The following is a 71,118-nucleotide window of genomic DNA, read 5'->3' as shown; positions in this document are numbered from 1 at the left end:
CAGTACATGGTACAGAAAACAAAAAGCCCCTAGAAAGAAGGGGAGATAGTCTCTGTCTCTGGGGACCACCACATCCCTCAACAAAGTACTATAAAAATAGGGCACAGGACAGAATCCCCCCGACAGCACTCTCCATGAGAGTTCATCTGGGCAGGAGGAAGCAGGGCAGGGAACCATCAGCGAGGCAGGAACAGTCCTGAACTGGTTACTCACACAGTGACTTAGAGTGGTTCCAAACAAGACTGTTACAAATAATCCCTTACTTACTTTAAACAGGAAAGTTGAGTTTTTCCCCCCATCGTCATCATCATCAGAACTATGAATAATATGGTAATTTGCCCTTCCCTGCACATTTAAGTATATTATATAAAATCTGCGCATCAGCAAACCTGAACCTTCCTACCTGGAAACTAAGACATACTAATCACACCCAAAGGCTCCCAGCCTACTGTGGGGCACGGTGGATCTGGAGCCTTGGACGGACCGTGCACTCGGGTCTACACTCTGGCTCTACCTCTCCAGAGGCTTGGGCCCTACAGCAGGCTGCTGTTCCACGGCCATGGGAATGAGTAATGCTATCCTACTGTCTGACCAATGATGACAGGATAATTAGCACAAACAGCAATTAGAGTAATTGTTCTGTTTAGACATAACCAGACTTCACTGCTACGGGTTGGAAGAGAGGCAGTACCTAAGCCCTCTCCACAGGGCTATGCACTGCGGCTTTTGGCTGTCCACAGACTCTGCCTGCAAATGGCTCAAGCTAGGTGGATGGTTTAGAAGGGAGAAGCCACGTGTTGGAGGAAGACCCTTAGATGCATCTCCCAGGCCAAGAGTGGATGGGAGACTAGGCTGTGTGGGGAATCCCACAAGCTTATCATCACCATGGAAACTCTCAGTCATTTGTGCCAAACCTCAAACACATCAGACAGCAGGTGGTTTCCCAGGGGAAAAGAAGAAGTGCAGATCCTCCCTGACTGCCTGCCAGCTGCACTCCCAACTATGTTAGCAGCAGAGGCCAGAGATTCTCCAGCTGCAGGAGTAAAGTCCTGGGGACCGGGCAGAGAAACTGGAGGTCTACTCTCCAAGACTGTAGAAACTGTAGGGGATCCTGGGGCACCATGGGAGGCCTTAGGACCCAAGGAGTTGAAGTTCAGTTGTGGGGAACAAGGGAAGGTGTGGGTGGATGCTTCAGGTTCTGGCAACTGTTCCATCCTCCATCTTGGATTGTGACTCCGGGGAGAACTGATATGTTTGTCATCACACACAGGATCTCCTGCGTCTAGAGTTCAATGGTCCTATCTCATCTTACTCTCTCAAAAGGCCCGTGAGGTTGATATACTCCCCCCTCCCCACCCCTGCCTCACCCCCCTATTCCATAGACATGTGGAGCGAAATGCTCACGGAGGAGTCCTTAGCTGGTGAGAGGTGTTAGGACTTGACCTTGAGCCCAGCCCTCTGGTTTCGAGCACAAAGCCTTAATCATATTATGGGAGCTCTTTTGTGTTTGTTGAAGGTCTTGCAGCTTATAAAGTCCTCTTACACATGTTAGCCTATTTGTTTTTTTTTTTTTTCCCCCAGCTAGTACCCTGGGGACGGCGGTGACAATGAGTTGATGGCATTTTACAGGCCATGATTAGCTAACTTGCTCTAAGTGTGCAACCTACAGCATGGCCTACCCCTGGGAGCTTGTTAGAAATGCAGAGCCTCGGGCCCCGCCCCATACCTGCTGCACCACAGTCTGTGTTTTAACAAGATTCCTCAGGGATTAGATGCACCTTAAGATCTAAGAACTACTGACTTAGAGCATCTATCTACTCCCACCTGCTCCTTTTATAAGCAAGCAAACCGAAACTCAGACAGGGCCAGCGACTTGTCCAAAGTCACAGAGCAGATTGGTAGCCAAGCCAGGTCCAGAACTCTGCATTGTATAAGGTCAAATGAAGAACAAAGAGCTATGTAGACCAATGCTTCCTACCTCAGTGCCACCTCTGCCCACCAGTCCTTCATACCTCATTGAGTTGGACAGGCTGGCTGGACCCCATTCTGGTCATCTCTCAGAAGATACCAATCCAGAAAAAAAAAAAAAAGTAAAACAAACAAACAAAAGATGATTTCTGCTATATGCCTGACAAGCAGGGGCGCCAGACAGGCCTTTAGAACCACATGCACCAATGGGTAACTCGATCAGGCCCTATGCTGGCTCTATCCTTGGGCAGAACCTCAGTCTCCCTATTATAAAGTAACAAGTGCTCTCCCCAGAGCCTGACTGCTGTCTGAGTTCTCAATGAAAGGCCCATAGAAAGACAAAGTCCTATTATGTCTTGTGTTGTGTTTAATTGTGGCTGTGTTGCTTTGACTGCCTGCAGACATCCCATTAAGTAGGAAAGTATGAAAATGACGGGCCGTCAGGCTGAGAGACTGGCAGTTATTAGAGGCTAGGCCCCTCTGACTTCCTGGCAGAGAGGTGTAACTGCCTTCATAAATTCCTCCTGGTAGAGAAGTGACGTCTCCATGGCCACTTTGGTTTGCCGAGAGTCACTGGGCATCATTCTTCTCTCAGCACTGAGAGAAACCAAGCATCAAGGTGGGAGGGGAGAGGGGAGTAAGTGGTAGACTTCCTAGTGCTGGACAAGAGCTGGTCTCTATACTGTGCCATTGCTGAGGGATGGTGTCATTCTGGCACCTTCCATCCCTAGTGATGAGTCTCTGTCCCCATCAAGATGCATGCCAAGTGAGTTTGTTGCTGAGAGAGGCCAGTAGCTTATGCTATCCACCAGGGAGTTTCAGATTCAACACCAGCATCAATTCCTTGTGCTCCAACTCCCATGACCTTGTATCTTAGAAGAGTAGGGAATTATTCTCTCCCGCTCCTGGGTGCCCTAAGCCCAGAATCAAGGGCTTGGCCTTGTCAGCTCCATCTACAGCTCTGTTTCATTTTTCTTTCAGTCTCCAGTGGCTTTTGCATCCCTTCCATGTGGCAGCTGAGGTCTTATCATTGCTTCCATCTGCATGTGGTCCCCTCTATGGCTCAGGCCTCCATCCACCCTTCTCTTAGGAAAGCCCTTGATCTCAGCTGTGGTCCTGCAAAGAACCCTTTCCACAAGCTCCAGTGGTAGGGATGTTGATATTTGTCAGGGACACTACTCCACCCACTAAAACATCCCCTGAAGTCTATGCCCTTTGGCAGCTTTTTCCTCTTTGAGATGTCTTAAGGCGTGTGTGTGTGTGTGTGTGTGTGTGTGTGATGGAGGGTAACATATCAAGGACTTGGAGACACCAGCTCTGCCACTAAGTACTGTTAGCTTTGCACAAGTCACAGTCTTTCTCCAAGACTCATCCTTCAGGAAGGGAAGGGGGTATGTGTGATAATGATGCAACTTCTCAAGGAATTGAGGGGTACATCCCAAGAGACACAGCACAGGAACCCAAGACTATAAAGCACTAAACAGAGGTGAGAGTTACCTAAACTGACATCCAGGCAAATTCACCTGAACCAACAAGTGGTCCTGAATGTGCTTACACTTTGTGAGCATCCAAATGGTCACCCCTTGTAACAATAAAACCAAAACTCTTTGCCCTAAGCTTCAAGCCTACCTTCTCCATTTCTGTGCTTACTCCAGTATTCTATGGATCCTACGGGTTCTCCAAATCCTGTTTCCCACACCACCAGCCATTTCCGGTAGTCTCCTTGCCCTCAGCCTGAGCTCCACAGTCATAGAGCTGGGATAGCTGCCTAGGCTGTCTCAGGAGTCAACGAGAGAGTCCTGGGCTCATGCCTCTTGCCACTCAGCTCCATTTTATTGAGCAGCTTCCAAGAGAGTAGGAAAGGGGACGAAACCCTCTTGTGATAGAGGCCACTTGGTCTTTGTTGGCCCAGCAAAGGCTCTTGGAGCATGCCAGTCAAGGACAGGGTTGGCGGTGGGTAGCACATCCAGACGCTGCTTTGGAAAGGCGTGAGAAGCCCCTTCCTCGGCTCCCCTGCCTCTCCACTCTACTCCCTTAGTAGCTGTGAGGACAGTGGAGCCCTGAGTCTGGAGAGGATTGGCAGGTTAGGGTAACAACGGACCCCCTCAAATCCTCAAGGACGCCTTGTCAAAATAGGTCCAAGCCCTGCCTGTGTACCCCAGCAGGACCTAAGGTTAAGGCCATTGTGGGTGCTTTCCAACATGGGGTCTGGTGACAGGGATGTCATAACAGAACATATGAATGGAATGCAGGCTGGCTAGCTCGGCATTTATCAAGCCATTTAAGTATTCAGAGTGTGGGAGTGGGTGTGCTGGTGACACAGAGAGCTTAGAGTGCACAGAAGGGGGAGTGTGATGTGCCAAAGTGGGCACAGGGGTTGGCAATGTGCTGTAAGACTTGTGGGAGGGAAGGAGGGAGGGAGGGAGGGAGGGAGGGAGGGAGGGAGGGAGGGAGGGAGGGAGGGAGGGAGAGGTTCTCTAGGGTGAAGGAATTGAAGACTATGGGGTAGTTTGAGAAGGAGCCCAATGGACAGAGCTGATTTGGTGGGCTCTGGTGCAACAGCAGCTATGCCTGGCAGAGAGAGCCACAGTGACCAGTCATGGCTCCTACTCAGGGCCAGTGGGTGGAAGACCCTTAGTCTCAGCCCACAGCTTGGGTGTTATTGAACATAGCTGGGGGGAGGTGCTGTGGCTTATTCCCGGTGATCTGAATGAGGTGCCTGGCTTTTCACAGGAAGCCCTGGGTGGCTGGATGGGGCAATACAGATGGGAGGCTTTGACACTCAGCAGATTCTTAGCCTGGCTTAAGGTGCTGGAGTGTCTTGGCTCCCACCAGTGCCCATCCATGGCCTGGCAGGCTGCCTGCCCGGCAGCTCAGAGCAGAAGAAATGCGGGGTGCCAGCTGCTTTGGGTGTGGCTGCCGTCTGCAGGCAAGGGCAGGTTACTCATCAAATCACCAGCAAGCTGTGCAGGCCTGGGGTTGGGACTGGGCAGGTGACGGTGAGACAGAAAGAAGAGCACTGGGCCTTGCTGGGCTCTCAGGCACACACCCCACGTTCCTACCACATGCAACTCCCACCATGGGCTGTGGCTCCACCTCCTGAAAACTAGCAACTTTCCCAGCTAAGACATTACAAGAAAATTATAACAGCAGCACTCCCCAGCTCAGGCCTGTTCTGGGGACTTTACCGTCTCCCTTGCCTCTGAAGCATCAAGTTTGTCATCCCATCCTTACCCCACTATCTACCAAAAAGGGAGAGGGAGACCAGTCCTCCTGAGGTTGGAGGAAGTAGGGCCAGATATTGAGGATGACAACACAAGCCTACCCCTTCAGGCCTGTCCATGCCAACTTGCCAATTTCTATAAGTCAAAGGGCTTTCTGGGTCTCAGAGGGCCCCTACACCTCCCAAGTATCCACGGGTAGTGGCAGGTCACTGATGATAGAAAAAGAATTAATTCTAAGAGGGACAAAGACAAGAGGCAGAGACAGTCAGAAAGAGGCTATGAGTGGACCCTGGAGACAGTATGGACCTGCCCCATGGCGGAAGGGGATATTTGAGGGACCTACCATCAAGAAGCAAGGACCTTAGCAGTATACGTGGCCCTGGGTATTGTGGGAAACTGGCAGATACATAGAAGGTGGATGCTACAGGAGGAAGAGGCAAGCCCTTCTTGTGATGCTTCCTATTACATACCTACAGCATTCCTTGTAGTGTGTGTGTGTGTGTGTGTGTGTGTGTATTAATGGCTCTAAGAATCCTGTGAGGAATGTTACTAACTCGATGTTACCAGTGAAGAAACTGAGGTACCAAGAGGTTGAGTGGCTTATCAAAGGTCACACAGCTAGCCGTGGCAAAGCTGTGGCGCACACATTGTTCTGTTGGCTCTAGAACCCTGTTCTTGTTTCTCCAGGGTCCTTCCTGGCATCTATTCTGAAATGAGTTTGGGCATCTGGGTAGGGGGGAAATGACCGAACCCTGAGGTCCACCAGGGAATCACAGAGCAGGAGAGTATCTATAGGTTGAGGCAAGAGAGAAGGTGTGTCCTCGGGAAGACCATGTTAGGAGGAACTAGTAAAATCTGGGTTGGCAGAAGGGCAGGGCGCAGGACAAGTCTACTGCTGACAGCAGCTGTCAGTCAGCACTGGACTGAAGCCTTGCTACCATTCATCATCTTCCCTCCCTGCTGGCAATTGCCCCACCCACCCCACCCAGAGAGACCAGAAGGGCAGCTCTGAGACAGTCCTGGTGGCCCAGGAGCCCTCGGTGTACACCCTGGCCTCACCTTTTAGCTGGCTAGCCCAGGACGCCCTAGATTCACCCAGGACCTCCTGCCCAGCCCCTTGATGCCTGTCTCCTCCCTCTGTCAGCCCTGCCCCCAGGCTCTTCCAGGACAGATCTGGGCTGTGTGTCTGCCTACAGGGATATGGCTAGTTTCTAGCCCTGGCCATATGTTCTCTCCCTCCAACTGGAGGGCTTGCCAAAAGGATGTGGGCATGGCTCCTGCTCTTTCTAGGCTCTCTCCATTCTCCCATCTCCCAGACCATGGCTGGAGGACTTCTGTATGCCCCTATATCTTCCAGGACCAGTTGTCCTTCAGCCTGTTGAAAAGTAGCATCCAGACCAACCATGAATCAAGGTAGAATCTTGTCCATTTCTGATCCGGTACCCTGAGAGAAGCCAAGGTTGAGAATTCTGAAAGAGTCTCCTAAGGGTTCCTGGGAGGCATGATTTATTGGAATCTTGGTGAAATGACTTCTTAGATGGGGTTTTCTTGAGGAATTCTGGATAAAGCATGAGTTAAACAAATTCTGGGTTCCTGGAATAAATGTCCCCCTGGAACTGAAAAAGACAGTCTCCTTATGTTCACACGGACACGCAGAGGCATGGACTGGGAGGTGAGCATGCTCGGTTGAGGCAAAGACTTGTGGTGCACTGAGCTCGGCTGCCTCGGGAGTCCAGGAAGGGTCTGCATCTGGGCTTGTTTGTGAGCAAGATGGAAGCTCATACCAAACAAGCATAAGGCATGTGGACCCAGAGATGCTGCAATGAACAGCAGCGTCCTTCCCTCAAGCTGCCCAAGGTCATAAAGACCCATGGGTCTCATGATGTCGGGCAAGGCATATGGACAGGGAGGCATAATGGACTCCAGACAGGAGACTGAATCTGGCTTGGGAATTACTCTTCACAGATAACAGGAATGAACTGCAATGGGGGCCGAGGTAGGATGGTTTGTCACCGCCTTGATTAACACCTGTGAACGGCTCTTCCTTACTCTTAGAAAGTTCAACTAGACAGGAGTTACAGAATCCGGCTCTTCCCACAGTATAGTGCCCACCATTCGACGTGTGGCTACCAGGTGCTTGAAATGTGGCAACGTTTTAAATGTCATGTAGTTTTAATTGATGAAAGCAACAGCTACCACAGACAATCCCCCAGAGCGGTGCTGCCTGCCTGCCTGCCCACCTTGAGCCTGTTGCCTCCCTGTCACTCATGTACAGGTCCCAAGGGTATGCTAGAGTCAGCTTGAAGCTCCACCAGAGACAGACAGCTGCCTTGGTGCTGCAGGTCTCAGCCTGTGACATTCTCTGTCCCGGAGGGCTACAGTTGTCTCTCTGTAGTCTATCACCACTCGTGTTTCCCACACGGTACTAAATATAACTTGCTGCCATTTTGCTAGCTCATTTCATAGTTTGCCCTCATGGATCCCTTTAGAATGTAAGCCCTGTGAGATGCAGATTGGATGCTTCTTATTGTGTAACTTCCAGGGGTTGGTGTGGCCTCTGGCTCATTTTAGGTAGGACTCAGTGCACTTAAGCACCTGACTGAGCATGCTCCGTGCAGGGGGAATAACTTACATGGGGGAAGGCATGGGAACAGGCATCAGCATAGTGACAGGAAAGCAACAAAAGCTGGAAGAGGGATGGAGGATAAGACAGGGCACGCGTTTAGGTTAGGGAAGAGGTGGTGTGGATGTCTCAAGGAGATTGAGACCTGAGTTGGACAGCGCTTGAGGCACCTGCTATATAGCTGAAAGACTTCAGCAAGAAAAGGCTTGAGAGCAGAGCCAGCCCCACGGCCACTGTCTTAGAACATGGGACAGATACACAGAGATGGGGTAGATAAGGAGGGACCACCCTGACAAGCAGAGGAGCCCAGAGAGCAGGAGTGTCCCATCTTCTTTATCCCTGGGGATTCTGTATTAGATTGTAGGAGGAGACATACAGGTGGAGGTGATTCACTCATCCAGTATGGCTGAATCCAAGTAGGCAGACGCTGCACCTATCCCTGTTAAAAGTAGCGAGATCCCAAGAAACCTCCGAGCCTTCCCTGGGCCATCCTCCATTGCTGGGGCTTCCCCATCACACACTAAGTGGTTGTGCAGTACACAATTGTTGCCTAAATGAACTCAGATTCCCCCAAGGCCATAAGATGTCCTGCTCTCATGAGGACTGGGAGGGAGTCTTGAGTGTTGAGGTTCACAATCTGGGTCAGTTTAATGCCGGAGGCAAGTGGCAAACAAAATTAGAGGCCCATTCTTACTCATTTCTTTCAATAACTTGGAGGATGCAATTCTGCTTTTGTACTGTTTAATAATTAGGTCAAGATAAATTTCTCCCAGGAACAGACCATTCAGTTTCCAGACTCAAATGGACCATCAGAATTCTCTCACCGTCCAGATGCGTGCTCAACAGTCTCCTGGAAGTATGCTGTAGAGCTTCGCTTGAGCCCCAGCGCCGCCCCAGCACCAATCAGCACCTTAGCAGGGCTCCCTTCTCTTCTGTGTAGCTGCTGAGCTAGGACCTCACCTAAGAGGAAGGGAGATGGCAGGAATAGATGAATACTCCTCCTTCCTCTGGTCCTCTGGGGGAGACTAGAACGTTCCTTTCTCCTTTCTCATAGCACAGGAGACCTTGGTGTCACCATTGGCTCAGCTTCTAAGTGTGTTTGCAGCATGAAGAATAATACCTTTCAGAGTGGTTTAGGGGCTTGGGGATCAGATAAAGAAGACATTCAAAAGAGAATGTGCTGTTGTGCGCAGTGGGGGCCCGGAGAAGCAAGAAACACTGCTCAACTCCCTGTGAGACCTTAAGGGCTCTCTCATACTTCAAGCACTGAACAGAGCACCTGAGATCTCCCTTCCCTATAAACATCGCAATGAGATCACAGCTCCAGAGCTCCATGAAGATCCATCAGAGCTGCCCCTCACTTTACAGATGTGGTGCAGGAGACAGAGGATGTCACAGAGACAGCAAGACACAACACAAGGGAGGATAGTGACAAGCATGCCTGACTTCCCAGTGCCGGAACTGTATATGCAATATTACACACACACACACACACACACACACACACACACACACATATACACACACACACACACACATATACATACACACACACATACATATACACATACACACACACATACATACACACACACACACACATATACATACACACACATACATATACACATACACACACACATACATACACACACACACACACACACACACACACACACACACACACATATATATATATACCCAAGGCGTTGAAAGGGTTCAGAGCCCACTGCTTGATAAAGAAATCTTAAGGAAGCAGCCAAGTACTGCCACATTCTGGACCCAATTGTTCTGCCAAACTTACAGTGCCTCAGTTTCCGAATCTGAAAAGAAATGGTGATGGTGATGGTGCCAAGTTCATAGGATCATTGTAAGGGTGGCATGGGCCACATAAAGAGAACCCATAGCCCCAACTGTAAGCACAGGCTTGTAGGAACATAGTGCAGATGCTTCCTATTGCTATTGGTGCGACAAAAAATAATGTCAATATCCAAATCATAAAGCAGAAGCTAGACAAATTGAACTTTACACCCGGAAGCGGTTTTTTAAAGGAAATCAGTTTGGGCTTCCACGGACTTGATTTTCATAAGAATATGAGCTACCCCATCACCTGCTTCAGGGCCCTGTGTATTACAGAAGATAGCAGAATTATCATTATTTAAAGACTCAATTAAGGTTTATTGTGGCTAACATGTTAGGTCTCCGGTAGTCCAAGCGTATGCTATAATGGAGTTGCATTTTTATAAGCTGTTGTGTGTACTTTATAGTACACTTGGGCCCTCATGGAACCGATGTGTACAGCATTTAATGCCTATTTTATAGGACTTTTAAGAGAGGCTGGGTAGTGGGAAGGAGAAGCAGTGGCCCAGGAGCCACCAGGCCCGGTTAGAAGAGAGGCTTTGTCACTTACCGGGAACAAGCTGCCTCTCTTCTTACCATTAACATGTGGGGCCAGGCTGTGATGTGTACAGCAGTCTGTGGCTGGATGCAGACTCTCAAACGTGGAGTGGTGATAATGGATTGAAGGTGTCTCACTTTAGTCACCAACAATGGCATGTTTGGGCTCACATCTGTCTCGTTTGTTTGTTTGTTTGTTTGTTTGTTTGTTTGTTTTAAGAACACAACCCTCAAGTATAGCACTGTTTCTAGAGGAAGCTAAGGTCTGCTTTATAGCAATCTGCTGTGCAGGTGGTTCCTGTGACTGACGTCTGGAGAACAGCCGAGCTGCCTGTATGTGGTACCCACCTCTCTGGAAGAGAGGTGACAACCATCACGGGGTTGCAGTCAGTCTCCTTGGTGCATAAGTAGCAACCAGTCTTACTTTGTGATTTCTATGCAGATTAAAGGAGCAAGCAGAAGAGGACTCCTGTGGGCAACAAGGTACAGCTACACCTGAAGGCAAAACCAACGGCATTCAGTCACTGAGACCCTCAACCTAAGCTGACAAGATGTCACGGCTGCGCACATCAGTGATGGACACCCAGAACCAGAAACCCGAGGCATCAAGAAATGCATAAGATATTTCCAGTATAGCTTCAGTGGGTAAAGCAGGGTGTGATGCCTTTAAGAAAGATTGCCATCAAAGTGCTTTTAAGACTCAGCTGCTGTCACACACCAAATGCACTGCTGTGTCACCCTCCATCGCTCAGGAGGGTGCCACATGCTTGAAACATCCCCACACACATCCCAAGGTTGTGTGCACATAGAAGAGAACACACACAGTCCTTGGCACATAGTAGGGAGTTTTTCCAGTAAGGGTCTGAGTAGGTTTCAAGTTAGTGTTTATCTCAACTTCTCATTGGACGCCAGGCATTGGTGTGGGGGTAGTACATGCCTTTTCAGAGAAGGTCCATTATTGACAGGATTTCTGTGTTGGGTGTATCCACAAGTGAGTGTTACTTTGTGGGTTGTTTTGTTTTTTAAGTCTTGCCTTGCCCCTGCCCCTGACTTCACTCCCTTCAAGCTAAAGGCACTCTCTTTGGCCAGTGGCAAAAGATCCCTCATCCATCAGCCTGAGAGCTCCCAAGGAACAGGGCTGGTCTCTGACATGATCTCAATGCTTGAGGGTCGCTTTGCTTTAGGGGGCGAGGGGAGGCGGAGAGGGGGAACTGAGCTAGAAGAGCTCCCTTTTCCTCGACAGAGGTCCCCCGTTGGTCCTTAGCTGAGCACGCACTTTCTCCTGGAGGCAGCAGAAGCAGGACCCAGGGGCGTCTCCCCTGGACGTCACCTGGAGAGGAAGGACGAGCCTGGGAGCATTGCACACCGGGCACTCCCCGCCGCCCAGCACACACACCCCAGCTCCCTCCTGGCAGCCACAGTGCCCTGCAGCTCGCGTCTGAGCGGCGGCCTGCGGAGTGGGTGGCGCAGGGCAGGGGTGGTATATCCTGTCTGACGGAGGGCGGGTCCGGCCAGTGCCTACTGAGGGACGAGCCGGGGCGGAGGCGCCAGGAGCAGCAGCCGGGAGCCCTCACGCGGACCAGCGCTCTATGGCCAAAGGGAGCCGCTGAGAGGAGAACAGGCGCTCGCTCGCACCCCGGCTCGCACTCTCGCTCCCCTGGCCCGCACTCGCACCCTCGGCTCCCCTGGCCCGCGCCTCCCGCCACCATGAACCACTCTCCGCTCAAGACCGCGCTGGCGTACGAATGCTTCCAGGACCAGGACAACTCCACGCTGGCTTTGCCCTCTGACCAAAAGATGAAGACCGGCACGTCGGGCAGGCAGCGCGTGCAGGAGCAAGTGATGATGACCGTCAAACGGCAGAAGTCCAAGTCTTCCCAGTCGTCCACCTTGAGTCACTCCAACCGAGGTAAAGGCGCGCGGGCTGCGCGCGGAGCCCTTGGGACGGTGCGTCCCTCCCGATGCGCTTCCGTCGCCCCGTTGGGGACTGAATGTCAGCCCGCTTTGACGGAGTCTGTGAAGAGTGCCCACATCTCAGCAGTCAGGCCATTGCCACAGGGTGGACCCGGCCGCCCCCAGCTAGCCTGCTGCTGGGGATTGATGGCACGCTGTGGGTCAGGATGGGTAGCTCACTGGGGGACACAGCTGGGATTAACTCCTGAATCCAGATGGCTCTCTTTTCCCAGTCCTGCTTCAGGGGCACCAGCCTCCGATTATCTTCAAGTGTCTGTCCTAAAGTTTCAGACCCGGGTGCTCTCGCCTACCTCTCCCCACATCCTCTCATTCATGTTCCTCAGGCTTTGCAATCGTCAAAACCGGCTTGCGCCCAATAGGAGAGAGACAATAACCCTAGTGAAGGTGGTGTTTGAAGGAGGAAAGGGAGCGACTCAATTACTGTGATGGAGTTTGGTTCAGGAGAGGCATTATGGAATTGGGGGGGGGGTCAGGGAGCGCCCCCTACACACACACACACACACACACACACACACACACACACACACACACACACACACGTCCCTGGGATCCCTTGATATTTTACATAGAGTCTCTAACCAAACCAAAGATGCAAATCTGACTAGAAGACTATCATGGGGCCAGTTCTCTGTTAACAAGGAAGGAGGTGTGAGTGCTCACTCTCTTTCTCTAATCCTTAATACAGAGCCCCCTTCCCCTGACCCACCTTAAGTAGAAAATAGTGTCAAACCGGAACCAAAATGGATTGGGGGGGCACCACTCCCAGTCTCAACTGAGCCCTCTTCACAGTGAGTTTGGGCTTCCAGTCCTGTCCTCCCCGATGGCCCTGATGTGTGAGTGACAAGCCTCAGTTTGGGGGAGGCCAGGAGAAAGGGACCAGGTCCCTGAAGCTGAAGGTGGAAAGTGCACCTGACAAGGTGTTACAGGTGGGAATTTTAGAGTGAAATTTTCATACAAAGGATTCCCAGTAAGAAATATGCTAACCTTTGTTTAACAAATATCATTAGCAAAACTTGAACGTATTTGTTTTTATTATTTAACTAGATGGAGTAAAATGCTAATAAAAGTCCAGGTCAAACATGCTTATAGAGACCTGGTTGGGGGAGGGGGAGGGCGATGGGTAAAGGGACAAGGAAAAAACAAAGGAAGTAGACTTCTGCCACCCCTCCAGCGAGTCAGCAGGCCCACACTCTCTGCCCCTGGCATGTGTCCTCTTTCCTCTGTTCCCTAGTGATCCCTTGGTAGAACTAAGGAAGAGAAAATGGCTGTTGGCACACTCTGCCACCTCCCACACCAAAAAAGCTCTGCTGCTCCCGGTGCCCTTTGCCCCTGTCTGGGCGCCTGGCACCTCTCCTAACAGATGCGCACTCCCTTGCCTAACTCCCCTTTTATTTACCGCCTTTGTCACTGCTTCATTTGAAAGCAGGTTTGCAGTGACAAAGGGCCTCCTGGAGCCACAGCTCAGGGCACAGCTTAAGGCCACCCACTCCTCTCTGCTTAATGCCTGACCTTGTCCCTTTCCACCCCCCACCCCCCTCTTCACACCCCCTCCCCCCTGCTCTACCTGTCTCAGCTTCCAGATCCTAGAGCCAGGAAAATCTCAAACCTGGGTTCAGGGCCCAAACATCCCTTCTCCCTAACCTATCAGGGCGTTCCCTGACATCTGTCATCTCAAAGTGCTGCTTCTAGCTTGGGCTTTGTGGGTAGCCATCTGATGATGTCTCTACCAAAGGTCCCCCAAGGGGATTCATCCAGGTGAAGGCTTAGGGCTGACCCTGATGCCTCCCAGTGCATACTTGTCCAGAAACTCTCCTGGGACTGGCCCTGTGGGTGTGTCTGCTCTAACCTCAGCCTCTGGGGAGGTTCCCAAAGGGGGCCAGTTCTCCCAGCTGGAATAGGCGGTTGGGGCACTTGGAGCTGGTGTGGCTGGTTTATCTGGCTTTGTTTTCGTCAGATTTCTCTGTCCTCTTCATCTGAAACGCCCAAGTGTGTGTCTGCTGCACAGCCATTCTGCACTCTCTTTCTCCTGGTGATTTCCATGCCAGGAGCCTGCTTTCCATGTTGGCAGAGATCAGTTGGCAGCCATGGAAGGTCTCTGCTCCCTGGACAGTTGAATTCTCACATAATCTTCTCCTGGAACAGAACACCGGTTTCAGTAGGGTCTGGAGCTCCATGCCTCATACCCAGAGCCTCTTTGTTAGAACCCACACTCTAAAGAAAGCTGGCCCCACCCAAGGGGTTGCTCGGCAAAATGGCCACTGTTCCTTGTGCCCCGGGTGAACAGCCAGGCAAAACTTACCAATAACCCTGGTGCTTAGAAGAGGCTTTTTTCCCTCAGACCCTCGTCCGTCAGGCCCACCCTTACCACCTTCTTCTCTTTAGGAAGGGAATTTTGAGCTGTTAAGGGCTGGATACGGAAGCTAGCACCATTTTAATGTATGTATCTACTTATTCTCTCCTTATTGGTGGTAGGCCAGATCTTTCAACTTGGTCATGAAGTCCCCAAGAGGGCTATAGACCATGCAGAGGGAGATTGCTATCTATTCAAGGGATGTCCATGAAGTAGCTCTCCTATGTGCTCAGGGTGTCCCTTTGTGTGTCAGAGTGTCAGGTATATGTCTTCCTGATGATGTGGGAAATAAGAAGCAACTGGTGTGTGTGTGTGTGTGTGTGTGTGTGTGTGTGTGTGTGTGAAATCTGTTTAGCAAGAGATCTTTGCTGGGGAGTATTGATGTTTCTAAGGGTGGGAAAGACTCCTGTGGTTATTGATAACAAGCTGTCTTGTGAAGGTGAAGAGCTGACAGTCTCCTTTCAGATGTGTACACTGCATCTGGAATCTCTCCCTTCAACTTATCCCATATCTCGTTTGATTCAAGCACAACAACGGCCACCACGACACGCAGATCACACACAAAGTTTCGTAAAAGGAGCTTTCTTCCAAAGTATCTACCATGACCAGCATTTTACCCGCATGGTGCTGGCTTCTTAACGAACTGTCTGTGTGCGTCTAAATCCCCATCTCGGGCCAGAACTTCTTCCTTCTCCCTTCAGTGGGTATTTCCCACTAAAGCACAGAACCTTTATTCCTCTGTGAGCAGAGACTGGATTTTGGCTGGATTTGAGGAGGTGCCTGCTCACCCTCCAAGCTTCCCGCCTGTTCAGGCTCTGCAGTCTCATGCCCGCTCCTGCGTGCCCTGTAAGGGCAGTCTTGGGCGGCCCTGCCTTTGGTGACTTGCGTGTTTGTATCTGTCTGTGTCTCAGCATGAACCCCTGCCAGAGGAAGGTTCTGCTCATTCCATCCTTGAAAGCTGCCCTGTCCTGGCCACGGACTGTGGGTAGACACCACTGTGGGGTTGTTTTCTCAGGCACCAAGCTGAGATGAGAGATGCTAAAGGGCATTTGTGTTTAAGCTTGTTCCAGAGGCAAAACATACTAATTAAACTTCAAATGAACCAATTCTGTTTCTTTACCATGTATCTTGGCTTGAAGTTGGGGTTTTAGCCAATATTTCTGTTGACCTGTTACAACACATGCAAAAATGTGGAGTATCTCAGGGCGTTTCGTAGCAAGTGCTGCTTGTTTTCCTGGATCCTGTCCTCTGCTTAGCTCCCTGGCAGAGTTTGTAAAACTATATTGGAGGGTAGAATATGGGATCGGTGGCCACACTGCCAGGTAACCCTGTGGGGGGCTGCCCGCCCAAATTGCAAATACTAGCATGCCATTTATTCTAGGCTTAAGAATCTGAAAAGTGCTTCTGTGATGGGGTATGGCATGTGTGTTATATACATGTACATACATTCTTCACATGGATATATATGTTGTAGACATATAGTTACTCTATACACATGGACATGTACAATTACATATATACACATACTACAATACACATGAATATAGACATATATGCACATACATATATATGCACATTTGACAATACTCATACACGATGTATATATATATATATATATATATATATATATATATACACACACATACATACAAACACTGCACACATGAACTTGCGTGTAAACATTTAGCAATGCATATATGTGTGAATACATGTATTTTACATTATGAATATATCTCCCCATATGAATACATGCATTTGCTACACATATCTATTCACAGATACACACACAACACATCTCGTGCGTGCACATGTACAAATACACACTAGCACATAGCATAGGCATGTACACACACCACCCCTTGAGCCTGCACTGTGGCAAGAGCCCAGCTTGGCTGTTACTACTCTCTTCTATGCAGTCTCCGACAAGTCAATACCTTTCTCTGGGTCTCTGCAGCTGTGAATTAGGTAAGAGCATATCAAAAGTGCTTTGTGCCCTTTGGAAATAGATTTATTATCCTCTCCCTCTGTAAAGACTTTGCCTAATCTGCCTGTGGCTGTCTTTCAAAATGGCTGAAGACTTCCTAACTGTTTCGTCTCTCTAGTAAATATCCTAGCTAGCCTACAAAAATTAAAGTTCTCGTCACCTAATCGCAAATTTAGGTGAAGGTTCTAAAAAATCCCATTTTTAGAAAACAAGTACCTAGGCCCCACTGTCTGCGGTTCTGATTTAGTCAGTCTGAAAGCTGGCACTCTAAAACCTTCATTCGCTGACTCTGCCATATATCAAAGTTCAGAATTATGATCCCAGTCCCCACCCTGCACTCATGTCGGACCAGCCCAAGGACTGTACCTGACATGCCATTCACTCATTCTTGCTCCCCTAGAGGAGTGGTTCCTACGTGATGGGTTTTACTCCTGACCACTGCTGAGTTCCCCTCTAGCCCTTTCCTATGCTTACCCACCACACTATCTATACCAGGTCTGTTCCACAACACGGGTCTGGGCTCTACCCAAGCTGTGGGTTCAGTTGAAGCCACACAGGTCCTATCAGATAGAACAGGCACCATCAGAGCTGGCTTTAACCATTGCTCAGCAAAGTCTGCAGGAGCCTTGTGAGGCTGAGGAGAGGGTGCCTAATGAGGGCAGCATGGTGTGCTTGGGCCTTTCTGTTGTATGCATATGCCCAGGAAGAAGCCAAGAACCACGGCAGAGAGTGCGTGATGCAGTTGTACTGAACTCTTCGACCTCCCTGGGATCCTGGGGATGCCAGAGGAGGAGGAGCATTGGTCGTGCTCCCTGTGACCTGGGAGAGGTTCAGAGAGCAGAGTAACACAAGCCTTCCTGGGATCCTCGATCATCTGTTCACACAGGGAGAGTGGGGTTCCTTCCCACTCTCGAGTATCTCTTAGGGGTAGTGTCTCAAGTATGTCTTCCAGGACGTTCTCTCTATTGCCTCATTTAAATTCCTCTTGCTGTGTCTGCTTGTGGGTACCATAAGATGAAGAGAGCTCTGGGGCAGGGGTGGGTAAGGACCTTTTCAAAGCTGAAAGATTATAGGCTTCTTTCTCAAGACCTTTATAGTGAGGAAGAGATGAGCTTGATTTAGGCATAGAAGTAAGAAGATGTGTCAGCCTTACAGGAGATAGATAGAGACTTCCAGAGAGGCTTCCTTCTGACAAGTCCGCCTTAGCGAAGGAGAGAGGTTTGGGAGAAGGGAAATGGAGGCGTTTCAGGTGCCGTCTACCCTGAGGGCTGCCTGTTAAGTCAGGCAGGCCTTGTCCTGGGGACCTTTGTGACATAGAAGCTTATCCTGGGGACGGAGGTGAGGTGCCTCTAGTTTAAGTACAAAATCCCTTGCTTAGAGAGCCCCCAGCTTTCTGGAAGAAGAGCATGAATAGGTGCACAGACAGATAGACACACAGACACACAGACACATAGACACACATGCACACGCACACAGTCTTACAGACCCCTCACTCCAAGAAATGTACCAGCCAACATAGAGTAAGTGCAGCCATTGGACCCAGGTCTCATGCTGTTGTGATGGAGGTTTGGAGTATTAAAAGCTGTGTGGGTAAAAAATAAAAATAAATAAATTTTTAAAATAATAAAATTATGTGTGTGTTTATACACACACACACACATACACACATATTTATACAAAGAGAGAGATAGGTGGAAACATCTGTAGCTTATTTTTGTGCAGAGTATTAAATGCAGACAGGGGGTTGGTTGGTTGGTTGGTTGGTTGAGAAGAGAAAGAATGCTTCAAGTGCTGTGGGTGTGACTGTTTGAAAGCTTGAAAGGGGAAAGGGCTGAGTTGCCCCTCCCATGCTTACCTGCCTTTCAAAGATTCTCTAGCCCGAAAAGCTTGGGTTGCCCATATGACACACGAAAGCCAGCCAGTTTCCTCTAAGGCACAGAACAGAAGATGAACACGGGGAAGGGGGGGGGGGGACCTGCACAGGAGCACAGTACACTGTCTGACACGGTTCCACCTAGTGGAATTCTACGCTGACAGGGGCTGAGACAGAGAGCTCATGCTGCTTGTGGATCAGGGGAACTCTTTGATATTCTAAGTCGTTGGGTTCTGTGTGTAGGCAGCTGTGTCCTGATGATGTTGCCCACGTGGAGATGGCTGACAGCCATCTAAGAAGCCAACATCATTTTGTTCATGGCAAGCGAACCCATGTAGAGAAGAGTGGGCGGGCAGACGCTTGTCAGGGTGGACAGTATGATTCTGAGGGGTAACTCTACATTCAGTTGTCCTCCTTTACCTCCACACCCAGGATAAAGGACCTTTCTAAAGGACACGGACTTGGGCATTTGTAATTTTATACAGCCTCCTCTCTTGTTCCAGCTAACACTACCCTCAAAGAACATTTGGGGTAGAGGAGGCCCTGGTTGATAGAATTCTAAGACTCTAATCTCATTTGGCATGAAATGGGGGTCTTGAGCCTCTAGGTACCAGAGTACCTTTTCCCACAGGACTGGCTGACTGGACAGGGGAGGAAAAGTGGCCCCAAAATGTTCAGCTCAGGCCAGTTTGGCCAAGCCACAAAGAGAGCAGTGTCTTGTATGTAGGATCCCTAGGAAAACAGAGCTAAGATTCTGGCCTTGTAAAGGTACCCGGAGTGTCCAGTCCTAGAGATAGTAGTGGCATGAGCTGTATAGGCAGCAGATGCGAGTACGGGTAGCCAAGATAGGCTTCCCAGGCGTGAGTTTTGTAGAAGTGGAGAGAGACCAGGAGGAGAGTAAGCCATCTGCTTGCAGAGGAGCACTGCATTCTTGCTGTGGAACTCATTCTCTAGGGGGCAGAGCTTGCCATCCAGGCACCCTGGAGTCAGGAGAGAAGGCTGCCTCCCTCCCTCTCATGGGGATCCAGGCAGCTCCCTAATTGCAGATAGGTTTTGAAGGGTGCCTTCCGGGGTTGCCTGAAAGGAACAAGCATTTGCGGATTATACGCAGAGCAGGGGTTTCACCTGAGCCACTTGGAGGCATGAGGACTAGCTCTGGAGAGAAGAGAGCACCATATCCTCTGCTTCCATCTGTCTGTGTGTCCACACGTCCGTTTCTGCCTCTGTGGCATGGCTCCTACTTCGCCTGGAGGATGTATAAGAGGACAGCCAGGCTGGGGAAGGGTATGGGAAGGCGAGGAGCTTCATATGACCTACAGGGATCAGGTCACGCTGGTAGATACTCTCTCGCTGGGGTGGAGGCCTGGGTGGGAGCCTCCAGGAGACTATTCTTAAAGTAGGAGGCCTCCCTGGGGCTTTGTTGAAGTATCTGTCACCACCCCAGAGTTTCCATCTGGAAGTAGCTGGCTGACCCTTACCTGCCCTTTGGGGAGAAATGCCTGCTCAAGAGATGAAAGCCAAGCAGACACTGGCCTGCCAAGCTTTGGAGGAGATGACAGACACAGACTGGATCAAGGCGGGTGAGACCTGGACGTCAGCTCCTTGGAGTCCTGATTGCATCTGTGCCTGGCTGGGACCCCCTTCTCTAGTGACCAAGTCCTTAGGCTCCCTCCTGTTCCTTATGGTGACACGGTTTGTCTGAAGGAGCAGCTGCACTTTGGACGGGGTCAGGAGCAAACCTGCAGAGGGCTGGGAGTGAGTCAGAGGCTTTGTGGACCGGGCAGAATCCTAGGATTTCATTTTTAGGGGAAGGCATGGACCTGGGTCCTATGGGGTGGGATTTTGGGGACTCTATGGACAGAAAGCCTCTGGGACAATCCTGAGGTAGGAGGCAGAGAAGGCAGGATCAGTCTCAGTTGTCAGCCCATGAAAGCTGAGCCTTATCTTAGAGAAGTTTCTCTGGATGTATCAGGCATATGTCACTATAATTCTGTAGCCATGAAGCTCTCAAAGTGTATAGACCATTTAGGATACAGAGAAGGAGACTTTTTTCCTGTAAGGAAAAAGAAGCTGAGGCCCAGAGAGAGCTTATGAACCAGGCCAGGACCAATTTTAGCATATTTAGGCTTCTGGGGAAAACTGCCACCACCAATATTCCTGTCCTGTCCACCCTCTAAAAAGAGGAATTGGAGTCAAGGGAAATCCCTTTGTTATGGATCTCGAGCTGGGACAGAGGAGGTGGCCGCAGGCAGGATGCTGACCCAATTCTTAACTGTCTCTCTTGTTCTTGTTCCCAATTCAGACCATCTAGTTCCCCGAAAACGACCTAGAGCTAGGTGGCATGGCAGAAGTGGAAGGGTTAATGTCAAGGGATGTCAAGGTCCAGCCCTCCTCCTTAGACAGGGTTTCTGATGGGGGATCCCAAATATCACCTTAGAGGGAAAGAATGCGCACCCCTCTCAGAAGGCGCTCACCTGCCTGCTCGCCTTTACTCCCAGAGGCTACATTTAATGAGTGTGAGCAAGCCTTGCTATGGATACGATGGCCAGAGAACCATGGGCTTGTCTGTCTTGGAACTTCCAAGGCAGCCAAGGAAGCAGGACACCAGGTGGCTCAGTGACTTCAGGTACAGCACAGGACATAGCAGAGATTAGAGTGATTTGCTCTGAGCAAGGTTGCTCAGTGGGGGTTTTCCTGAAGAAACCCTTGCCTTGACCCTGGCTTTGAGAGATTCGTCACAGGGGAACGCTATGTCGCTGCAACTGATGTTTCATGACACTAGGATCTCAAACAGACCAGCTTGCTTGAGGTTGAGGCTGTGTTGTAACCCCTCCCCCTTCCTGCTATTCTGAGAAAGAGAGAAGGAAGATGGGTTCCTACTCAAACCCCAGATCCAGCCTGCTTGCTGTGATTCAAAGCCACTTCGCTGCTAATAACCCTAATGACACTCTGTCCTCCCGCAGAGCCTGTCATTTGTGGGTCTCCAAGCACTGTGAAAACATTAATTAATCCTCACTGGCCCTTTGAGGTTGATCATTGTTCCGCGATTACCAGCCAGGGGACCTCAGAGGAGAAGGAAGGGGCAGGTTACCCGATCATCTGTGGGGGCTGGGCTCAGGTTTGAATTCACAGTCCTGACAGAAGCGGACTCTAAACAGTTTGCACTGCTGTGAGGCTCTGACCTTGAAGCTCTGAACCTGGAATGTCGAGATCTTGCCTTCCTTCCCCAAGTGGGCATCTCCTCTTTGTGGAGCATGGACTTGTGATTCCCTGGGCTGTCCTCCAAGGCTCTCCAGGACAGCTCCTGACCTGTAGGTGTCAATGTCTCCCATGGGGGTCTAAGAGCAAGCTGGCGGTTCTTTGGTGAGCCCTGGCTATGGTGGATATGGAAAGAGGTGGCATGGCCATCAGATGATGAGCCAGTCTCCATCCTTCAGCAGGAACTCAGACAGTTTCCCTCCACAGAAGTTGTGGACCTGGCTGTGTGTGCAGGGAGCACGGGAGCAGGGATGGATGATGGTCATCCCTGTCCTAATCGTCCTTCTCTGCCCTGCAGGTTCCATGTATGATGGGCTGGCTGACAATTACAACAACTACGGCACCACGAGCAGAAGCAGCTACTTCTCCAAGTTCCAGGCAGGGAATGGCTCGTGGGGATATCCGGTAAGGAACTACTTCCATCATGAAAGATCTAGAACGTTTGTGGGCATGGCCCGGGGTTCCCGATGGAGAGAGCTTACACTGGTTGCTCAAAAAGAGGAATGCAGACTTCAGTCAGTCAGTCAGGATTGCAATCTGGGTTGTTGGCTTGGCCACTGCCTCAGAGGGGACTATGTGCAATCTCCTTTAGTGCTGATTGGGTATTTCTGAGTATCTCATGAGAATGTTTTAGAGAAAGCATTTTTAAGAGTCTATTTCCCAATTTTTCTGATTTGATCAGGATATATGAGAAGTTTGAATTCTGGTTCCTTGTAGACAGAGGCTGGGGGGGGGGGGGGGGATCATGAAGTATTTTCTCTTTTCATGTGTACTGGTGATCAAAGAAGTGCCCAGAAATCCCCTGAGATCAGGAGGACATGACGCTTCTGCAAAGCTGGCCTTCTAGGAATAAAGCTTTGCTTGGGTTTCCTGGTCAGAGAAGTTTGGGTTCAGATTCAAGCTCTGCCATTCACTGAGCTTGTGTCTTTGGGGTTCGACTACCAGGACTTGAGTTTCTCACAAGTCAAGCCGCAGATATAACAAAGACTTCTTGGGTTTGTTGGCAAGAGTAAATGAAGTAATATGCATAAAAAGCAGATGAAAATTCTCAAGGTTTAAAAAAAATTAAAGTAGATGGAGATAATTCTAGACCCTTTAATCCTGGCTCTGGCTCTGTCTTCCCCTCTGCGCACCTGTCTGTTTCCTGAGATACCTACAGAGCTGTGCTCTATACAAGCACTGTGTTGTGTGCTCTGGATACAGTCATGTGAATCCCTGGATATTCCAGAACCAGGGGGATCGGGCTATGCAGCCCCCAAGGTTTCCCAGAGTCCTCGAGTTCCACAATTTTTGTTTATTTTTGCTAATTTCAACATTAACCTGCTTTGTCCTTGGGAATCCTTTTGTCAAGCTCCCAAAACATTGAATAAGCCAGGATAAAAGATTCACACCCCCCCCCAAGCAGAGCTGGGGCGGGTCTTCTAGGGGTACAGGATCAGCAGCATTTGTTTTGAACAAATGATCACAGATGCACCTCCAAGTTGCTAAAGGTCCTGGGGTCCTGTGCAGGAAGAGTGGGCAGTTTGTGAATTTTGGGTTCTTTTACGATGGCTCAATTTCCTTTCTTCATCTGTATCTCTCATGGGTGTTATGGATCACAGACAAAAGAAACGCAGGAACTCAGTCTGCTACAAATTCATTTCTTGTCCTTTTTTGGGGGGCCATTTCTATAGGTGGTCACTCTCAGGATAACATAAAGTTAGAGGATCAAACTGAAATAATTTGCAGAGCACTCGTAGATTCGAAAGAGCTTTAACTCAAAGGGTGATGATGTCCAGAGAGATGCGGAAAACGCCTAATGATGCAGAATAAAGGGGTTGGGTAAAGCCCCAAGAAGGCAAAAAACTGGACCTATTGATCCAAGTGATTAATCATGCCCTGTGTGCCCAGGCTAGAGCTTAGGAGTTTCTAAGCTGTCTCCACTCTCCTCTGAGACTCTGGATAAGATAGTAAAGTCTGAGTATCAGTTTTCCCCTCTACAAAATGAGACTTATGCTACCAGTTTTTCTACTTCATTCCCATGTAACTATCATGCTACATTAACTGTGTTATCAAATAAAGAGTGTAACCATGGAAATGTGGGAGGAGGTGTTTCTAAAATACCTCATATGGCCCATGCCTTTCTAACACTTTCTTATAATTAACTCAATCCTTAGCCGTCTCGCTTACCTTTAATGTTCCCAAACGGCCCCCACACCTCCCTGTGCCCATTTTCTGACAACCACTGAAAATCCCTTTCCTTCCCCGAGCCCCAAGGCCCAACCCTCTTCACTCCTTTGCTGGCAACACTGCAGACATGACTCATGACAGGGTAGCTGCTGAGGCTTGTCCCGTCTCCTCTCAGTTCAGGAGAGGCTATGGGAACGGGGAAGAGCTGAGCACACACGAGGATTTGGCAGAGGGAGGGGGCTGAGTCGGGAGGAAGTAGAGTAATTGATATTGGAGCCAGACGTATAATCAGCCACGCACTGAGCAAAACCAAATGGGGTCCAGATTGAGAGAGGAAAAGAGTGGGAAACACAGCAATAGCGATCTGTGGTGTGAGAAAGCCATGTGCCTGTGGGATTTTTCCCATGGTTGATAGAGCTGGCATGGAATGTTGTATGTCCCACCCTCTTGTGAAACCAATATGGCAGCCCAAAGCAGGGAATACGGGGAGGAGGGTGTGGCTCATCTGAATGAGCATCGTCAGCATGTTTTCAGGAGTTGCTAAGAGCTGGTGAAGGACCATTTCCTACAGATACATCCTATTCATTTAGTAGGTCAGCCAGCTGGCATTGAGTGACTGAAGGGCACAGCATCATGTGACACACATTGCAGATGATACTGCAAAGACTCACTTTGCCCTCAGTGAACTTCAAGTCAAGTTGGGAGAAGCAAAGGTCAGCAGAAATAAAGACAGTGGTTTCTATGCTGAAGAATGACACCAGCATCCTGCTCAAATGTTTCTAGAGCCTGTAGACGTTTGTTTGTTTGTTTGTTTGTTTGTTTGTTTGTTTGTTTGTTGTTTTGGAGGTTTTGTTTTGTTTTGTTTTGTTTTGTTTTTCCGAGACAGGGTTTCTCTGTATAGCCCTGGCTGTCCTGGAACTCACTTTGTAGACCAGACTGGCCTCAAACTCAGAAATCCGCCTGCCTCTGCCTCCGGAGTGCTAGGATTAAAGCTGTAGATGTTTTGAAATGAAACTGTTTTCCGTGTGTCTTAGAAGCCATCTTGGTACCACTATTATTTCCTTAAGATCCTGTTACATCAAACACAGTGTTGCCTGCTTTGAGCTCTTCATTCTTCAGAGTTGATTGTGATTCCAAAATATCTCACCATTCTCAAATAACTAAGGTTTTATCCCTAGCGAATAAATATTCTCTTTAAATATAGAGTAGGCAATAGAATAGGCACATTCTAAAAGAAAATTGTAACTATAATTTGAAATTAGTAGCGTTACTTATAGTCTGAATCATCAACAGCCTTCTAGTTTTAAAAAAATCTTTTGCATTTTATCAATGACCAATTATATTACAAGTTTTAGGAAAGTGAATATTAAGAGTCTTATAATTAAGGGTATGAAGTGAGTCTGACATACAAAAAAAGCATCTAGGGGCTCAAGGAAAAGACTGGTCCAAGGCAAACCATTTGCTTCAGCATCACCCTACCGACTATGGGTCACTCCAGCCGCCTTCTCCAGAGACTGCAAGACAGACAGTATTAAGGCCCAAGAGTCCTACGGGCCTCTGGAAGAAGGAGGAATCTGTGACATGAGACAAAGAATGTCCCCACACTTGACATCTCAGATGGGCTGACTCTGTGCCCATCCCAGTTCTCAGAGCCAGACCAGCAGGCAGACAAAGCACCAGTGGATTTTACAGATAGGAAACTCAGGTCCAGAAATGATAAATGATTCACTGAAGGTCCCACAGATGCCTAAGAGTGTGGTGCCCTAGATCCCTGACCTACTACCTGCTCACCTGGGAACACTTGTCTTCCTTATTCTAGGAACTTACACGTTTTGTGATGTCGATTGTAGCCATCTCCATAGATTTCTATGTGTCAACAACATGTTTGAGGGACTCACAAGATGTCTACAAATTCAAACCCTTTCATTCCTCTCTTCCCCAGCCTTTCAGCCAGTTCTCTCCTTGGGAGAGTCTAATGCCAACAGGAGAAGGGAGGGAATGGCCATAGTTTCTCTTCCTAGACTCAATTTTTCTTCACTTGACAATGATCATTAATGGGAAAGTCATAGTAAACTTAGGAGGTAAAATACAAACGCTAACTATTTGGGACATAATTGAAATAATTTTTAAAAGATTTATTTACTTATTTATTTATTTAATGTACATTGGTGTTTTGCCTGTATGCATGTCTATGTGAGGGTGTTAGATCCCCAGAACTGGAGTTATAGACAGTTGTGAGCTGCCATATAAGTGCTGGGAATGGAACCAGGGTCCTCTAGAAGAGCAACCAGTACTCTTAACCGCTGAAGCATCTCTCCAGCCCCAATCTTTGTTGCTGGTGTTGTTTTGTTTTGTTTTGTTTTGTTTTGTTTTGTTTTGTTTTGTTTTGTTTTACGAGACAGGGATTCTCTGTGTAGTCTTAACTGTCCTGGAACTCACTCTGTAAACCAGGCTGGCCTCAAACTCAGAGATTCCCCTGCCTCTGCCTCTGCCTCTGCCTCTGCCTCTGCCTCTGCCTCTGCCTCTGCCTCTGCCTCTGCCTCTGCCTCTGCCTCTGCCTCTGCCTCTGCCTCTGCCTCTGCCTCTGCCTCTGCCTCTGCCTCTGCCTCTGCCTCTGCCTCTGCCTCTGCCTCTGCCTCTGCCTCTGCCTCTGCCTCTGCCTCTGCCTCTGCCTCAAGTGCTGGGATCAAAGGCATGCACCACCAACACCAAGTGTCTCTGAAAAAATATTTTGTAATCTGAATTGAAACACAGTTCTATGTCCTGTGTCCTAAGGTCTGTTATCCCAGGCTATTCTAATAATTAAAACAAGTCTCCATAAGAACTTGGGCTAGAAACCCAAGCAGAGTTACCTTGGGCTGCAGCTGTTTCTAGTTGGAAAATAGAATCCTTTGGTCCTTCTTAATTGTCCGCATAATGGGTCACTTAAAATACCTTCCTCTGATTCGGGTAGACCAGGATGAAAAGACTAGAGAACTGAGTCCACTTGGAAAGCACAAGTATTCTATTCTAATGCTGTAAATAGTCACTATCACATGGGTCTGTCTCAAATACAGCTGGGGCAGAGGATGACAGCAATCCTCACTCATGTGCACCTCAGAGCTGGGTTTTCCTATTTTTAAAGCAAGAAACACATCCTGAGCATGAATTATTTTGAGAGCTTATCAAGTCAAGCGTCCTTTGGAGATGGATTGAACTTGATCATCCTTCCCAGGATCTGATCTATAGAGGAGAGAAGTTGTGTTGGCAATACCAGCCAGTTCTGAAATAGGGTGAGCCATGGTGGCTGCCACATGGAATCTCAATTAAATCCAGCTTGGCATTCCTGAATTGAGACTTTCCAGAAACATAAGAAAAGAGAATCCTGTCTTTGTCCTGGATCTTTCTCCTAGCTGCTTACCTAATTGATGCATCTGTGCTTGATGTTCCCTTAACAGCAGGGTGGTGTGGACTCTTCACTAAAAACCTTTACTCTGAAGCCAACCAAGCCTGTTTATTCTGGACTCAAGGCAACCTGTGGGAGCTTCTGGTGCAGATAGCAGAACACTGGCGGTCTCAGGCTTTGGTGGGAAATAGTAATTCCATGCTCAGTGCTCTCTGGGTTGGTGGTTCACCTCTGTCAGAGTTACAATGTTGGTTACGCAAAGGGCTGGGTTGTGGACCACGCAGTGTAGAGAGGTTGCCAGAGAACCATGGCAGGACGCCTTGTCCTAAGAGTAAAAAGAGGCTGCCTTTGCTAGTCCACAGTTAACAGAGGCTGGGTCTCAAGATAGCATGATGTAGAGGAACAAGCTTGTCTTGTCTCAGGCCCTTCAGTTCAAATCCTGGCTCTCCCCTTCATTATCTGTGTGACTCCAGGCTTATTCTTAATCCACCTGAGCCTCCACCTCTGAAATGTGGGAAATCTCTTTCTCAGTGTAGTAAAAGGACTGTGTATATAACATATTCAATTAGCAGTGTGAGGCCTGGATTGTAGTCTCAGTGGTACTGCTACAAGATGGGGGACCTGGAGTGGCATTCGTTCTTTCAACACGGAATAAGGATCTTTTATTAACTCTTTGACAAAGCCTAACACTCCGTAGGCCCTGAGCACTCACTCATGACTCAGAGCTGCAGGGCTGAAGCCAAACCTGGGTAGCTCTATGGTTGGCGTTGGTGCAGCTCCTTCAGTCCAGAGGCTCTGCTTCAGTCCTCCAGGTGAGTGAAGGCTCTGTGCCTCCTTCCTGCTCTCATTTGAGCATCTCTTACCGCCAAGAAAAGGAAGTCAGTTAGCCCTTGCCACAGCTGGAAGACACGGTAGAAGTTCATTTAACTTTAGCCATGCAGAGGGGTAACCAAGGCAGAGCATGTACCTCTCTGCTAAGTAACTACCCTGACTTAAAGTTCACCTTCCCTGCCCCCTCTTCCCACTCCTAAGTGCCACTCCAGGTGTGCAAGCTGGGATCCTTTGGCGGTGCCTCCTGGCCTTCGCCTTTTCTTGCAAAGTCCAGGTGAGGGAAGATAGACTCTGACATGGCTCCTGCTCTAGGAGGGAGCGATTGATGGATTTGCCAACTCAATGTCTCTGCGCCAGCTCATGACTCACTCCCACCAAGCCTTGAGAGATAGGAGGGTCCCACAAGGGCCCCAGGCTATCACCCGACAAGAAGAGACAGCTATCCTACTTGCCAAAGGACAGTATGTACTTCAGAAAGCAAAAGGAGGTATACAAGAGAGTTGGCGGTGACTGGAGAGGGGTAAATGTGCCTTGTCTCTCACAACTAAACGCTGCTACAGGCATGCTCCTGGCACTTCAACTGTGAAACTTCATCTGTGACATATGTCCCTGCACGGGCCCTCCTTGACAAGCCACCATCTATCAGAGTGGCTCTGCTTACACCTGACAAGTCTCTAGGTCGAGCTGCTTCCATTTTATGCTTCTCCCTCCACAGCTGACTTAGCTTAACCCAGTAGTACACACCTAGCTGAGGGCCTCTCAGCTAACATCCCGAGCCTGAATCCTTCCCTGGGGAAAAAAAAGTGGAGGATGTTCACTATGCCAGCCCCGTGCTCCTACAGAGACAGGAGGACATGGTTATGGTACATGCGTACAAATGGCATCAGCGAGCATGAGCTTCCGATAGGGAACCAGACGGGCCTCTGAGAGATGCTAAATGCTGAACTGTGTGAAAAGAGAGGAGAGAGGGTGGAGAACACAGCAAAGCCCCAGGGCTGGGGCAGAGGAGTATGGGTACTGCTCTGGCCATCCCAAAAGAATGGGCACCACCACATGGGGAAGCAGCTTGTGAGATGTCAGCTCCAGGGCTCTCACAAGCCCTGCTGGCTTTCTGCAGCCAATCCCTTGGAACCAAAACTCACACTGCTTCTCAAAGTGGATTGAACATGTTGTCTACCCACTCTCCTCCCTGATCCTCTTGTTCTCGTGGAGACTGCAGGATTTGTGAATGGCATTTTGATAGGGAAGGAGGGGGAAGACTGGGTGTAGCTAGCCCAGGGCATGGCCAGCAGCCCAGGACACTGTCAGCAGCGAGCCCTTCCCAGAAAGTCCCCAGAAAAGAAGGTTACCGTCTCCTGGGACAGCAAAAGCTAGTTTCAGCTTGACGGATCAGCTACGGTTTCCATACAATTAATGCGGAGCTCCAAGTTGGTGGTCAAACTGGAAGAACCAAGGTTCAGGCTGATTCACCAGGGCTCAATTCCTTAATTCCTTCCTGACTAGAGTTTAGAAGGCACGTAATAAAGGTAGCCACTGAGCATGGGGTAGGGTTTGTCTTATAAAATGGAAGCTTCCAGACGATGTAGCCATTGCTTTCTTCCCCGCCCTCACACGTTCTAAGAACAGCCTCTGAATCTTTACAGGAATTATGTGAAGAATCGAGTAGAACCAAGAGTAGTAAATGTCTTTAGTTTTCTCCAGAAGTGATTAATAGAGTTTTGTTTGGGGCCTTTTTGGACAGCGTAGAGGCAGGGGGTGGGGGTGGGCTGACAAAAAAGCAATGTACTTAACCAGCATGCTAGTCTTTAAAGTCCTTACACTGTGGTTAAAGACAAAGAACAGATGAAACAGCAGCCTAAGAGAGGATATAATTAAAAGCTAAATTCTACAGCACATGCTGACTTCAACCTCAGTAGGCCTCCGTTTCCTGGTCTGTAAATGAAAGCTGTCAGGGGTAGATGATTGGCAAGCCTTCTCAGCTGGGGTTGTAGGGTTTGGGGATGTGGCCCTTGGGCTCTGGGTTGTAACAAATAGGGGCTTGTAAGACTATCTCACCCCTCTGCCTTCTCTGTCAACTCATATAATGTGATAATCCCTGGGATTAGGTCTGTATTTTAAATTCACACAGAACATTCATGTTTTTGTTCGCTGACTCGGTCCTTGGGCATCTGTGAGATGGGTGGGTAACCAAGGACTTTGATTTGCAGAATGAAGTGGCAGAAAAATGCAGAGGCTTGCTCATTACCTCACAGAGAAAGTGGGCAGAATTGAGTCTGAAGCCCAGTGGCCATGAAGGGGGGGTGACAAGCCTGAAGCCTGAGGAGAGACAGGAGCTGGGAGGGGCAGGAGATGGGCGGTTTCTCTCCCCTGCCAGGGAGCTCTAAGCCAGAGAGTGGGGACTAGACGAAGGGCCATAGATCTGAAGCCATCGAGGGATCTTCTGGTGCCTTTACTGGTGAGAATTTTCCTTTTGTCACTGAGCCCAGAGAGACAAATGCAGTAGCATTTCCCAGGTGGGTGGAAGAACACCCCACCCTTTGCTGGGGTGAGGCTCAGCTTTCTCCCCCAGGGCCCTGGCAAGTCTCTGCGAGGCCTGCCTGCCTACTTGCCCCAAGAGCGCAAACTCAGCTGAAAAACAAAATCAAATCTGGTTGTGGAAAGGTAGGGCGGGGAAGGGATGGAGAGAGACACAGGTGGGGAGAGGAGCAGCTTGGGGGGCCCCGCCCCTCCACCCCCACCCTATGTACAGGGGAGTGGCCTTGAAGGGGAGGAAGACAAGGCTGAGCCAGGTTGGCCAGGACGCTGTGACTTCAGCAAGGGCTGAATAGCCTGCCCCAAACCAAGAGCCTTCTGGGGCAGTGTATGATTGGAGAAACTGAGGCTGGGGAAGTAGACTGACTGCCCAGCATACTCAGTCAGGGAGGCAGTGGGGAAAGAAGACTAAAGCCAGCTCTCCTGACCAGAGTTCTTGTAACTTGGCTGTGTTAAGCCTCTCTTTGCCACCCTAACATTTCGAAAACTCCAGTCATGAGCACTTAGTATTACAGTTTATTAAAACCATCATTCCAACTATTGCTTATTTTTCAAGAAATCACTTTTAAGTTTCAGTGCACTTCTGTTGAAAAGAAACTACACGCCACTAATGTCAGATGACACAAAAATAGATTCTTTGCTATTAAAGGAAGAGTAGCCATGACCTTAATAACCAATATGAGTACTGTGAAACAGAACTCTTTTTAATGCTAGCGAGGTGTGTCTGCTCCACTGGAGATTTTGAGTTGTTTTTGCTTCGAAAGAGATGTGGATGAGTGACGAAGAAGCATAGGGACTCACCCCTAGGCTTTGTCCTCATGGCCATCAGACTGGAAATGCAAGCACTTCTCCGTGCTTCAGTGATGGTTACTGCCTGTGTCCTTCAGATCCCTAAAGTCCTCTCACATCCACAGTGCATGCCGAAGACATGTGAAGATTCTGAGTCATGAGATAATCATGCGGGATGGTTTTTCCACAATGACTCCCACCCAGGTCATGTAGAGATCTGAGAACCAAGGGAAAAGGTGCCCAGGTAGAGCCTTGTCACTCAGTAAGGCCACCAGCCTATGCCTAGATGAATACCTTTTGCTAGTGGAGTATAGGGAGATGGGGTCTCTGACTCAGTGCCTACCAAGGGCCATGTTCTATGGATTAAAACCTCCTTTGGGACCAGATTAAGAGGGTTCAGGAACAACCCCCAACTTCTCTCACCTTCACCTAAAATCCTAACCACCCTTCTGGAGGCCCTGCAGTGCTAGACGCAGAATGGGAGCACTCGGGAGCAGCCAATGACCCATAGTTCCCTACTAACTACATAGTCTTGAAGCAGGGTGGCCCAAGACACCCAAATCCATAGAAACCCAACAATAGTTGGCTAACTCCAAGAGACTCCAGGGTCTAGCTCCCACTACCCACGTTAGCACTGGCGGCCCTTCTCTCCTCCACATAACTCATGTGACCCAGCAGTGTATTTGGAACAAGGTGTGGCATAAGGGAACCAGTCCCTCCTCTCAGTTGCTACACTCATGTTCCTGCACAGAACACACCAGCTGTAGCCATCACAAGGTCTCCTTTGTCACTCGTGTCCCTTGGGCCAGAAGGTCTTTTCAGCTCTGGTCTTTGGGCTGTAGACTTGTATGACACCAATGAGCAGCCAAGCTCCTTGCTTCTTTTTCCTTTTCTCCCACACCCCACAGTGCTGAAGATGGAACCCGAACCCTTATGCATGTGAAGCAAGCACTCTCCCACTGAGTTTCCCCCTCCCCGAGCTCTATTCTCTTTTTAAATACATTCAAGACTCTGTCATAACCACCAAGGGATGAGAGACAGGTACCTCCTTGGCCTGGAGTCTTTAAGTTTCAGGCTAGCCAATGGCTAGAGACACTTTGATGTCTCAACAGAGGGCCACTTAGGATAGAAGCTATTCGCTTTTTGCAGTTGGTTTATTTTTTTTGTTGTTGAGATTGTTCTTACTATAAAGCCTAAGATGGCCTGGAATCCATGGTTCTCCTTGTTCAGCATCTGGAACATCGGGATTTAGAGGCATATGCCACCATACCCAGTGTTCTTTGCCACTTAGACTTTGTTCCCATCACCAGACTCTAGTAGCTGGTGGCTGGGGTGGCTGGAGACAAATGCTAAGAGAGAGACCTCATATAAAAGAGAGGACCAAGAGGCTTTGGATAAGATCAAGAAATTTTCAAAGATTTTTCCTTACCTCTGGAAAAATGTATTTCTGTTCAGGTCGGGTGTGCTTGTGCATATGTGTATGAAAGTGGGTATTTGTGTGTGTGAGCGCACATGCATGCTTGTGTGTACATATGCTCATGTACATGTTCATTTTCCAAAGGAGTGATCTTTTACTCTTGAGTGGGGGTAAGGATGGCCACTTACTTTCATATGAGGTTCTTGATGATCTAATCAGGAAAGGATTCAAGGCTTTCAGGGTCTTCAGCGCCAGAGAAGCAAGTTCTTTAAGATATGCCTTTTCCACAAAGTCCTTAGCCCTCTTCTAGCATTGAGACCATACACACAACCTCAGGGCTCACAGCGGTTCTGGGGCCACTCAGCATCCCACCAACATTCCAGAACAGGCTGGAGACACTGGATGTGAGAGATCTATCTATATTCTGCTGGGCAGCCAGTTCACACTGCGGTGCTCCCCTCAACTCCTCCCTTCCTGTGTTGACCCATCGCTGGGACAGCTGAGTTGGCCTCTGAGTTCAAAACCCAGAACCCATGACACTGCCCTGTAGAATGACTGGGGCTCCAATTTGTCTTGAGTTCATGGGAAAGAGACAGCCAAGGAAACATGGGGGACTGGAGAGATGGCTTTGCACTTAAGAAAACTCTATGCTCTTCCAGAGGACAGAAGTTTGGCTTCCAGCACTCACGTCACTCAGCTTGCAATTCTGTGACCCCATTTTCCAGGGGATCTGACACCTCTGTTCACGTGAGCACCTGCACTCACATGCACCTGTCCACATGCACACACACTCTTACACATAGTTAACAATATATTTTTAATCTTTAAAAAGAAACATGCGTATAAACTCTCACATCCTTGTTCCCAAAATCACTCTGACAGTGACACGAGCTACAACAACCCTACTTCTCCAGTGGGTTGGAGGAGGAAGGAGAGGATCTGATCAAGCAGGGAGGAGGATGTAGAGATGGAGGGCGCTGTAGCTGCTATGGCGATCGGTTCTGATAGCAGTTGGTACCTGCTCAGTTTCATGCCTCTCACTGTATATGAGGAGACCCTAGGGGCTTCTCACCCCCATAAGGAGGACCTGGAACCTACAGCCAAGGAGGCCAGGTCACAGGAACACTGGGTGTCTCCAGAGAGAAAGACACCTCCCAAAAGCCTCTCAGGCTACTGATCAGAGTTCTGTAGTGCCCCCAGACCTGGGCTGCAGCCATCTAGATGCTTTGGGAGCTCCGTCTTCAGTTATCTGCAAATGTCTCGTAATACCATTATTACGTATTGTATTGGTAGGTGCTCCCAGTTCATGCTCTTCGGAGGTCAAGAGAGACCCTGAGTGTTTGTTACTGGCCAGCTTTCTCACAAAGTCTACGTACACTTTCGAGATGGGCACCCAAACGTTTGTTTTTTACATTTTAATGTTTTTCTAAGGTGGCTCATCCCTATAATCCTAACAGTTAGGAGGCTGAGAAAGAATAATTATGACTGGACAATGAGTTAAGACTATTTCAAGCAGACAGACAGACAAAAAAATCAGTAACAAAACGTATTTGGGCCCTGGAGCTGGACTACAGTGGAGTCTGCCGTTGTTCCTCTTCTCAGATAGGAACTGGTTGCCAATGGGGAAGAGGAGGTGCAGACCTTTAATCCTAGCACTCAGGAGGCAGAGGCAGGTGGATCTCTGTGAGTTCAAGGCCAGCCTGGTCTACAGAGCAAGTCCCAGGACAGTCAAAGATATACAGGGAAACCCTGTCTTGAAAAACCAAAGAAACAAAACAAAACTGTTAACCAGACAGTACCTTTGGGATCATGGGCATCTCTCGGGTGTTTCTGGAGTGCCCCTGAGTTTCAGGCTGTGGTGACATAATTGCAGCTGTGTCTCTTTGCCTTTGAGACTCCACAAAGAGGAACACCCACCCCAGCCTCCTTCAAGGCCAAGTGGCACCTCTGTGCCTGAATGGACATCGGGGAGTCCGACCAGTGTGGTTGTCCTTACAACTGTGTGCCAGGAAATAAGAAGTCCAGCCCAGTTTGGGCCCTCTGCTTCTCAAGACGAGTCAGAGACTGACTCTCTCCCTGATGAAGTTCCATCTTTAGTAACTCAGATCTCAGCAGCTCACTTACTGACTCAGACTGCTAAATAAGCAACCCTCTGTGCCTTTCAGAGAACTCTCTATGCCTTGGGTCCTGTGTGCCCCTCTTGGATGCCTTGTTGGTAAAGGAACAGAGTCTAAAAGGCCCAGGAACACTCAACAAAGTATCTGCATATCAGATATAGCTTGTTCCGCAGGAGTGGACAAATCCCTAGTAAAATGCAAGACAGCTTGTTGTCATTACTGTGTAAGGGTCCTCAGTGGGCACAGACAGGCAATGGTAGTTGAGAGATTAACAACCATGAAGCCTGTCCTGCAGGGGCTTTCTGGTCAGGTCCTTTCTCTAGAAAGCTCTCTCTGGGCCCACAAGGGATGAGGACTCTGTGAAGTTGTATGCATACTGGCTTTCATGCAAAGGGCGTGGGGAGATTGCCTTGCTGAACATGGCCCTGTTGGACACTCCACTGGGTGTGTGACTTGCCAGGCAGAGAAGGGTGTGTCCTGTGGCAGAGCCAGTTTGGCCAGCCCCACCTTGTTGGCAGAAGCGTGGTTTCAAAATGGGCTAATAGCTGGGGACACGGACACTCTTTTCATCTTGGCCTGCCTTGCACATACAGCTCCCAAAGAGCTAGGCAGTTTCTGTCTGGTTATGCAGAATCGAAATAGAATTTTCTGGGATCAGCCAGGTATCAGCTATATCCCAGGTCAGGGTAAAGGGAAGTGTCCTGAACCTCAGCAGAGCTCAGTCTGTGCCACCTGTCTTGCCCTGCTCAGAGGCCCTCCTATCCTCTACCAGCCCACTTCATCTGTGGTAGACTCCTGGGCAAGGAGGCCATGGGGAACCCAGTGCTCAACAGCAACTGGAGCCTCCATTCCCAGGAGAAATCCTCTCTTTTCCACCAGTGCATGCTGGGAACCCAGCCACTGCTCACACACACACACACACACACACACACACACACACACACATAGACACACACACACTACCACCACCACCACCACCACTACCACCACCACTCATCGGGCTAGGCACAGTAAAATGCCTTTTGCTTGAAAAGCTTGGGAGAATAAATGAGCCCTGCTGTGATAACCAGAGAGCAGACAAGACCAGGGGATATTAGGTGTGCAGCTGGAGGAGTCCAGCTGTGGGCATCCAGAGCCAGGAAGGGGCACAACAGACTCGATGTAGATGACAGGTTTGGGCAGAGACTTGAGAGAAATGTAGAGTTCAAATGGTGGGCAGAGAGCAGGTGAAGCAGGGGCCCAGGGTATGTCTGCTGTTGTGGGACAGTGTGAGAGGGAGGTGTTAGGAGGGAAGAAATGGCTGGCTGTGGGGGTTATAGAGGGCTAGAGGGAATAGGGTCAAGTTGATGTGCTTGCCTGGTAAGTAGCAGAGATACAGTAAGCTCTGCAGCAAAGTTGGGACTGACGGAAGCTTTGCCTGAGAAAGGCAGGTCTGAGTGTCTGAGGAGGCAGGGCCAGGGGGACCCTGGGGTCTGGTGGGAGAAGTTAGGAAGTGCCTAGGACCACAGTCCGATCGGTAGCAATACAAAAGAAGAAAGCAGAGAGAACAGTCAGGTGGGTGCCACCTCGTCCAGAATGGCTGCTTACTGTCCTGCCCGAAGACTTCAGCAAATACAGGTTTCTTGGGCCGTAGGAGCTTAAGAAATGTATTGGTTTGCTTTGATCCAGCTCACTCTAGAACTCACGTTCCTTGCCTACACAGTGACCCAGTGGGCTCCTGAGAGCTTCCTACCTAAGGATGAGCCGGAAGAGAGGGAGCATCAGTGTGGGTTGAAACACCTCCGTCTTCAGGAAGAAGGAGAAGAATGAAAGAAAACATTTGGGGCAGAGGGCAGGGGGCCTTAAAGGCAGAGCCACTAAACAACCTGGGGGCTTCTCTAGCATAATGAAGAAGTGTCTTCCTCAGATGCAGGAACAGCCACGCAAGGAAACAAATACAGCCTGGCCCAAAGCCTGGCTTCCCTTTCTGAGCAGGTAACTCTCCTAATGACTCCTCCTACGTCATTAGGAAAGAGAGGGCAGAACATAGGCTGAGTATGGGGAGTTCTGGCCCATGCAGTCTTATCTGGCTTACCTTGGACTGTGGTCATAAGAGTCGCCTCCCAAGAACTTCACAAGTGTTCCCAGTGGAGAAGGATGTTTCTGTGCCCACGTTCTGAGCTTCAACTTACCGGTCTAGCCCAGCCTGTTGACGGTCAATTCTGCTCCCAGGACATGACTTTCTAGTCTGGAATGTTTAGATTCACGGGCTATCCCACCTGAAGTTTGAGTTTCCCAAGAAAGTATGAGATAGTCCTACATGTGAATGTGTGCACTCGTGTGTGTGTGTGTGTGTGTGTGTGTGTGTGTACTTGTGTGTGTGTATGTATGCCCCCTTTGTATTCAAAGAGGAGGAGGCTGCCAGCAGATGCCTATCTGAGTGTGGGGGTGTGGCTGGAGAGGCATTGGCAGCAGGGCTCTCCCACCTGCGGTGGGCACAGGTGTCCGTTCATTCTCTGGCTGCAACTGTTTGCTGAAGACTTAGAGACAGTGTTTGGAAATGGAAGTGGGATTGCTATCATTTGGAGCCCTGGGGGCAGGGCCACCACAAACATCCTGTGGTGTTTGGGCATCCAGACAATGAAGATGTGTCCCTTCAGCAGATGCTAGGAGCACCCATGTAAGGAAAGACTCCTCCATCTTGGCAGACCGCCTGCTGAGTTCACTCTGAGCTCAGCAAGGGGCTCTGAATACTGGGTGTCTCCTTCCTGAGCCTGCCCCCCTTATGGATTATCTAGAAACTTCTTTAGAAATGCTGTGGGTTATTAAAACCCCTCAGCTAGGGGCTAAGGGGATGGTTCAGCTGGTGAAGTGCCTTTGGTGCGAGCATGAGGACCTGAGGTGAGATCCTCCCACTCACTCGAAAACTAGGCACAGCAGTCCACATCTGTAACACCAGTACTGGGGGAATGGAGCCGAGCAGACTGCTGAAGTTCATCCGCCAGCAAGAATAGTTCATGAATCCATGAGCTCCATGCTTAGCGACAGAACTTGTTTTAAGAAATTAAGATGGGGGAGGGGAGCAGAGGGGACCAGAGAAATAGCTCAGTCAGCAAATTTAATGGTATGCCAATATGTGGACTTGCATTTGAATCCCCAGTGCTCATGTAAAAGGCCTGGCATGATGGCATGCAAGTCTAATCCTAGCATTAGGGAGGCAGAGACAGGAGGGTCCTTGAAGTGCATGTGTGTGTATGTGCCCCTCGACCAGCTCCTAAAGGCGGCCAGTGTGAGAGTCAGAGAGATGCAGATGGTCCAAGTTCTTGTGTCATGTCCAGTTCTAATTTACAAACATTAGTCTAATGATATCTAATGACCCTGTACGTCATGAACAATTAGGATCTTGGTTATACAGCTGGAGAAACTGAAATATTGGCTTGAAGCTCCTTGCCTAAGGTTGCACCCAAGCAGGCACCTGACACAACCAAGACAGTGGGACGCCAGTCTGTGCCTTTGACTGTCATACGGCCTTCTCAGGCATACCTCGTTATGCTTGGGGGAAAGTGTTTGGATTCCCATGAGGCCACTGCCAATTCAGCCTTAGAGGCTGCATCGTGGGCTGCCTGTGCAGGCGGTGTTAGAGGCAGTAAGTTTGCTTTCTCTGAGCCTGGATACTCTCCAAGAGTATCCAGGCCTATGTAGGGTTAGGAGAGGACAACACCCAGCTGAATTTTTCTCCTGCTTGCTAAAGTGACAGCAAAAGGCACTGGAGATACAAGAGAGCCATCCCTGGCTGTCACATTCATACAATCCAGCGCTGTGGCTTTAAAAGCTAAGGTGGGGCTCCCAGGAATGGATGACACTACTGGGGTGTGGCTGTCAAGAGGGGTCCTCGCCCATTCCCTGGGGGCAGCCCACCTCGCTGAGACTTGCCAGGGCAGCCCTCTGCTCCCTTTCCCAGCAAGTCTTGCAGAGCCCAGAACCTCTCTAAGGCTTAATCAGCAGGATGGCGTCTTTGCTGGGTCTGGGCCAGGAGGGCATACACACTCCTCATCAGGTGTCTGAGATGACGTCCAGGTGTGTCACTTACTGAGAACAAGGGTGCTCCTGTTGCCTTCTCCTCGGAAGCCCAGCCTGCTATGGGGAGTGTTCCACCCCTCCCCACCCCCAAAGCACCATCTGCCACCTTCCTTCCTTCCTTCCTTCCTTCCTTCCTTCCTTCCTTCCTTCCTTCCTTCCTCCCTCCCTCCCTCCCTCCCTCCCTCCCTCCCTCCCTTCCTTCCTCTGCCTGATCTGGAGGCCTCAGTACCTTTTGCATATAGTCATCAAGGAGTCTGGTTCACCTCCAAATGCCAAGAAAACCACCAGCTCCTCCGGCGTCTGCCTTACCATTGTTTGTGTCTCTCCCAACTCCCACAGACCAGCTCACTGTTCAGCAGGGTGGTTTGACCCAGTTTGAGGAAGAAAATTGTGCCCGTTTGGTGTGGGTGAAGGGAGTATACCTGCCATCCCCAAGGTTAACAGTATCCGGCTTCCTGGTTTTGGACACCACCTTCCAACTGGTAGCTTGACACCGTTCTTTGGGGTAACTGGAACATCAGCCCCTCCTTAGTCCCATGTGGCTAGATCCCGTGTAGGTGGTAATTGCTGGTCACACAGCAGCCTTCCCTGCAGACACAGTTTGACTACGTTTTCTATGTTCTCTTTGTCCTTCCATTAGGGTTGGGTGGGCAGCCTCCGAGCGGGACTTGGCAGTTGCTCATCCCAGCAAAGGTGACTCCCAAGTCGGCACCTGTATGGGGAGGTTTTATCAGGCTCAGTGTTGATCCTGTTGTCTGAGAACAAGTTCCAACAGGCCAGACCCGCCAGCTTACGGGTCTGGGAAAGTCTTCTGTGGACAGTTCAGTACCAGAGCTGATTCCCACCAAGCCTCTGGTTTTACAGGCTCCTCCCAAAGAAATAAATTTTCTGTTGGGCTTACAAGACCCTTCGGGACATCTCATTGTTCACGGTACATTTTCCTTTTGGATGACTTTCTACTCTGCTTCTGTCCCAGCCAATCTGATGACACAGCCCAGAGATCTCCCGTCACTGACCTCTGTGTGCACAGGGTGTCCCTAGCTAGCAGCTCAACTAGAGTAGACATTTCAAACGTGCAAGTTGCTGATGCCGGCTGGATGGGTCAGAAACTGCTTTATGGGGTGGTCCAAGTGACAAGGCGAGGGCTTGAGACAAAAGCTCATGGGTAGCTGGGCAGTGTGGAGCACGCCTTTAATCCCAGCACTTGGGAGGCAGAAGCAGGCGGATTGCTGCTCACACTGAGTGACTATTGGAGGACCCCTCCTCTCTCTCTTATAGCTGCCATCTTAGACTTTGCCCATGTGGCCAGATCGGTGGTATAGAACTTTCTTTCATACATTCCCACAATAAGAAGTCTATTTGCAAGGCTGGAAAGATGGCTCAAGGGTTAAGGGCACTGACTGCTCTCCCAGAGAACCCGGGTTCAATCCCCTGCACCCACATAGTGACTCACAACCATCTGTAACTGAAGTCCCAGGGAATCTCTTCTGGTGCTCTCTTTGGCACTAGACATACATCCAGGCAGAACACCCAGGTACATGTGATAAATTATTTTTTAAGAGTTTAAAAGTAAAATACATTTTACATTGCAATTCAATGTAGTACAAAACAGGTTATGTCTCTATTGTATTGCCCTCTGTATTGAATGTTTTCCAATTATTTTTCCTTATTCTATACTTTTAATAAAGATGGAAATATCTGCTAAAATAATCTCATATTCCACAGTGACCTACAACCTGCTGGCAAAATAATGTCCTAGGTTCCTTTCTCTGCAAATTTTTCCAGATCCTCTGAACACAGTAATGGGGCAAGGAAGGGTTACCTTTGTGGACAGCTAGATCCAGGCTCCCAGTCAAGAGCTACACTAAGCCTCTCACTCCTCCTTTCCTGCCTAGATCTACAATGGGACCCTCAAGCGGGAGCCCGACAACAGACGCTTCAGCTCCTATAGCCAGATGGAGAACTGGAGCCGGCACTATCCCCGAGGCAGCTGTGCCACCCCGGGCGCTGGCAGTGACATCTGCTTCATGCAGAAAATCAAGGCAAGCCGCAGTGAGCCTGACCTCTACTGTGACCCAAGGGGCACACTGCGCAAGGGCACCCTGGGCAGCAAGGGCCACAAGACCACCCAGAACCGATGCAGCTTCTACAGCACTTGCAGTGGTCAGAAGGCTGTCAAGAAGTGTCCCGTGCGGCCGCCCTCCTGCACCTCCAAGCAAGACCCGGTGTATGTGCCGCCTATCTCCTGCAACAAGGACCTGTCCTTCGGCCACTCGAGGGCCAGTTCCAAGTGAGTGTGCAGGGCTGTGGTGGGGCCAGGTGGGAGGGAGGTAATCTGCAAGCGTGGCTCACTCTGCAATGGTGGCTCACTCCCAAGGAGGAGGGGAGAAGGTCAGCCTGTGTTCTGACTTTTCTACTGCCACCTTGAGGAGTCTCTGGTCTGATGAACCGACCACGGACCTAGAGGAACCCTTGGAGTGAAAAGGTCACAGAAGCCAGACATTGTGGACACAGGTCTTCAAGGTCACAAGCTATGAACAGAGGGAGGCAACTGAAGAGATTAGCAGGCTAATGGCTGCCACACTATGTCTCTCTGATCAGCGGCAGCAGCAGGACCCAGGAATGTGTTAGAAATACTTGTTCTCAGGGCTGCAGAGATGGCTCAGTTAGCAGCACTGGCCACTCTTCCAGAGGACCCAGGCTTAATTCCCAGCACTCACATTTGTGACTTGCAACCATCTATGAGACGCCAGTTCCAGGAGAGCCAGTGCCCCTTTCTGGCCTCAGGTTATACAAGTGGTACACAGATATTCATGCAGGCAGAATACTCAAGCAATATAAAATAAGTTTTTGAAACGAAATATTCATTCTTGGGCCCAATACAGACACCTGGAGGTCCTAACAATGTGTGTTCCAACAAGTTCCAGGTTCTCTCTCTCTCTCTCTCTCTTCCTCTCTCTCTCTCCCTCCCTCCCTCCCTCTCTCTCTCTCTTTCTCCCTGCCTCTCTGTCTCTCTCTGTTTTTCTCTGCCTCTCTCTCTGTCTCTCTGTCTCTCCCTGTCTCTCTCTCTCTCTCTCTCTCTCTCTCTCTCTCTCTCTCTCTCTCACACACACACACACACACACACACCACTATGAAGAGAACCATAGGCACAGGGTACCTTGGGGGCCACAGTAACACTGGCCCTACCTTTTGAGGCTCAGAGCGGTGTGATCCTTCCGCTGTCTCTTATCACCTAATAACAGCTCCTCATTTATTTGGCAGCTCTTTAGGGAGCATCTACTCCGTCCAGGCCGTGGGTCAAGCACAGGGGACACAGCCATGCCCTGGAGCACATTCTTGGCAATCAAGGAGCTGTGTGTTCTTCCCAGTCAACCCCTTTCCAGGCAGACCCTGGGGAGGGGCAAACCAAGCCCAGAGACAGCAGTGAGCTTGCCCAAGGCCACACCATGGGTTCTCTACCTTGTACTCTTCCCTACTAGACCCACACTGTTCCGAAAGGAAGCGTAATCCCGTTTAAAGCAGACCCCTTCAAGTACATAAGATGCACCATCTGCCCCCAACTGGAAATCTAGGATTGAGTGACAAGCCATGCAGAAGGGACATTTGACTGAGGAAGACAAAGCAATGTCCCCTCCACAGAGAGCAAGTGTGCAACTCCCCCATGGCCAGAGAACTCTGCCCCTCGAGTGATGTTTCAGAAATGAAGCTGCATCACCCTAGCTAAAACTATGGCTAGTCCTTGAGCACCAGCTACGGCAAAGCATCAGTCTAGCACAAATGAAGAGATGCTGAGGACATCTGTGGGGTAGGGCTGGGTACCACAGATGGTCTCTGGGACCTTTTCCCTCTGCTTAGAAGGAAGACACACTCAGGTGGAAAGGCTGCCTGTGGCTGCACACCATGGGAGCTTAGGGAGTTCCCAGGCAAGGATTCCCTTCCTTGGAAAGGCTTCCTGGAAGGGAGACTCAGCAGGCCTGGGCTGAGCCTTCGTGCCTGAGACTAAGGATGTCTTGATACAACCAACAGACTCTTGCCAGAGTCTAGGGAATGTGCCAGAGGTTGCAGGGGAGCCAAACATTCCATTAAAACAGTGAACTAATAGCCATTTGCTGTGGTACAACCTTATGTGTGCACTTCAATGACTGAGCGAGCAGAGGATTTGAGCCTGATGTTTGGAGAAGCTGTGGATGGTTTCTGAGCTGTAGAACAATCTAGTGGAAAGGATTTTAGGACCAAGTCAAAGACTGCACTATTTTGGATAGAGTGGCTCTCTAGCCACTAGCCCCAGAAAAAGTGATCCTAAAACAGACAAGTATGGTGGCTGTTGGGAGGAGAAAGACTGAATAAAAATTTGTGTGTGTGTGTGTGTGTGTGTGTGTGTGTGTGTGTGTGATCCTAAAACAGACAAGTATGGTGGCTGTTGGGAGGAGAAAGACTGAATAAAAATTTGTGTGTGTGTGTGTGTGTGTGTGTGTGTGTGTGTGTGTGTGTGTGTAGGAAGCTAGCTGGAAGTCAGACCGTGATGGCACACACCTTTCATCCCCCCACACTTGGGTGGCAGAGACAGGAGAATCTCTGTTGAGTTTGAGACCAGCCTGGTTTACAAATCGAATTCCAGGACACCCAGGGTTCTGTTACACAGAGAAACTCTGTCTTGAAAAAACAAAACAAAACAAAACAAAACAAAACAAAACAAAACAAAACAAAACAAAAAAAAAAACCAACCAACCAAGCATCTAGCTGGACTTGGGGAGGGAAGGAGAGACAGGATTTACTTTCCCAGGATCACAACTATGGGATAGATGGGGAGTTTCATCTCAGGAAATAGGGCCAAGTTTGTGCACAGTATGAAGGTAACTGTTTTGCTTTGGCCTTAGCCCCTGAAAGGGATCGCATACCAAGAGAAGAAAACCCAGTACTCAGCCTTTTTCCTTCCTTGTAGGGAGCTGTTCACAAGATTTTCTCCAAGACAGCCTGCCTTTTCTGTTTCTCTAGAGGACAGATAGAAGCTGTGGTATTTGAGAGTACAAGGAAGAATTTAGAGCCTGCTCCCTGGGGCTCCCATGCTCACCCTGTAATACCCTGCACCCTACTTTTCCAGGATCTGCAGTGAGGACATTGAGTGTAGTGGGCTGACCATCCCCAAGGCTGTGCAGTACCTGTGCTCCCAGGATGAGAAGTACCAGGCCATCGGAGCCTATTACATCCAGCACACCTGCTTCCAGGATGAATCTGCCAAGCAACAGGTAACAGGCTGCATACCTTCCTCGCTGGTAGGTGCTGAGTGTGCCAGCCTGGGCCCCACCTTTGGAGAAGAGTGGAAGCACTGCGTAGTTGGTTCCCAGACACTGGGATAAAGAGTATTCCTGCCATTTTAAGAGCAAAGCTTCATCTTAACCTGCCGAGAATTGCCTCCTGAGTGGATTTTCCATGGGAGCATCTCCCCCACTGGCCATTGCTATATGAACTTTTCCTATATAAAATTAACAGCTGTTCACCTGATAGTGTACCAGTGACAAACCAGAATACTGATCCCACCAAACACACAAGCTGGCATACCGATGGGTTCGTTGGGTTTATTTACAAAGCATAGTTGGTGACTTACAAAGCGCAAGTGACCCCAAAACAAGTCTCATCCCAGCATAGATGCATAGATGGAGCCACACCCCCAATCTTCATCTGACCTTCCACATTCTATATACTCTATTACCTCCAAGACCTGCGCACCTTGGGAAGAATTGCATCTCTCTGGGATGGAGGTGTGGGAAGGAGTGGCTGGAGTCTCAAGTAAAGATTTAATGATTCTCTCCATCTCCACCTTCTAGGAACAAGCCCCAATCTTTCTTTCTTCCTTCCTTCCTTTCTTCCTTCCTTCCTTCCTTTCTTTCTTTCTTTCTTTCTTTCTTTCTTTCTTTCTTTGTTTATTAAATTTATTTCTCTCTCTCTCTCTCTCTCTCTCTGTGTGTGTGTGTGTGTTTATGAAGTGTTCAGAGAACAATTGTCAGGATTCATACCTCCTACTGTGTGAGTTCTCCTACCTACTGTGTGCATCCTAGAGATTGAACTCAGATCATCAGGATCTGTGACAAGCACTTCTACCCTACCCACCAACCCATTGCCCCAGCACTCAGCAAACGCAATCTTGAGGGTCTCTTACAAGCAGTTGCTGCTTCTGCAGTGATGGTAATAATAGCTGTTCCAGTGGGAGGATTATGGTCTGCAGTAGCCATGGAAGAGTCCCATGGCTCAATGACAGCCATGAGTTTCACAGACACTCCCTGCTTCAGATTCCACTAAAGGATATGACTATTCCCCAGCCCTTACCTCCCTCCCTCAGTGAAAACAGGGCTCATTTATGCTCCCCACACTGTTGCCCAGCTAGGAAAACACCTACAAGACATAGCACAGCTATGTGTGCCACAAGTGGCTTCCTAGAAGCCTGGGGTGGTTTTCATCAACATTTCTACCACAAGAAAGTTTCTGTGGCACCTTGTGTGTGCGCCTCACCTTAGGATTCTGAAGAACATGGAAGTGCATCTTCTCTCTGGCCTTCACTCTGCCCCAGGAGAGGAAAAGATGAGAGGAAAATATGGCTCCAGACAGAGGAGAGACTTGCTTAGGTCCCTAAGTAGGATAGGAAGGAGCTAGGCTCTGAATTCAGGTCTTTGGGTTTCATGCCTGGGTCAATTACCATAACCTCATTGCTGTATTTGTTTGTGGTTAACTTGTGTGCTTCTGAACTGGTTTTGTTGTTGTTGTTGTTGTTGTTTAAATTTTTTGGTCTGAGAATCAGTTACTTTGAGCAGAGAAAAATTGTCTCTCCCTCCTCTCCTTTAAACAATCAATACGGCCTACTCTCTCGGCAGGTCTATCAGCTGGGGGGCATCTGCAAGCTGGTGGACCTCCTCCGCAGCCCCAATCAGAATGTCCAGCAGGCTGCTGCCGGGGCCCTGCGCAACCTGGTGTTCAGGAGCACCCCCAACAAGCTGGAGACCAGGAGGCAGAACGGAATCCGTGAAGCTGTCAGCCTCCTGAGGAGAAGCGGGAGCACGGAGATCCAAAAACAGCTGACTGGTAGGGTGTTACAGAAAGGAAACTGGGGTGGGGGGTGGGCAAGGTGGTAGGGTGTGTCTCTAGCCTGTCCCTCTAGGCTAGGTCAAGGCACAGCTGTGTGGGTTTCACTGAGCTGTGATTCAGGAACTCAGTGGCACTGGCTTCAATTGAAGTGGTGACACCCAGATGATGACCTCGGGTGATGCACACCCTTCAGAAGGCATCTTCAAGGCTGGGGTGCAAGGGAAGGAGTGTTGTGTCATGGGCACTGAGATTGTAGGTGATAGAAGGGGAGCAAGGCCAATGGGTCAGGGTCAGTGGATCTCAAAGGATGGCTGTTGATACTACAGTTACCTTGTGCTCACAAAGTACATGAAGCAAACAAGGTGGGATACAGGATGGAGGAGCCACCATGAAGACCTTGAATTAGACTGGAGAAGACAAGAATGTTCAGAGTAACAAACTAATGAGAATTTCTGGACTCACTGCCATGGTTGATATTCTCTGTGTATTGTTTCAAGTGGAAAACAGAGAATGGCTTAGAACTTAAACAGTTCTAAGTTCCAAAGAGTATGGTTAAAACCAATGACCAACCAACTGTATTTTAGGAGCTGTGTCCATGTGCATAACTCTTACCTAGACAGAGAACTCTGAGATGTTCTAAGACCTCAGAGAACCTGCAATCTACATGGGCACTGAGAACAGGATCATGAGGAAATCAGACAATGGATCTGATGGGCCAAGCCTACCTGGAAGGTAGCCATTTGCCAGAGCCTAGACTCTGGGCAGTGCCACTAGAGACTTCAGGTCTTCAGAGCCTAACGTGTTGAGCTGACCATGTCTGTGTCCAGGGCTCCTCTGGAACCTGTCTTCCACTGATGAGCTGAAGGAGGAGCTGGTGGCCGACGCCCTGCCTGTTCTGACTGACCGGGTCATCATTCCTTTCTCTGGCTGGTGTGATGGTAACAGCAACATGTCCCGGGAAGTAGTGGACCCTGAGGTCTTCTTCAATGCTACAGGCTGCTTGAGGTGAGAGAAGAGGGCACGTAAGGTCTTTCCACTCAGGTCTTTCCACAGTCAGCCTCCATTTCAGCCAACATCCAGCCGCAGTAGGAAACATACCACTCAGTCTGGCCCTGCCTTCTGTGGGCTGGCTCCAGGACAAAGAGTCAGGTATTAACAATGTCTGTGAGTCTGGCTATGCCTTGCAATGCCCTGAGAGGATCTAGAGGATAGCATTGGGACTATAGAGTGGAAATGGCCTGCATTTGAATATCCAAACTAGTTCAACTAAAATCCCCTCCTCCACCCACAGAAAAATGTACTTCTTGTGCTATCTTGAAGAACATATTTTTTTTTTTATACAAAAAGTCTACTGACTGGCTGCTCGTGAGTCACCTCCCACCTGAGTGCCAAAACCATTTGCCATGTTCATTGGCGTGCCGATGGTGCCTCTTGGCCCAAGGTTGTTTGAGTTCCACGGCAGGGTGTGGCAAAGCCCTGGCAGGATCTGGATGGGCTTGCTCTCAGAGCTTCAGGGAGGGTACCTACATGGAGTATGGAAACCATGGAACAAGGTCCCCTTTAGGGTCTCCCTTAGCCACAGTGGAATTTGTCCCCCAGAACTTCAGAGAACTTCCAGAGTAGGGGAGAAGTTAGTGTATGCTTTGTGTCTCCCATTGTGCTTCTCCCAAGCAGCCTCCAGACACAGCCTCCAGAGGGCAAAGAGGCTGGGTAAATGAAATGCCAGAGTAAGTAAGAACTTTTGGGGGGCCACATGACTGTTGGGTGTGACAGAACACACACACACATCCTATGCATGCACCATATACGCCACCTAGGGCAGGAGAACCTACAGTGCTTGGGAATGAACACAGCTTTATAAAAGATAGCTACATCTGGACCCCAGGTTAACCCTTTGCTTAGTTCTGGTCCAGTACCTCCTCAGATCTGCTTTGCTTCCACAAAAAGCAGTAGCTTCCAACTACTGTCCCTCAAGTGGCCACTAGAGGGCAGGAGCTGGGCTGCCAGATGCAGTGGAGCTCTTGAGGTGAGAGTCTTGTGCCTGGGGACTACAAGACAGAACCAATTGAGTTCAGGAGGAGACCCCTTTCAGCCAGGGCCAGGCAGATGCGGCTGAATCTTTTCCTTCTTAATTTTTTCCATCATTTATTCTTCTCTCTTCCCCTCTTCTTCTGGCCACAACTTTCATATTCTACCCTGTGCTTTCTGCTGTTCTTCACTGTGCATGCCCACTGCACTCTGCCCGTCCCTACCCTGCCGTCTCATCACCCCATCTGCATCCTCCTCCTCCCCATTCTCTCCCACAGGAACCTGAGTTCAGCTGATGCTGGCCGCCAGACTATGCGGAACTACTCTGGGCTCATTGACTCCCTCATGGCCTATGTCCAGAACTGCGTGGCTGCCAGCCGCTGCGATGACAAGGTAAGGGTGCAGGTCCCTGGTGACACCTCTATCCCCGACCCTGTGGTCTGTGCCTATAGCTACAAATCCCAGGGTCATGCTCTTAAGTCAGGGACTCTCCTAGTCCTGACATTTCTCTCCCAGAACCCATAAGTCAGGGTTATACTTCCCAGGAGCTTGTGGACTTTGTCTCAGAGACAGGACACCAGCAGAGGTAGTGGAGGAGACATCTGAAACATGCAAGTGCTCTCTGCTTGGGCTCTGAGGGCCACATTGTTTTTGTGGTGCTGGGCACACAAAAGTGCTCTCGGGGGCCCCATTTCCTTCCTGAGATGAAACTTGTATCAGTACCTCCAGAAACACCATCAGATAGCCCCACCACCACCACCACCTTCTCTAGACTTTTGGATGCAGGGGCATGCACAGATTGAAAGGCAGTTATGGAGAAAAGATAAATGGAGGTAGGGAGACTTCCACCACAGCTGGGCACAGCTCAGGACACAGAAGTCTAGTCGGTCCCCACATCCAGGACACCGGGAAGATCAATGAAGGGAGATTTCTATCTCCTGCTTCTTTCACTGGAACTGATAACAGCCCTCCAAGAACAGCCTTGTCGTTAAGCAGCAGGACAATTCGATTTCCTTCCCCCTGCTCTGTGCACATCTCCTTTACCCAGATAACCCCAAAGCAATAGAAGTCAGGTTTAGCCTGACCCTAACAGGGACCAAGTGCTGATCAAAGCCTAACTCTGCCACCCCCGTGCCCTAGCCTGGTGTCTCACCAAAAGCAAATGCAGTCGTGAACCCAAATGCTGCTGTGGAGTGCTAAGGCTCTTTGTACACAGGCATCTTTGATGTTGGGAGCTGAGGGGTAACCATGGGAAGAGGGGACAGCAAAGAGTGACTAGATGCTTTGAAAACCAGAAGGCACTGGGACTGGAGAAGATGTTTTCAGTCTTCTGCCCCACGTGTGGTCTGAAGCAATGCAAGTGGTCACCACTGTTTGCCCTGTGTGCTATGTGCAAGGTTCCATGGTTGGTATTTTTCATGTGCAGTTGGCCCTCAGTAACCATAGACATGGGTCCAAATCCCCATGCATGCCTAAGTACACAGACTCAAGCCCTTCTATAAAAGGAGCATATAGAGGTTATATTTGCATATAACCTATACACACTCCTTTGTGTACTTTAAATCATCTATAAGTTATTCATGAAGTCTAATATAACATAAATGCAAAATAAATTGTTATTAATAATGCTAAGAAAGAAATCTCTAAGTATTCAGGAATACCTTTTTTTTAAAAGAATTAATTTCGATTTGTGGTTGGTTGATTCTGTGGGTGCTTACAAAACTGAGGGCCTAGTGCATAATCTACCCTACTAGCCAAGAAGGGTGAGGCTAGCCCATTTTACAGTGGAGGAAACTGAGGCCCATAAAGGTGAGGCAAGTCATACAGACGCAGACAGCCAGGAAGTGAGAGAGGCTGGAATCATGTCTGATTCCCAGGATGCACCTATGAGATCTTTCCAGACTGACAGTGGTACAGACCATCTGAATACTCGGGGTAGGTGACAGGCCCAGAAGTCTGTTGGGACAGTACTCAGGCATCCTCTCCTTGCCCCCAGTCTGTGGAGAACTGCATGTGTATCCTGCATAACCTCTCCTACCGCCTGGACGCCGAGGTGCCCACCCGCTACCGCCAGCTGGAGTACAATACCCGCAATGCCTACACCGAGAAGTCCTCCACTGGCTGCTTCAGCAACAGGGGTGACAAGATGATGGTAAGTAGGGTCCACCTCCCCCGTAGCCCTCTTCTTGGACCCAGAAAACAGCCCTAAGGATGGGCCGTTGTCAAAGCCTTGTTCTTGGGAGGACAGTGCAGTCCTGAAGCTGGGGCAAGGTGTACCACCTAGAGTGCACAGGGGACCCACATAAGCTGTAGCAGCCCAGACCACCCAAAGACAAATGCTCCACGCCCCTTTCTGCAGGCCTCCATTCCTCTCACTGTGTAGTGGGGAAACCATTCTTATCTCCCCCTGATCTCTGAACATTGGGGAAGCAATAGAAAGAACTCTTACCATCCTGGGCAACGGTTCCCAGCACCTGCTGAGCCTCCGAAGAAAGATGCTGTAAACGAGAGCCAGGATCTAGATGCTCCAGTTTAGCCTGGAGATCCCAAAGTCACTAAAATCCTCAGCATCTTGCTGCCAGACCCTAGTGTGACCTTACGCAATTGGAGGCTCAAGGGTGAAGCTGCCCTTTTTGAGATGCTTTCCCAGAGGCCATCTAGAGAACCATGGTCCATTCCCTCACTTTGGTGATTCTAGGATGCACAGAAGAAAGAGATATGGACGTGGGGGGCGGGGACAGTCTTCTCCCATCCTCCCCAAAAGAACTCACAACCTGAGATTGGGGCAGAGGCAGAATGCCTGGGTATGTTATATCATCAGCCTCCTCACTGACACGCTGTCTGTCTACAGAACAATAACTATGACTGCCCACTTCCGGAGGAAGAGACCAACCCCAAGGGCAGCAGCTGGCTGTACCACTCAGATGCCATCCGGACCTACCTGAACCTCATGGGAAAGAGCAAGAAAGATGCTACCTTGGAGGCCTGTGCTGGGGCCCTGCAAAACCTGACAGCCAGCAAGGGGCTGGTAAGGAGCCCCACTCTTCCATTTCTCCAGCCTACCCTCTGCATCTCCCACCAGACTATCCTTTCTCGGGCTGAGTCCCTCAAACACATCTGGCTCTGAGTAAGCTTCGAGCTACAGGTGTGAGCATGTTGGGCCTTGGGCTGATCACCAGAGCAGTAATGAGCAAACACACTTCTGCCCTCTGAGAACATTCTGGGCAATGCCCACATTGTAATCTCTTGCCCTATGGTGCTGACCATTTGGGCTCTGCGTGCAGTAGGAGACAGGGATGAGGAGTGTATTTGTCAAGAGAAATCCTGGGGCTGGAGAGATGGCTCAGCGGTTAAGAGCACTGATTGCTCTTCTGAAGGTCCTGCGTTCAAATCCCAGCAACACTATGGTGGCTCACAACCATCCATAATGAGATCTGACACCCTCTTCTGGTGTGTCTGAAGACAGCTACAGTGTACTTACATATAATAAAAAAATAAATAAAATTTTTTTAAAAGCCGGGCGTGGTAGCACACGCCTTTATCCCCAGCACTCGGGAGGCAGAGGCAGGTGGATATCTGAGGCCAGCCTGGTCTACAAAGTGAGTTCCAGGACAGCCAGGGCTATACAGAGAAACCCTGTCTTGAAAAAGAAAAAAAAAGAATAAAAAGAAAAAAGAAATCCCCATTTGATGAACTGACAGATAAATCATGTTTGAGGAATGGGCAGATTCAGAGAAAGTTGTGATAGAATCAGAAGTTTAAGGACTGGATGGTGTAGGGAAAAGCCAGAGGGTATTTGGTAGATACCCAGTGGTTGTTCCCCAGATATACTTAGAATGAAAGAGACTTGGGCAGCAGTAGATATGGGTATCCTGAGGGTCAGGGTAGCTTCCCTGGTTGTAAGAAGGATGAGTCTGGAGTTTCAAAGGACCCCAAACTGGCCTATGTTAGGTCATACCAGGATGTCTGTTCAAGATCCAGATGAGCTGGCTTACTTGCGAGGGATCCCAGTCCTGCCTCCATACAGACCCAGACCCTTTTAATCCATCTTGATCTCTGGCAAGCTGTCAGTAACTGTGGACTGGATTCTGCAGAGTGGAGAGTTTGAAGAAGATAACCAGATTTTCTTCAATTGTCATTTGCCCTTGGCCATGTGGGTTCATATAAAGGATAGGGAGAGAGGTTTCTAAGATAGAGGAGCTGAGGGTAAGAGGTGGGCACTGCTAGTCTAGACACCAATCCTGGGCCACTATGACAGAGAGAAATGACATTCTCTCTGCCTACCCACATGAGTTTCAGATTGACTCCACCAAGCACAGGGACACACAGGGGCAGGTAAAGCCTGACCCTTCATAGTCCCTTAGGCCTGAGTAGTTTTGTCTCCTCCCGACCTTAAGATGAAAGAGAAAGGGCTCAGGGTTTTTGGTTGGTTGGTTGGTTGATTGGTTGGTTGGTTGGTTGGTTGGTTGGTTGGTTGGTTGGTTGGTTGGTTTGGGGTGTTTGTTTGTTGTTTGTTTATGCTTGGGACTATCTGCCTTTCTACTCTCTCTGGTGCCTGGAGGCTAGAGACCAGCTCCACCCTGGATCTTCTCTCTTAGATGTCCAATGGTATGAGTCAGTTAATTGGAATAAAGGAAAAGGGCCTGCCACAAATCGCCCGTCTCCTGCAATCTGGCAATTCGGATGTGGTGCGGTCCGGAGCCTCTCTGCTGAGCAACATGTCTCGCCACCCTGTGCTGCACAGAGTGATGGGTAAGAGCCCCTGTCCTCTCCTCCATCCACACAGGACATGCACACCCGTGCTTTCTAGAGCCTTCTAGAAGGTCATCCTCAAACTGCTCCTTAGTGTGAATATTCTGAGGAGAAGTTGGCTTGAGAGAGGTGTGGGAATAGGAGGGAATTCTCACCTCATAGAGGAGTCTACAGAAATCCATCTGCATTGGAGCTCCTATGGGTCCTTGAGGGGATACCTTGCTTGCTTCCTGAGCCCATACTTCAACTCCTTTCCCTATAGGAAACCAGGTGTTCCCAGAGGTAACCAGACTCCTCACTAGCCACACCGGCAATACCAGCAACTCTGAAGATATCTTGTCCTCAGCCTGCTACACTGTGAGGAACCTGATGACCTCACAGCCTCAGATGGCCAAGCAGTACTTCTCCAACAGCATGCTCAACAATGTCTTCAACTTGTGCCGCAACACGTGGGTAGAGGAGCGACCTACCCCCCCCACCCCCATCCCTACCCCCACACACAGTAGCACTTAGGGAGCAGAGAACATGTCTAAGGGAGGCAGGAGACAGGATGAGGAAGAGAGTCTAGAGGCTGAATGCTAAAGAGTTGTGGCCTCTGCCTCCAGGTCCTAGAAATGGATGGGGGGGACTTAGCTGAGGACATGTGAACTCTGGACTTTCCGAGGATCAGCAGGAGTCATAAAAGAGTCAGGGCCAATCACATGAGAGTGCTTTTCTTGCTTTGTACGGCTCTTTCTTCATCCAGGGATAGGAAACTAGCCTCAGAACTGTCTCCAGATGTGGTAGGTATGTGAGATGGTCCCATTGGCTAATGGCTCAGGCTCACTGTCCCTCTTAGAGTTCCTCTTTCATGTACTCAGGACCACCCCACATCTCTGGACCCTAAAGAGGTGGGTAGCAAGGGAAGGGTGTTCCTGTGTCACAAGGGCTCTCATCTCACAAACTCACTTCTCACCTGCGTAGTGCCTCCTCACCTAAGGCTGCAGAGGCTGCCCGGCTACTCCTGTCTGACATGTGGGCCAGCAAGGAGCTGCAGAGTGTCCTCAGGCAGGTAAGAGCATCAACCAGCATCCACATCCTGACCACACCCTTCCCACACTTGTCCTGCACTAAAGTCCCAGCAGATTGGGAAGGGAGAGAAAGACTTGTGTACCTCACAAAGCAAGGGAAGGCTGACTCAAGGGGACAGTCAGGAGCAGATCTGAGCATCAGTGAGTGTGAGCAGGGCTCTGACAAGAAGATCTACCTTCAGCTGTCTTGCAGATGGGGGAGTGGAGAAAATGTGAGAGAGACTCAGCGTGAGAACACTTAGACCAGTGGTTCTCAACCTTCCCAGTGCTGCGACCCTTTCATACAGTTCCTTATGTTGCAGTGACCCCAACCATAGAATTATTTTCATTGCTACATGACTGTAATTTTGCTACTATTATGGAGTGCAATGTCAATATCTTTGGAGATAAACGTTTGCCAAAGGGGTTGTGACCCACAGGTTGCCAACTGCTGAGTTAGAGTAAGGTAGCAAGAAGTTTGGACAAAGGGAATACCAGCTATTTTGCAGCATGGTGTGTCCTAGGAAGGTTTAGGGCTTAGTTACAGAGATCTTTCCATTCCGACTCAAGAGTTTGCCCATGTGCCTTTGGGTGCTGGAGGACCACTAGGTCTGTCCTCACCCACCTGAGACCCAGAAAAGCCAACTGTGTTGGCACACAGGAGAATCTCTAGGAAACTTAGGAATTCAAAACCATCTTTGATGTCTTAGTCACTACTGCAATAAAACACCATGACCCAAAAGCAAGTTGGGAAGGAAACGCACATAGGATAGGAACCTGGAGTCAGGAGCTGAGGTGGAGGCCATGAGGGGTGTTGCTTACTAATGTACTTCCCATGGCTTGCTCAGCCTGCTCTCTTATAGAACCCAGGACCTCCAGCCCGAGGATGGCACCACCCACAATGGCCTGGGCCCTCCCATATCAATCACTAATTAAGAAAATGCCTTAGAGCCAGATCTTGTGCAGACATTTTCTCAGTTGAGGTTTCCTCCTTTCAGATAACTCGAGCTTGTGTCAGCTGACATACAACTCGACAGGATGTTCGGCTATGTAGAGAGGACTTACACAAGATCCTGTCTCAAAAATGAAAATCTCTTGTTCCTTGCTTGATTTCTGCAAACACAAGTAGGAAGCTCAAATGTACAAGAGAAATTCCAAACGCAAATTACTGATTCACTGATATTCATGGCATTATGATTTCTTAACTAGGTCTCTGTCACCCAGACATATGTACATAGTAGTCAGAGCATACTAATATGTCCAGAGTCTAGATAAACTCAAGGATATTATCAAAAGGCCCCTGACCAGGCATCAGGCTCCATGATGCTTGTTCTATGATGGCTAACGTGTTTGTTTCTCCCCTTGCAGCAAGGTTTCGATAGGAATATGATGGGAAACATAGCTGGGGCCAACAACCTCAGAAACTTCACCTCCCGGTTCTAAGAAGAGACTGCCCAAGCAAGTTCAACTTGCAGGTGAGAACTGCCTGCCCCATGGCAAGGGATGCTTCCAAATCACCACTACAGCCACTCAGAGGCTAGGCCTGTGCAGTTAGGGAGAAGCACCATTTGGCCTGACAGGCATTTGGGATCTGACTAACAAGGCAAGGAGGACAGACATGTAGAGCCCTAGCTGAGAACATGGGCTGTCCCCATCACAGGACATTAGGGATATGTAATGTTTATTAACCCTGGAAGGGCTGGAAGTCTGTGGAGGCCTACTGAGGCTAGCTGTACACGCCAGATGGTGCCATTCACAGGTGGGTTGCATAATTTAGTAGTTATGCATCATTCTGGGTTTGGTCAGCTACAGCTTACTTCCCATCCTTATTTAACTCTTTTATGATTTTTTTATGTGTATGAGCATCTTGCTTACACATGTATCTGTGCACCATATGTGTGCCACGTGTATTTGTAACTTTTATTTTCCTGTAATAATTGTTGTCTCTGAGGCTTACTGCCTCCATCTGCTAACCTAGGCCTAGTCCTGGAAGTTTCTATCTTTGGCACAATCTTATCTAGACCTAGAAAGTTTTCAGTCTCTGAGACTTACTGCTAAATATGCTCACCCTTTCTTTTTCTTTCTAAGTTCTGACTGACTGGTTCAACTCAGCTGTTCTGGCTCAAACTCATCTCCAAGGTGACTGATTCAAATCTGGTTTCTTTTGGTTTCTCCTGAATTACTCTGCTTGGCCTCACACTAACTCTAGCAATACGTTCTGATCTTTTAGCTCCTTCTCATCCTCTGGCTCATTCGGTCTTCACCTGGGTCTAGCTTGTACTCTCTCTGCAACAACTGTCCCAGTAAAACTGCATTCTGTCTCTGCAATAGTTTTCCTTTCCTCTCTTTTCTGGTGAGAGTTGGGTAAATCCTATTCTGTCAAAATCTTTCTCTGATCCATCACTTTGTCTGCCACTCAGTTAGATAACACTTTCAATCATAGGTGTTTCCTTCCTCAAGCTAACTTTACCTTCATTGTTTTGGATTAAAGGTATTTACTAAGGGTGTATCTGTACTCCAGCTAGAGGGATTAAAGGTGTGCTCTAAGGCTGAGCCACACCACAACTAGAAACAACTTTTTCAGTAAATAACACAATCTCGGGATTCACAGTGTAACCAAATATTTTGCAACAGCCATGTGACCAAGGAGACCAGAAGAGACCATCGAATCCTCTAGAACTGAAGTTACAGATAGTTGTGAGCCACCACATGTGTGCTAGGAATCAAACCCTAGTCTTCTGGAAGAACAGCATATGCACTTAACCACTAAGCCATCTCTCTAGCCCCTCCATCCTTCTTGAAACCCATTCTCATTCTGTATATGCTTAGTGTGGACAAGCTTTGTCTCCAAGTGATGCTTCTAGAGACAGGAAACTCAAAGCCAACACTCTGGCAAAGCTTTGCAAGCTGAGCATTCACTAGAATTGATTGGGATACTGGCCTTCTGTCTTAGCAATTCTGCTTTGATAGCCCTTAAGTGAAGTACAGAAAAATTTATCTTTAAATGGGTATCCAAAAGGGTTTCTCATATAGATAAGCCAAGAACCACAGTTAAGTATTGAAGCAGACACCTTTGAGAAGGTGTGGGTGAGAAGCAGCTTGCAGTATGGGTCAGATCTTCTGGTGTGGCAATGTCTCACTACCTGTAACTCTGCATGTTGTGGTTGTTGGGGATTTAACCTGCATCCTAACACATTCCAGGCAAATACTCTACCACTGACTTCTAACCCCTACCCTCCTTTGTTTATATTTTGTCTTCAGGTAGGGTCCTCCTGTCTCCCAGGCTAGTCTTAGACTTGCTTTGTAATCTAGGTTGGATTTGAACATGTGACACTATTGCCTCAGCCAAGTAACTGGTATTACAGGCTTACACTGCCATGCCCAGCTTTCATTACAATCCAACATGATAGTTTCTCTTTCTAGAAAGACACGACCCAGCTGAGAAGACCTCAGGCCTTGAAGATGGGTTACCTGCTCCATCCTGCGTGGTATTTGGAGACGTTCAGATGCAACCAAGAGCAGCCTGAAAACTGTGGATGATGGAAATAATTTTTGATTCTTTTTTTTCCTTAGGGGAACTGGCAGGCTATAGGGTTGGGGAGGTTGGGTGGGGGGGCTTTCTTGAGTTAAAGGGGCTTACATCTGATGTCAATACTTTCTTCTCTGAGAAACAGTATATATATATAATGTGTATAATGTAAGTATGTGTGTGTGGTGTGCCTGTGTGGTGTGTTCACGCATGTGTTCGTGTGTGTGTGTGTGTGTGTGTGTGTGCCTAAAAGCATAACCAACAAGAGAAACAGGCTGGGTGTGACGATCCTTTGCAGTTCACAGGCAGCACAGGGGACTCTCCGTGTCTCCCTTTATAGACATGTGGGCTGCACCCACATGAAAGCTTTAGCCAGCAGAGCCCCAGACTTCAGACAGCCTGCAAGCAGCTATTGGTGGAGAAAGGAAGTAAGAAGATCACCTGAAGCCAGAACTGTGGGGATGTGCTCACTCATCTCCTCAAGGGGATAGGGTAGGAACAGATGGGCACTGGGCACTGCCTGCTCAGGCTTCTCAGAGAACAGAGAGGAAGACTGGAAATTAGTTGCAATGCACCTCAGACCCAGCTTGCTGAGCGTCAGGTGAGGGAGTTCCCAGAGGCTGAAGGAAGGGAATTTGGGTGGATAGACCAGGTAAAGGAAGTGTCCTGTTAAGGCATCAACTAGCCCACATTCCAGCCATCAGCCTCTTTCTTCATGAACTCTAGCTGTTCTGTCTGCCCTCTGTCTCTGTGAAACAAAACTGCCTAGTGGGGTAGAGGCAGCCAACCCCAGGACCCCAGACTTCACACTGCAGACAGAAGTACCAAAAGAACATCTGAGAACCCCATGAGTGAGCCTGTCTATGTGAAGCCCCCTAGGACAAATGACTGATGGACAGAGCTGAGCCTTCCCCCAGAGCCTTCATGTCTAGGCTATTGCTTCTCCACTGGTGTGGTTAGTGCTGGGTAGACATGAATGATAAGGGCCATACCTCTCTCAAGGAGGGTATAGAATGCTCCTTGGCCCAACCCTCTTCTTACCCCAGCAGTAAGACCGAAAAATTCCTCTATGGCTCAGGGTGGCCTAGTAAACGATCTGTCCATTGAGGATTGAGGAGGTCAGCTACGTGAGGACATTGTTCCTGAGAGGTGTCCTAAGCCATCTACCCGGTGTGCTCTGGCACTGTGAGTCTGCAGCATCCTTCCCTGTTTGGCTTGTGTGGGATTCTGCCTCCTACCTCACCTCCTCTCTGATACCAGCGTGGGATGCTGTCCCACCACACTGTCCTTGGGTAGGCTTCTTGTGATCTCCTTTGCCAGTCACTGGGATCCAGAACAATCTACTTCTTCAAGCATGCCATTGTCACACTACTCTGCACGACAGTGAGGGGAGCACTTAAGGCAATAACAGGAAATCAAACCTACAGTACCCCTGCCCCTCCATATAGTGTATGTTCGCCCAAGAAAGGATACCCAGGTCCTGGGCTTCAGGGACTATCCACTTACTCAGTCAATTTGAGAAAATCATGTAGAACGTTCAAGTCAACAAGGGAGACTGCTGTAGGCCCTCAAGAATGACGTTCCCACCCAACCCCCCAGTATCATCCTCACTTCCTGCAGCCCTCGGACTCAGTTTTCTTTTCCCTGGGAGGAAGGTTGGGTAGGTTCACCATTTGCTTTGGTGATGAAGCAGGTCTTAAGATACCCAGAGGTCAGGCTCAATTGTGGGAACTTCTTCCATGATCTCAAGCTGGCCAGATGGGCTGGGCCCAACATGTGCCTGTCATTCCAGGGAAAAATTAAAGGGACTTATGAATAAATTCCTAGAAGCAGGAGGTAAGGGGCTGGCTGGACTTTCTGTATCCCAGACTTATCTTCATGGTTTTTTTCATCAAATTTGCCTCCTAGTTCCATATCTAAAACAAGTTACAATTTAGGACCAAATGAGAAAGGACAGAGGCCCTGTGTCTTCCTTGACTTTTGGACTTGCTGCAGCGTCTGGGACCCTCCGTCCAGCCCTCACTGTCCTTGCTCCATCTTGTATGAGAACCTTGTGCTGAACGGGCCCAGTTTCCTTGTATGATACACCATGTATTTGCTTTGTCAAAATATAGGAAATCAATAAACTACTAGTATTTCTTTGAAGGTTTCTCAAGCCTTGTATTATTTGGGACACTATTAAGGGATGAAGGGCTTTCTCTCCAACATCTTGGCTTACTGACTATGTATCAGGCAAGGGTTGAAAATGTCACCCAAGAGTATTCATAGGTACCTGTTCCACTGTCGTTCATGTGAACACCGTGCTCCAGGATTCAGGGTTTGCTGTCCTAATTTACAAATAAGCAGGGCTTGGGGGAACAAATGTGACAATGTCACCCAGGTTATAAGTGGAAACGTTATTGTGAGCACATCCCCAGCCATCCAGGCTGTAGAAAAGACAATTTCAACAGGAAAGACTTAGTTCATGTTTCCAGAATGCCTGTGCTGCATGGGGTTTATGTCAGCTGCTGAAGACTGTAAACAGAAGGATATAGAAGACCCCAGGCATGGTACGGGGTAAGCCCCATCATCATCTGAGAGAACCAGGGGTGCCTGGGTAGAAAAGGGAGATGCTAAGGAAACCCCTGGAGGGGCGCTTTCCCCATCCTGCAGAAGTCATGACTAACAGGTCCTCCATTATAGCATCCTAGGACCATCAGGAGAGGACTGTGATTCTCTGTAACCCACACTATTAGATGCACTACGCTGGGGCTTCTGGAAATGCTTTGGGGACCTGGGAACTTGTACTGGCTACAAAAAGCAAATCAAATACAGCATCATTAAGTGTTACCTCATATTTCCATCAAAATACAATTGGAGATCAAAATCACACAGCTTGAAATGGACACAGCTCTGAACCTCTTTGAAGAGGTTCTGAACAGCACCCTCTCCAAGAAATGGTACAGGACCAGCCGGGGAGCCTTCCTCGTGCCTCTCCTGCTTCCATCCCACCCCAAGGAAAACACGGCACTGTCTGAACTTCTAAGACTATATTTTAGCTTGGTCATTTTGAACTTCCTGTAACGGTGCCAACGCTAAGTCCTGTTTCATTCTAGCTTTAGCTTAACAGCCCATGGGTAAGACTCATCCATTCCTGTTGCGTGCCTGGTTGTTGCTGTCCCTACACAACTATGCCAAGCCACAGAATGCACACAAGACATTGCCGTCATCTGACATCTTTTTTTTTTTCTTTTTCATTTTCTTTACTTATTTAAAAAGGCCTTGGTGGCAGGAATATAGTGTAAAAATCATTGGAAAAACTAAAAGGCATTGATACATATCCGAATATACTTTGTACATAAATTACATTTTCCTTTAGTCTTTTGAGTTGAGGTCCTGATTCGGCTCTGAGGTCTAATAATCAAGGGGGCCCGGAAGCTGCATGTTTAGTCCGGAATAGTCCACCATGTACACTGGCCACTGCACGAGGGAGATCTGGTTAGTGGATGCCACAGACTCTGGGTTAGAGGACAAAGATGAAGAGGAGGAAGAGGAGGAGACTGAGTTGCCTTCAGAGACCCTCTTTCTCTTGCGCTTGGAAATGTTGTCTTTGGCTGGCACCTTGGCATTGTTGCAGACGTCCCCAAAAGGTTGGAGCTGGTTGATGATGACCATCCGCACATGCTCCCTGGCCTTCAGGATCTTCTCCAGCCGATGGATGTCATAGGTGTTGGGGTTCCGGAAGGGGATGTCGTCTGGGAGGCCCTTCACCTCCAGTCATCTTTATGTACACTTTATGTTTGGAAGCAATGTATAGATTCATTGACTCACTTTCTCAGAACTATTACATACGATTCCTGGGAAATCATAGCAGTGTAGGAATTCAGTGTTATACTGGATGTGGGTGCAGAAGTGCCAAATGACCACAAAAGTCCTCCTTCAGCTGCCCTTAGCTAAGGGAGTGGCAGGTCCTGTAGGGGACAGCCTGATGAGCATGAGAGGACCTCGGGTCCAGGATTGGATAGAAAAGAACAAAAAAAGACAGGAAGGACACAGAACATCTAGAAGGTGGGAAGGAAAAGGCTTCAAAGACCCAGAGGCCAAGTGTCACAGAGCCCATGTCCACATAGGTCCACATGCCTGACCTTGAAGCCACTTCTGCTTGTTCCTCTTGCAACTTACCTGGGGTGGGGCTAGAACCTCCACCACCACCAGGTTTCAGAGAGCTAAAGCATCCGTCTCTAAAGGGGCAGTGCCTTCTGCTGACAGATATTGGGCAACAGTCTTCCTCTTTGAAGAGCCACACAATGACCCTTTCTCTTTCAGATCCTTGGGGCATTGTTTTCTATTTGGATCTGCACTTCACCTTAGTAACCCAGGCAGAGCTCAGAGCATCACATTCCAGTCAATAGCTGGAAAAGAAAAAACTGAGAGAAAGTGACCAGCTCTGTCACCTAGGAAGTTTACAGAAGAACCAAGCCTGGGCCAGACCCAGGCCTCCCCAGTCCTGATATCAGAACATGATAAGGAAGACTATGGAAGAGGCAATTGTACTGCTCACTGTCAAAGCCGCAGCGAATCAGGGTTCACAGAGCCCGAGACAGCACAGGATTGCACATCCTATGAGGGGTGGTTGCTGTGCAGACTTGCAGGAAAATAAGAGTTCTGATTCACAGACTAGCTATTAGATGCCAGGAACTACCACATGCATCATCTAGCCCAGAGCTGGCTGGTTGGGTTGGTTAGGATAGAGAGCTAATGAGCCAAGGGCTTCAAGGCAAGGAATGTCTCCGTGACCCCAGCATGTCTTCTCCACCCTCACTAGTCATCCTGCAGACAGCTGCTGGGTCAGCGTGTGTGTACGTCACGGAGAGATAGGTTGGCCATCTTGAGGAACCTCCTGTGGGGGATCAACAGCGAACCCCATACCTTATGCTTCTAACATGCTACTACTGTCTCTCTGTGAGTCAGCCTTTAAGAAATTTTACAGTGGCAGGAGATATAGCTTAGTTGGTAGGGGGTTTACCTAACATGAACAAGATCCTGAGTGCAGTCCATAGCAATGCATAAAACTGAGTGTGATAGTATTTGCCTGTACTCCCAGCACTTGAGAAACTGAGGCAGGAAGATTGTAGAAATAGGCAACCCTGGGGGTAGGAGGGGGCCCTCCAGAATGTACCAGAGGCCTTGGAGGTGACTCAAAGGGAGGTACTTTAGATGAAATGCCCTACAGTGGGTAGAGGGAATTTGTAGAGTCCACCTCCAGCAGAAAGACAGGGCATCAAGTGAGGGACTGGGTTACCAGCCCACAATCAAAAACTCTGACCCATAATTGTTCCTGTCTGAAAGAACTGCAGGGACAAAAATGGAGAAGAGCCTGAGGAAAAGGCGGTCCAGTGACAGGCCCAAAGTGGGATCCAGCTCAAGGGGAGGCCCCAAGGCCTGACACTATTACTAAGGCTATGGTGTGCTCACAAAAAGGCACCTATCATGATTGCCCTCAAAAGGCCCAGCAAGCAGCTGAAAGAGTCAGGTGTAGATATTTGCACCCAACCAATGGACAGAAGCTGCTGACCCCTGTGGTTGAATTAGGGAAAAGCTGGAAAAAGCTGAGGAGAAGGATAACCCTGTAGGAGGACCAGCAGTTTCAACTAACCAGGATCCCTGAGATCTCTCAGACACCAACCAGGCAGCATAAACCAGCTGATTTGATTTGAGGCCCCCAACACATACATAGCAGAGGACTGCCAGGTCTGTCCTCAATCAGAGAAGATGCACCTAACCCTTGGAGCACCAGGGAGTGGGGAGGTCTAGTGGGGTGGGAGTGGAGACATCCTCATGGAGATGGGGGGGGGGATGGGGAGGAGGTTTGGGATGTGAAATAGTCAGAGGGTGGCCATGAGGGGGATAAAATCTGAACTGTAAAAAAAGATTAAACAAAAATTTTTAAAAATCAATAACAAAAAAATAGGTGCTATGGGGCAGTGGATATGGTGTTAATAAGGGCCTTTCTGTGAGGCTTTTTGGGGATGCGGAGCAGTTATTGGTCTGAGAGAAAATACTGTTGGAATGAGAGGTCTTTGTGAGAATGAGAGAGGTTAGGATCTGGGATCCAAATGACAGCTGTGGCTAGCCAGTCATCGGCAGTCACAGGCACAAGGGTAGGCTAATGTGGTGGGAGCTGATGTGGTAAGAATTTTCAGCCTCTTCTCTCTGTGTCGTTTCCACGTTCTTGATGAGACACGAAGCCTAATCGAGACCCAGGGGGAGGATAATGGGGACACATTAGTATCTGGAAAAAGGGAGAAGCCATGAACGAGAAGGAGCTCCCTCACGGTCATGAACTTAAGCTCCAATGAGCATCACTGTCTCCCCATTTTGCTGCCACCTAGGTGACAGGGTAGAGCAAGGACAGAGCAATCAGGGATGTTCTGGGCAGGGACAATGAAGCAAGCCAAGGACAAAAGAAAAGGGATGTGACAGACAGTGAGCTTTAATCTGATTAAAGGAAAATAAAGCATGCGAAGGCTGAGCAGTGTTTGAGATTCAGCTAACGGACCAGCAAGACGCTCGGTGGGTAAAAGAGCTCACCACACAATCCTGACAGCCTGGACCCACAGTGGAGGGAGAGAACCGGCTCCCAAGACTTGTCCCCTGTCTTCCACACTCATACGTGACATGCACATGCTTGAGCACATACGTTAATAATAACAAATAATTAAAATTAAGGTGAGAGGGTGCACAGAGCACATGAGGACGCTTGAGCTGTACATTACAAAGTAACGGCCCCAAAGTGCACTGCTTCAAATTGAAAATACAGAGAAATTGTGGTTAACAGTCTCAGACAACTATGGGAGTGACTGGACCAATTAAGCTCTGGGAGAGACTGGGGACCGAGAAAACAAGATGGCGGAAGGATCAGGCAACAACGATAAGAAAATCTTTGGAGCAGAGCAAGTATTGAGAGAAAGTGATGGTAGATCTAAAACTAAACTCGGGGAAATGAGAGGGGTGTCCTGGGATGTCTATTGGTGATTACAGCAGAAGGGACAGTCATGGTGTCGTGTGCAGACAGGAGATGATGTGTTTTCGATATTGAAATAAAGGCTCCAGAATAGCAGCACACCTCATCTCCAAGACCAATGTGTAGACATCTCCAGGCTGATCACAATCGGCAGCTGGTGATGGGTGGACTCCCTTCCAAATATTCTGGGTACCTGAGAATCCAGGCTTGGAGATTAGAGATGGGCTTACATAGCCCATCCCTAGGGTCATCTAAGGCTAAGGCCTGCAGACCGAATAGCCTCTGCTGGCGGCTAGTCTACCTCTTAGTAAGGTGGGTGGGGTAAAGAGGGTCTCTGGAGGCTGGTGCAAGGGACGCCATAAACACACCATGTCAGTTCCCACCTGCTTATGGGTGGTTTTAAAAACACAGGTTGAAATGGAGGGAGAGATGCGGGTGTGCGGAGGCAGAGGAGGCGGTCTGGATCTTTAGCAGATGGCCTGGCCAGTATCTATTGCTGCTGCCTGTTCAAGGGAAACGGAGATCGGAGAGGAGAATGCTCACCTGGTAAGTACGCACGCACGCACGCACGTGCTGTGACTCAGAGCCCCACAAAATTCAAAACTAGCCTGAACCACAGGTGGTTTGGGTTTGTTTGCCTTTAAGAGATGAAGGCTGATTGCAGTCGATACACGCCCATTCTCCCAAACTAGTGATTCTGGCCTCATCTTTCATCCTCCCTTTCCCATTCCGGTAGCAAGTCTTCTCATCTCCACACAGTGCTAACCACTGCCAGGGATCGGCAAGCCTGGCCCGTTCCTTGCTCGATGCTGCCACCTCCTGGCTGACCTCACTCCCACACCAATTCAAGGCCACTGAATGTGCCTCTGGGAAACTGATGTGTAGTAACGCTAACTGCACCCTCCACCTTTTGGGAAACATCTGCCAACTCTTTGGCTCTCAGGCCAGCCTCTGTCTTGTCTCCTGGTTCTCTTCTTTCTATCCCTGGGCTTCTCCTATGACGGCATCTCCTCAAGGGTAGCATGGATTCAATCCCACTGTCTCTGTTGTTTCTGAGGCCTGATGCATCCTTTCTCAGTCTGTTCTCTAACCATAAAACCCTATTCATCCTCTGAGAGCTGACTGCCACGCTGTCTAGGAGGCCTTCATGTTTGTTTATAAAACTCCGAGGCCCGTGTGGTACCCTGCCTTGTGCCTGTGGGATGATGACCTACTCATCCCTAGTGTCTCAACACTAGCCTAGAGTCCATCCCAGATGGTGGGCTCAGCACTCTGTGAGCTGAAGATGGCTGAATGTAGATTCACAGCCTTGCCCAGCAAACTGATCTCAAAAGCCTTCCTAACTCCCTTCATACATGTTGACCATAAAGATCTCCTCCATTTCAGCTGTCTCTCATAGCCAGCTTCCAACTCTCAGCTCTACAGGGAAGAGACCACAACATGTGCTGATTGCCCGAAATGCCCTGCTCCTATGACATCTCCAGCTGCCCTTGTCTGTCACCACAGCGGCCATGGAGAGTCGGTCTCACTTCCTTCTCTAAGGCAGCCATTCTGTGCCTCTGAGTTCAGCCATCCCTTAAAGTTGTGGTCCATGTTCCTCGTTGTCACGGTCACCTTCTCTGAGTAAACCTCAAGCTGACATCCTTTCTCTTAAGATCTGGAGCATTGAATAAAGGAAGATGCAAAAGATTCGATCTACAGGTATCAAGTGGGGCTGGGAAAGCTGAGGTTTGGAGCATCCATTTCTAGTGTGCAATGCAATTCAGGGCCAGAACCAACAAGTGGGGGTAGGTCCAGGACCCCATTCCTTAGAAATTCATGTGAAAATCTCTCTCCCTCCTTCACTCATTCACTCAATCAACCAATCAATTAATTAATCAATCACCCCTTGCCTCCCTCCCTCCCCTCTTGTGAAGCTCAGGATAGAACCCAGGCCTCTTGCATGCTGGGTAAAGCCTCTGCCGCTGAGTGACACCTTCAGTCACTGAGGGTCGCTTTTGAGGACACCATCAAGCTCCTTCAGCCTTCATTGGCAGCCTCCATAGAAGCTAATGGAGAGGAAAAGACAAAACGTGTGATAGATGTTGCTATTTAGAAATGGGATTACCCAGACTTCATGAATTCTGCTTTCGGATATGTTTATTCTCCTGTTGTTATGAATATAACAGGGAAGAGTCCCGGGTGGCACACAAATGTCATCTCTGTGTAGCCATCAGGAGATGGATCACCACAGTCGTTGCCCAGTCTTGGAAACTTCAATAATTTCCTTGCTACCAAAATAAGGGGAGTTCCCAAGGTCCCTCGGTGCTGCCAGATTATGTCAATGCCTTATGATCTCAGAGTGTCAGTCCTGGGTCTCCTGTCGCCACAGACCCCATGATCCCCAGAATGTCTGCAAACCCCAGACTTTGGCCCCATCTCACTGGCTAGGGAGAGAAACGCTCTCAGTATTGCGTTCTTGCAGGTTCCCAGAACTTCCCTGGCCCAGCCTCCTCAACCAAGCTGCTAGTGGCGGGGGGGGGTGGTGGTTCCAGAAGCCATGAGTCAGGCTATCAGAACCAACCCTGCCAGTTCCACCTCACATCCAACCACAAAGTCAGCAAAAGCCAGTCCAGGGGTTGGCTAGAAATCCCTGTCACTACATACTTTCCAGGTGGGCAAGGCAAATGGAATTTCCCCCGTGTGAACCATGCTCCTTCGGGATGGACCACACCTTCCTTTCCAATGGCCGTCAGTCCATAGAAGCAGTCTTATCTCCTGCAGCAGAGACTCCAACATCAACACAGGCTGGAGTACTCGCCGGAATGCAGAACAGTTGAGATTCAAAATAAAAGAGAAATGGAGATGTGTGTGTGTGTGTGTGTGTGTGTGTGTGTGTGTTGACCTCCCTCAAATACTACTAACCCTCCTGGGAGATGAGTGCAAGGGTCTGTCAGAGTTCAAAACACCTCCAACAAGAACCTTAGCCATTGGTGTGTGGGCGTGGGAGTAAAGGAATTAAAGTGTCCTGATGTCATTGGCACAGGCTCAGGGATGCTCAGTGACAAGGTCAACATTTTGGAAGCTCTGAACAATGAGGGAAGTCATTTTCTTCACTTGAGATTTTCAGAAACTTTAATGTCCTGAGATATTGTCTGGGCAGATAACATCGAAAGAGAGACAACACACAGCCTCCCCACGAGCCTCTGCAGAACACTTTTTAACAGAACACTGGCCAAAGAGCCAGTTTGGGCTACAACCTCAGACTGTTTAAGCTTGCATGTGGAGAGAGGTTTCATATCCTAAACCAAAGCCTCCGGAACATACCATGGCAAATCAGGACACAACAATGGATCTGCCTCTGCTAAGACTGTGTCAGAGGCAGGACTTGTAAGAGGGCTCTCGGCATGTCCAGCCCTTTGCCGGCCACGTACACAAGCTCATATAGGAGTAGGCTTTGAACGTCAGGCACACAGCCTTCTCTGTTACGTATGGAATTTGAGATGCTGTCTCTATCACCGGTCCTTTGGTACCATCTAACACATGTCCCCAGACTCTGTCTTTTCAGGGATTAAAACTCTCACCAAGCCATCATCAGAGGACCACCCTTTGAATAGCAAGCTCCCAGTCAATCCCCGAAGGATTCCTGGAGTGGCAGGCTGATTTGAGGGAGTGGTGTGGGTAGGAGAGGCAGAAGAAGTCAGAGTTAGGGCTACAGGGTGATGTGAAAGGGACCTGGGTTCAGGTAGCTGAGATGTCAAGAAAGCCAGGGTCTTGTGGAGACCTAGACTTTACAGTCAGGGCTAGAGTGTGAGACACGTGGAATGACTGGAAAATGGACACCAACATTCGGTAATTGGTGAGGTCTCTCACGGGCCCACCCTGGGACAGACAGTGCTGAAACAGGGACTGGAGTCTATTGCCAGGGTCAGCACTGACTCCTTAGACGACAGGTATGACTGGACTCTCTGTTCCTCTCCTCCAAAGAAACCAACACCATCCTGTTGGGAGATGGGAGTGTCATCAACGCCTAACTTTTACCTCCTGTAGCTGGTTGGCCACACACAGCAGGAGGCGAGGCAGAGCAGCTGACTCACCCCTCCAGAACTATCTTCCCATGACCTGTAAGTCCCAGCCTTGGTAAGGGGGAGGAGGGGAGGAGCGGTCTAGTCACAGACACCCTAAGGCTCCAGCAGGGTGGGAGGAGATGGGGACCTAAACTGTGGGAAGCTACAGGAAGTGTGTGGGACGAGGGAGCACTACCCCGTAGGAAGGCCAGCGGAGGCCAGAGGACACACTCTGACCCACGGGATCCCAAAGATCCCAGCCAATGTTCACATGTTTCCACCATGTGCTGTTGTGAGCACTGATATTTACACAAGCTCATTTAATCCCCACAAGAACCTGGTGAGGTCATTCCTACTATCATTGCCATTGTGTGGAGGAAGAAACCCAGACATAGTAACGCTGCCAAAGCCACTCAACAGATATGAGGGGGAGGAGGCACTGAACCCAGGAAGCCTGGTGCCATGGCTGTGCCTTTAATGACTCTCCAGAAGAAGCTGGTTCTGTGCTACGTGTGATTTCTCCTCTCCTGCTCCCCTCCCCTTGGTCAAGTGAGCAGGATGCAGGGCGGGTTGCTGCTGGCCAGGCCAGAGCATCCTAGCTTCAGGAATGACAGTCGCCCCAACCTCTCCCTTATGATAACCTCTTTGCTAAGCTCCCTTCCTGGTGAAGTAGGCCTGGCTTCTTTCTCCTAGATGGACTTCCTCAGACATCCAGCTACTCCCACCTGGGGGGCCCCAAATCTGTTTCCCTTTCAGAGTTACAAGGCTCTCTGTCTTTTCTAGAACTCTGTGTGTATGCAACCTGTTCAACAAGAGGCCCGGACTCTGAAAGAAAGTTATTCAGCATTCCTCACACCCAGCAAGTCATCCCTGAGTGTCACCAAGTGACACCTTGTGCTTAGGGAACAAATCCAAGCTCTGGTTGTGCTTGCAGTCAAGAGGAAAGATGCTGTGGAAACAAGATGAGCTAGGAGAATCTACAGCATGCAAGATGGAAAAAAATGGCTCTGAGAGGAGCGTGAAAGGAACTGACTGACTGACAGAGAAACACCTGCAGAGCGAGCTTAGGTGGTCAGGCATCACCTCCCTGTGATGCTGGGAAGACCCGAAGAAGGTGGAGCTGGCCATGCTGTGTCTCATCACCCTTCCCTGTAGTGCTCACTCTCTGGGGGCCCTCGCCCTGCTGGCCTGTGGGGTCTGTTACAGCTGTAGGTCCCCAATTGTCAGCTGTAGGTCCTACATAGGTCACACTTGGGTTGTTAAGGCTCCCTGATCCATCTGAAACTTGTTCTGAAGTTGCAATTCAGTGTTTCTCTTCCTCCTCTGACCAGCGTGGACTAGATTGGGGGAGGGGGGTGTCAGGTTGAGCAGAGAGGAGGCTAGGCACTTCCATGTCTGCTGCCAGGATGGGGAAGGGCTGAAGCCTTGGTTTTGTGGCTGTCTTACTGCTACCCCAGTGTAGATACTCCAGGTTTCTTTGACTTCGTGCTAGATTCAGAGGGAGCTGGGGTGGGTGGGTGGAGGGGCACATAATGTTGTCCAGAGGTCAATACTAAGTGCCAGTCTCATACAGTAGCTTCAGAGACTAGAGAGTCTCCCACCAGCTCCCCAGATCCCAGACCTGGGCCAATACTGTGTTGTACCCATCGTCTTCAAGAGAGGTACCATGTCACACTGCCTGGTCTCTTTCAGCTCTCCAAAGTCAACCCCTCCTAATTGCTTTCTCCCGCCCTGAGAGCAAGGGTGGGTTCTTGGGGCCTCTGGAGTTAAGAGAGACTCAGCAAGTTGTCCCAGGGCCCCGACCCCACTATGGCCTTCACAAGTCTATAGGGCATCAGGAAAGTTTTCACTGCTGGACCATGAGAGAGGCACGTCTCCCCTAACAGGACAGGTCCATTCTGTTTCTGTCCAACTCCATCATCTGGCTCTACAGGGGACCCAGAGCCTATCCTAGTCCCAGGTCCAAGCCACACACTGTGGTTGTAGTTTGCTTACCCAGACCCTGAGCAATAGTCACACTCTAGAACTATTTGGCAGGAAATTGGAACTTCTGGATACCTCAAGAGTGGCCTAGAACAGTATTGTTAGGAGGGAAACCTGTTTCTATCTATGATACACAAAGAACTGGTGTCATAATTAAGAATAGCTATATTCCTAAGTACACTGCTATCCAGATGGTTTTGGGTTGTTGTTGTTGTTGTTGTTTTGGCATGAAAGGAAGGAAGGAAGGAAGAAAGGAAGGAAGGAAGGAAGGAAGGAAGGAAGGAAGGAAGAAAGGAAGGAAGGAAGAGAGAGAGAGAAAGAAGTCAAGCAGGCAAGGCAATCAGGGAGGAAAGGAGGAAGGAAGGAAGGAAGGAAGGAAGGAAGGAAGGAAGGAAGGAAAAACTTAATTGTATGTTGTTCTTTTTCCTAAGTAGAGAAACTTAGGGCTCACTAGCAGCCACTCTAGCCCACTTGGTTGGTGAGTTCTAGGCCAGTGAGAGACCGTGTCTCACAAAGCAAGGTGAACAGCACTGCGGGACAATTTCTGAGGCCCCAGCTGCCCAGCAGAAGGGTGGTATTATAGGGAACAGCATGAAGGAGGGGAAGGGAAGGAAGGGAAGGGGAGGGGAGAGGAAGGGAGGGGAGGGGAGGGGGTGAAACACACTTCCTCCCTGATTCTGTGGGCTTTATTTTAACTC

At 49.2% G+C, this 71,118-nt stretch overlaps 1 protein-coding gene across 2 annotated transcripts; it reads left to right on the top strand.

Annotated features, from left to right (window-relative positions):
- The first annotated feature begins 11,724 nt into the window (after window positions 1–11,724).
- Pkp1 (plakophilin 1) lies at window positions 11,725–59,538 on the top strand. Of its 2 annotated transcripts, none has more exons than NM_001313701.1 (14): window positions 11,725–12,121; window positions 21,950–22,056; window positions 40,846–41,240; window positions 44,055–44,199; window positions 45,820–46,027; window positions 46,858–47,035; window positions 48,337–48,451; window positions 50,055–50,210; window positions 50,910–51,086; window positions 52,657–52,810; window positions 53,073–53,259; window positions 53,774–53,861; window positions 55,228–55,334; window positions 57,287–59,538. In NM_001313701.1, exons 1-13 carry the CDS (start codon window positions 11,920–11,922, stop codon window positions 55,300–55,302), a joined length of 2,187 nt encoding a protein of 728 aa, NP_001300630.1. In that variant the 5' UTR covers window positions 11,725–11,919; the 3' UTR covers window positions 55,303–55,334; window positions 57,287–59,538. The 2 variants fall into 2 exon arrangements, with proteins under 2 accessions (NP_001300630.1, NP_062619.1); NM_019645.3 differs by having other exon boundaries at window positions 57,283–59,538.
- The last annotated feature ends 11,580 nt before the right edge of the window (window positions 59,539–71,118 follow it).

This window comes from Mus musculus, chromosome 1 (assembly GCF_000001635.26).
Source record: "Mus musculus strain C57BL/6J chromosome 1, GRCm38.p6 C57BL/6J".
NCBI classification, from domain to species: Eukaryota; Metazoa; Chordata; class Mammalia; order Rodentia; family Muridae; genus Mus; species Mus musculus.
Note: the sequence above shows the minus strand (reverse complement) of the source record. Positions and strands in the feature narration are given on the sequence as shown.

Excerpts from the sequence above, each read along its gene's own strand:
- Pkp1 (NM_001313701.1), top strand. The coding sequence starts at position 11,920 with ATGAACCACTCTCCGCTCAAGACCGCGCTGGCGTACGAATGCTTCCAG. Across the intron at positions 47,036-48,336 it reads AATGCTACAGGCTGCTTGAG|GAACCTGAGTTCAGCTGATG; the intron begins GTGAGAGAAGAG and ends TCTCTCCCACAG. Across the intron at positions 50,211-50,909 it reads ACAGGGGTGACAAGATGATG|AACAATAACTATGACTGCCC; the intron begins GTAAGTAGGGTC and ends GTCTGTCTACAG.